This window comes from Petaurus breviceps, unplaced genomic scaffold, assembly GCF_028583685.1.
Source record: "Petaurus breviceps papuanus isolate PSGF00001 unplaced genomic scaffold, PetGlider_PUasm1.0 428, whole genome shotgun sequence".
Lineage (NCBI taxonomy): Eukaryota > Metazoa > Chordata > Mammalia > Diprotodontia > Petauridae > Petaurus > Petaurus breviceps.
In genome coordinates this window covers 4,970,101-5,039,775 of record NW_027186331.1, presented here as the reverse complement: position 1 = coordinate 5,039,775, position 69,675 = coordinate 4,970,101, and the positions used below count along the sequence as shown (strand labels likewise).

The 69,675-nt window shown below is 50.2% G+C and overlaps 2 protein-coding genes across 6 annotated transcripts in view; one reads left to right on the top strand and one right to left on the bottom strand.

Moving 5' to 3' along the window:
• The first annotated feature begins 11,439 nt into the window (after positions 1-11,439).
• Positions 11,440-62,327, top strand: MED15 (mediator complex subunit 15). Of its 3 annotated transcripts, XM_069100927.1 has the most exons (17): positions 11,440-11,529; positions 14,923-14,974; positions 19,248-19,277; positions 20,537-20,716; positions 24,008-24,267; positions 32,801-33,121; positions 33,267-33,329; positions 33,616-33,810; positions 45,619-45,755; positions 46,026-46,153; positions 46,663-46,797; positions 47,016-47,079; positions 48,110-48,176; positions 58,877-59,037; positions 59,123-59,289; positions 60,182-60,280; positions 61,286-62,327. In XM_069100927.1, the coding sequence occupies exons 1-17, from the start codon at positions 11,452-11,454 to the stop codon at positions 61,420-61,422; spliced, it is 2,274 nt and encodes a 757-aa protein (XP_068957028.1). In that variant the 5' UTR covers positions 11,440-11,451; the 3' UTR covers positions 61,423-62,327. The 3 variants fall into 3 exon arrangements, with proteins under 3 accessions (XP_068957028.1, XP_068957026.1, XP_068957027.1); XM_069100925.1 differs by lacking the exon at positions 33,267-33,329 and having other exon boundaries at positions 11,442-11,529; XM_069100926.1 differs by lacking the exons at positions 19,248-19,277; positions 20,537-20,716 and having other exon boundaries at positions 11,442-11,529.
• A 2,212-nt stretch (positions 62,328-64,539) lies between these two features.
• Positions 64,540-69,675, bottom strand: part of LOC138171425 (coiled-coil domain-containing protein 74B-like) — an 8,834-nt gene continuing 3,698 nt past the window's right edge. For 2 of the 3 annotated variants that reach the window (XM_069100928.1, XM_069100929.1), the window contains 5 exons: positions 65,935-66,124; positions 65,761-65,834; positions 65,602-65,664; positions 65,164-65,220; positions 64,540-64,905 (listed from right to left, as the gene is read on the bottom strand). In XM_069100928.1, coding sequence (XP_068957029.1) covers positions 64,767-64,905; positions 65,164-65,220; positions 65,602-65,664; positions 65,761-65,834; positions 65,935-66,124 — 523 coding nt within the window. In that variant the 3' untranslated portion in view covers positions 64,540-64,766. The remainder of the gene's footprint in view (positions 64,906-65,163; positions 65,221-65,601; positions 65,665-65,760; positions 65,835-65,934; positions 66,125-69,675) is intronic. The other variant, XM_069100930.1, reaches the window with a different exon arrangement.

The window sequence follows — 69,675 nt, the reverse complement described above, 5'->3', positions numbered from 1 at the left end:
GGCTAGTGTTAAGTGTCCAAGGCCACACTTGAACTCAGGTCCTCCTGACTCCAGGGCCGGTGCTCTATTCACTGCGCCACCTAGCTGCCCCATGAGTTGAATTTTTAAAAATTAAACTAAGGCAGAATTATGATACAATGGAAAGAGCATAGACCGAAATTAGAGGATGTATGTCCAAGTCCTTTCTCTTATGCTTATTTGTATGACCTTGGACAAGTCATTTCATCTCAGGCTTCAGTTTCCTCATCTATAAAAATGAGGGCATGGAGGAGAGGATAGTTCATCTCTTCTGGGTCTGGGGTCCCTTAAAAATTGAGAGGCATTGTGCCTGGCACATAGTGGGTGCTTAATGTTTCTTGACTGACTGACTTCCTTTCCTCTCTCACTCTCTTCTTAACTCTGTACAGTCTGGCTTCTCACTGAAATTTCTCTCCCTAAAGTTCCTAAATGTAGTGGCCTTTTCTCAGGCCTCATCCTTCTTGGCCTCTCTGGCCATCACCCTCTATGTTGCATGAGACTACCTTTACTCTAGGTTTTCATGACGCTGCTCTCTCCTCATTCTCCTCCTGTCTACTTGACCTCTTCTCAGTCTCCTTTGTGGATCTTCACCTGGTCACCCCTACTTAGCCTGGGTGTCCCCAGGGCTCTGTCCTCCTATAGCACTTTGCTTGTTATTATTGATGAAACTCAGAGGCTCCTTGGATCCAGGCTGGCTCTCTGTCTGCTTGGTGGGCTCAGAGGTCAGCGTCTGATCTTTGGAGGTTTTCTAAGGAGTTTTTGTAAATGCTGCTAATAAATATGAGAAGTGAATAAGCCTCTCTGGGGGGCTTGGAGCAGAGCGGCTTCCTCCAACGCTCTTCCAAGATCCTTTCCCAAATTTGTTTCTTCTTTTTTCTTTCTTGAAATCAATAGCCAAGCTGTTTGTATGTTTCTTTTACAGTTTTCTTAGGGCTTTACATTAATTGAACAGAAAGAGTTTGAAATACTAACTCAGGGCAGAGCCATGAGGAAGTAGGCCTTCCTTCATCTCCCTCCCTTCCTCAGCTAGCCAGTCTTTAAGTCTTCCAGTTGTCCTTTTTCACTAGAGTCTCCTAGGAAAGAATACATCTCTGAGTGATCTCAAAGGAGGAGGGCTGTCTGCATCGCTGTCTCCCTCTGCAGGAGCTTATATCCTTGCCCTTCATTCCTTTTTTTGCCAATGTCATTGGTCCTGGTTCCTGCATAATCTCTCCCCTCTCCAAACCATCCTTTTCATTGCTGCTTATAACATCGATCGTATCATTTGTCTCTTTGGGCTTCCTGTGGCTTCATTGCCTATTGAGTAGAATATAGCATCTTGATCCTGGCGTTCAGTAGGCCTTCCACAGGCTGTGTGTCTAGACTGCTTACTGTTCAGATTTTATCTAGAACTATTCCTTATCATGTCTGTGTTCTGGTCCCACTTGGTCCTCTCCCCTGGCCTTTGCTTGCCCTATTTCATCACCCTTGAAAGGCTGTGCCTAGAATGGGTTGCTCCTCCCTCCATCCTTGGCACCTTTTGATGATTCTGCCTCTGTGTTCCCACCACCTTCCATCTTCCTCCTGGAAGCCCAGAGGCTGTGGGTATATGGTCTCTCCCAGAGACAGGCCATGCTGGAATCCGAGAAAAGGCTACTTTTGCGACCTTGGGCAAGTCACTTATTGTTCCTTTGTGTTGGGCCAAAAGAGGGGGGGGTTTCCAAACCTAACTTGTAGGTCTCTTGTTGCCCCAGCTGGCATCTCTGTTTCCAAAGCGACTTTTGCTTTCATTTCACTTTCCCTTAGATAATAGCTGGTCTGTATACTCACGAACTTACCTCCCTTTGGATTGTAAGGTCCTTGAGGGTAGACCCTGGGCCTCCTGGAGTTCTGTATTCCCAACATTTGATACCTGCCATTCTTGAGCTTTTGCTGGCTGCTTTTTACTTGTTGTTTGGGTTAAACTGAGTGAGGTTCCACAAGTCACGCCCTTGGAGGCTTTCCTGGCCTGGGTCTAGGTCTCTAGGGGAACAACACGGGAAAGAAAAGTAGAGGCCTGTTAGATGGAAAACTGGGAGATTTATCCCTCCTGGGGCTCCAGTGGCTCCCAGCCTGAAGGAAAGGAAATTCCCTCTTACGTTGAGGCTGAGAGAGTAAAGGAGGTTCCTGGGACATAAATACTTAGGGACTTGCCCATAGATGACTTGGCCAAACTCCCCTCCTCAGTGCTAACCCTGCCTTGCTATTGAAGGCCTTCTTCTAATGGTAGCCTGGAACCTCAGTCTGCATTTAACCTCGCTGATGCACTCCTGCCCCCTGGTGGTGAAGCAAAGAACTTCTCTCTATAGTTTTTCTAGACAAGATTTCCTGACCTGGAAAGGACGTAATGTAGCTTGTGTCCAGACCCTTGTAAAGAAACAGGCTGAAAAGTGGAGATGGGCTTTTTCAGAACCCGAGAGATCCAGCCTGCTCTGTGCAGGCAATAGGCAGACACCACCCAAGACGGAAGGCTCTGTCTTTAAAGAGCTTACTACATTCTCTAGGTATATATGTCAAATGTCTGCACATAATAAAATGCAAAACAAATGCCCGGTCATTTGGGGAGGGAGGCAGCATCAACTGGAGTGTCAGGTTAGGCCTTATGTAGGAGGTGATGCTTGGATTGGCCTTTGAGAGAAGCCGGAATTCCAGGCAGTGGAGAGAGGGGAGGCGGTACATTCCAGGCAAAGACACAGAGGTGGGAGATGGAGTGTCCTGTGTAAGGAGCTGTAAGAAGGCAAGCTTGGTCATTTCTGAGCACTTGCTGTGTGCCAAGCCTTGTGCCACAGCTGGGGATGCACACCCTTGAGGAGCTTAGATTCTAACACGTACAAGTGGGTGGAAAAGCTCAGCACAGGGTTACCTGCTCAGCAGTATGGAGGTGAGATCCGGCCAGTGAAGAGGGGCTAGCCTAGGCCCTTCCTCAGCACAGACCTTCCTATAATTTGTAATGAAGGGCTGTCAGGGACAGGAGGAGAACAGATGACAGTCCTGGAGTTGTCTGGACTGAAGGGCACATGAAAATAGTGATGTGTAGCAAGGCAGGAAAAGAGGAGTCAAACCAATTTGGCCGTAACGGGATGTGAACTCGAAAATTCCCTTGTTTGAGCACAATCTGTTGTGTTCCGTCTCCACCTCCCCCCCCCCCCTTCTTGTGACCTCCATTCCCTTGACCCCTCTGGTCTCCTTCAGGCCATCACTGCTGCACAAACTATACTCTCCTCCCTTCCTCATTTTGACTCCTTGGTGAAAGAGTTTGACTTGACATTGGCCTCTTGAATCCCTTAGTCCTTTTTCTCGTGTTGCCAGTCATGCCCTGCCAAGCTTCAGCCACGGATCACTCCCACCACCTGCTACCTTTGCACCTGCTCACATGCTATTGAACAGAACAAGAAAAAGTCATGAACCTTGTCTGACTGGATCAGCTACAGATTTATCTTGCATAATCTGAACTCGGCCCTTGCTGCAGCAAGGCAATCCATTTACCCCACCTCCATAACTGACTCACTCCAACCTTCCATAGCCACTCTTCCAAACCTTTTCATCTCCCCCATCCTCCCTTCTCACCCTCTCAGATGAGAATCAGGCTTCAGATTTCATTGACCAAATTGAGACCATTCATCAAGAGCTGACTCTTTTCACCTCCTTCTCAATTGCCTTTCCCCTGCTATCTCCTCTTTCACCCCAATTCACATGAACAGGTGGCCCTTTCTTCTTGCCAAGGCAAATCCCTCTGCCTGCAGAAATGATCCCATTTCATACCATTTTCTCCATCAGATTGTGCCCCGCCATCAACCCTCTTTCTCACTACTCTTCCGTCTTCCCCTGTCTACTGCGTGTGTCTTCTCCGACAGTCAGATGGGCACCCTGAGGCATGTACCTCCAATAGCCACCTCTGAGGTTTCTCTACTGTTAGCTGAACTCTTTGAGAAGGTCATCTCCAGCAAGTGCCTCCCATTTTCTTCTTGCCTTTCTTTATGCCCTGTGCTTAGCACAGGGCCTGGCCCATAGCAGCGGTGGTTAATCCATTTTCACTGCCTGCTGCATGCTTTAGGAATGTCACTGTGGCGGCTGTGTGGCAGGTGACTTGGAGGGGTCTGAGGCCAGGGGAGCCCTTCTGACCTGGGCTAGGCTGGTGGCCGTGTGAGTAGAGAAATGGGAATGCTGTGGCCAAGGTCAGATAGGCAGGATTTGGCTGGTGCTTGGACATAGGGGTGAGGGGCAGGAGATGATCCAAGGTGATGACTGGTTAAATGGAGGTGTGCGCAACTTCCCAGGGACCTTTGGGAGAGGGCCCCAGAGGAGAAGCTTGAAGCCAGATTTTAGCCAACTTTGTTCCTTCTTGCTCTAGGGCCTATTAGTTGGTGACTTCCTCTAGTCTGAACCCTGCAGTTCGGAACCTAGAGAATGCCACATCCTCTTTGCTAGAAATAGAAATACCCAATAAGTACTTTGGCGATTTCACCTGTGAGGAAGGTTTTCCTCCTGGGGTAGTTAGGTGCAGACCCACTACAATGCCAGCTATGAATGAGTGAGTAAATGAGTGAAGTAGCATTTGTTAACAACTCACTGCATGCCAGTTGCTGTGCCAAGCTCCGGAAAGAACAAACCAAAGACCATAGTCCCTGTCCTCAAGGAGATGAGATTCTCATAGAGGGAGAACATCTAGGTCCCAGAATCACTTGGTTGGAGGGTTGGAAGAGACCTCAGTGGCCATCTAGGCCAGCCCCTACGTGAAAGGAGGGGAGAAGAGCCTGGCATCCTGTGAGCCCATGCATTCCAGTCTTGGATAGTTGAAATCCTGGGGAGGTTTTTCCTGGCATCCAGCCTGAATTTGCCCCTTCACAGCTTCCACTCCCACTCCTGGTTCTGCCCTCCAGGGATGCCTGGGGTGGTCTGACTCCTCTTCCATCTGACAGCCCTTCAGATACTTGAACACGGCTGTCCTGTTCTGTTCACCCTCCCAGTCTTCTCATTTCCAGTCTAAACACACTCAGTTCCTTCAGCCAGCCCTTTATAACCTAGACTTCCTGCTTGCAAACTCCCGCCTGAGGACCAGTCTGGCCTCTTTGCTAGTTTTTATAAGACCAGAGAAAGAACTAATAATGGTTTGTACATTAAATTGTACAATAAATACAAACGATTTAACAATTTAAACCTTTCTTAGTTGGGGCCTGCACAGGACCAGATCTGAGCCCTAACCCCAGAGCCTCCCAGGTTATCAGCTCCTTCCTAAGCTGTTCCCAGAGCAGAAGCTGTGCTTCAGATGAGGGGGGCGGACTGCCACATGGCTGCCCCTCCCCCCTCTCCCAGGAGCTTTCTTCTGCTGAGATTCATTGAGCTGGCAGCCCCCTCTAGCTCTGCTGCATTCTAGCAGGGCCTCTGGTAACTTATATTTGTGTGCTTTCACCTTTTTTGGTTCAGCCCACGGGTCTTACCCAGGGCAGTCAGGGCTCCTCCGATAAGAATGTTTTTTTGATTGATCATCAAGTTCTTTTTGGATGGGGTCATCCAGTGTGTTAGGTTTTCCTCCCAGCTTGATGTCATCTGCCAGTCTGATGAGCAAACCTTCTCTGCTTTTGTCCAGATCCTTGAGAAGAATGCTAAACTGTGCAGGGTCTAGCACAGATCCCTAGGGCCCTCCCCTGCAGACTTCCTGCCATGTCCACACTGAGTCTGGCCAGCCAGTCTGAGTAGTTTCTCCATTCATATCACCCCCTCATTCTCCATGGGAGTAACAGGAGATACTCAGAAGGATGGAGAAAATGCACGTAAATTATATCCGAAATGTCTCCCTCCTCGGTTAGGTTAGTGATTCTGTTAGAAAGACTGTGAAGTCAGTCTGGCACACCCGAGCTTGTTGCAGCCCAGCTGGGTCTCTGCGGTCTATCACTAGATCATGCTAGGTCAGTCGCTGTTCCCCATTCTTGTGGCCAGCCACTCCACTCGAGAGTTTCTCCAGGAGTCCAAGGGAGCCCCTGGCCTAGAGTTCGACCCCGCTGGCTTTCTTCATTAAAGATGGACCTTGCAGCCCTCCCATCTTCCCTGTGCTCCCCAGTCACTGCTGGTAGGGGCCTGGCAGCCGCCCAAGCTGGGCCTTTCAGGACTAGGCTTGCCTGGGCTGGGGAGGTTGGCATTCTGTCACTTTCAGAGTGAAAGTCACTGTCTTTGCAGAGAAAATAAACATCCTCCCGTTGATCAAAGGTCCTCAGCCCTCCCCCATCTCTGCTGTCCCAGCCTCAGCTCTGGCCTAGCACTCCAGCCCCAGGACTAGAGGCAAGGCCCGAGTGGAGTCCTGACATAAGGAGGGTGCCCTGAGCCAGAGGCAGGAGGTAGGGGGAGGGGGCAGGAAGGGCTTGACTTACCCAGTGTGGGTGGTGAGCCCGAGTGGCCCCCCACTCCCCCACAGGCGTGGGATGGAAGATCACAACTTGCTGGGCTGGTCTGGGTTGGCCAGATGTTAGGAAGTCTTTTTGCTGTCTATGCTACTCTGGCTTTCCCATGATTTCCCACCCTCCTAGGTATATAGTTAACCAAGCAAGGCCATACCTTGAAGCCTTCGGGCCCGTCTGAAGGGTCTGCTTTCAGAAGCCTCATGGGAAGAGAGCTTCAGCTCTGGGGGGCCCACTAATGTGGAGATTCCTCAGTTGCCTCATGCAGAATGAGGTGGACTTTTTGGATTTGGCTAATGTGGGGATTTCATTTTCATGACGATGCATATTTATGATGAAAGTTTTATTTGTTTATTTAATTGGAAAGTGGGACAGGGCCACAAAGACTGGTGGCCTTGTGCCCAGAGCACTGAGGAGTCTGTCCGTTCTTTTCCTTAATATTGTCCTGCTTATCTATGTACTTGATGTCCCAGCTTCTGGTTTCATCCCTTGCCTTGTCTCTGCCGTTGTTTGTACCAAGAATGTGCCACTCCCTTTCCCTCCTTTCCTTTTCTGCACACCCCACACTCTCCCATCCACCCAGACTTGACTCTGCTGCTCCAGGCTCCTTTAGGCCTTCCCCATCCTGACTAAGCTGGAAGGAAGCTCCATTTCCAGCTCCAGCCTTTCCTTGGCCCTACCTTACCCCTTACCAAGGCTGAATACAGGCCTTCTCTGCCAGAGGACAGCTATGTCTTCCCCATCCCACCCCACATCCCTCATGACTTTCTTCATGAACAAAGCACAGGGACTGGAGACCCCCAGGCAAGCCCAGGTCCCACAAGGCAGCCTTTTTGCTTGGATTCTGCAGTGGGGTACAAAGATTAGTGGCTTTGGATCAGGAGCCAGAGGCTGAATTCACAGTGGCACAGAGTCTCCTCTTCCTGCTGGACAGGTAGCCTTTCTAGGCTTTGTTTGCAGACTACTGGCAAGGGGAAACCCTTGTCTCCTGAGGCAGCCCATTTCATTTTTGGATAGGTCTAAGTGTTAAAAGTTTTTTTGCTTTTTTAAAAATAAGGTTTTATTTTATTTCGAAGTCTTCATTTTCTCCCTTTAACCCTCCCTCCAGTGCACCCTACCCCCCAAAAAACCCAAGTGAAACGAAAGGAGTGAAAGAACATGTATAGTGAAGCACAAGGGATTCCTGAATTATAGGAGGGGTCTGTCTTCATCTGTGTCCTGAGGCCATCCATCTCTCTCCTGTTTGATCATGAATGACCTTGGAATTGTAGTTGGTCATTCTGTTGGTTAGTGTTAGAAAGCTTTTCCCATACTTCTAAGCTTACATGTTCTCCTTTTCAGCTTATCAGTGACCTTCCAGAAATGGGCCAGCCTGAACTCAGTATCCAGTTTATGCCCAAGAAAGTAGGTATCTGGGGGTGGCTAGGTGGCCCAGTGAATAGGGCACCAGCCCTGGAGTCAGGAAGACCTGAGTTCAAAGTCAGCCTCAGACACTTAACACTTACTAGCTGTGTGACCTTGGGCGAGTCACTTAACCCCAGTTGCCCTGCCTTCCCCCCTCCAAAAAGCAAAAAAGAAATAAACAAAAAAAAAATAAAGTAGGCATCCCCCAGGCTCCTGTCTTGGGCTTCTCTTCTCCCTCCATTCTGCTTCACTTGGTGATCTCATCCGCTCCCATGAATTCAGTTTTCAGCTATCTGCAGAGAACTCTAAAATCCACTTGTCTGGCTCCAACCTAGCTCTCAGCCTCAAAGCTGCCTATTAGATATCTCCCCCTGGACATCCCATAGACATCTTCAGTTCAACATGTCCCACACAGAATTTTTTAGCTTTCCCACCACCTTCCCTATTCTCATTGAGGCACCCATGTTCACCCAGTCATCCAGTCTCACCCTTTGAGTGGCATCCTCAGCTTCTTTCTTGCACTCACACACATAACCATCTATTGCCATGCTTCCCAAAGTCTCCTGTTTCCCTGCTTCTCTGCTCCTCTAGTCAGTACCCTGGTATAGGCCCTCGCCATCTCAGACCATTGTCATAGCCTGCTTTGATCCTGTCCCCATTCTAGACCATCCTCCATCACCTGCCCAAGTGATCTTCCTAAAGATCATGTGTCACACCATGTCACGCCACTCCCACCCAAGGTCTCCAGGGGCTTTTTACCTTAAGAATCAAATACTCCGTCTTCTGGGGGTTCCTAAGACCTTCATAACTTGCCCCCTTCCTGCCTTTTCAGTCTTCTCCATGCTTGCTGTTGCTCCCCCAGAACACTTCCTCTTTGGATTTGGGGCTTTTTCACTGAACGCTTCCCTCCTCATCTCTGAGAGCACTTCTTCTGAATGTATCTTTGTGCACAGTGTTGCAAATCATCTCTTCCATAAGAATGTGAGCTCTGTGAAGGGAAGAGTAACTCCTTTTGCTTTCCTTTGGATTCTCAGCTAGTGAGTCTTGAGAAATGTTGATAAATCGACTGATTGAGTAGAAAGTCACATGCTTTAAAGTCCTATGTACTCAAGGACCATCACTGGCAATTGGGTGGCAGTGGATGAGAGTGAGGGAGAGGACTGAGGCAGGGAGACCCCTTAGGAAGTTCCTGATGTGACCCCTTGAGAAGGGGGTGGGGCCACGTGAGTACAGAGGCCAGGTAGCACGTGGAAGAGGTAGTGGAGGCCAAAGCCACAAGCTTTGGGGGTTTGGGTCAATGTGCTGTGAGAGGATTAGTGCTAAGAAAGGAAGGCCAGTTTAGGGCTCCCAGGGCATGCAAAGTGGACAGCTGCGCTCTGTCACCTTGGAGGTGATGTCAGGTGTTTGTAGTTCCAAGCTCTTCCAGCATTTTCAGTCCCCTCAGATGTTCCTCACGTGTCAGTGTTTCCGGATGCCTCCCCTGTTTGGCCCCAGCTTTACAGTACCCTTCTGAAAATGCAGCCCCTGGGTATTCTGAGCAGGGGGCAGCAAGGCGGCCTCTTCCTCTGCCTCTGCCTCTGCCTCTTCCTCTTCCTCTTCCTCTTCCTCTGTCTGGGTTTACACACTAAGATCACAGCTTTTTGGCCTGTGACATTACACTGCTCATCCACTAAACCCCCCGGTCTTTTCCCCCAGTACATTTACAACAAAATGAAATAATTTGTGCCTAGTGCATTTTGGAATATAATTTGTACTTGTTTCTATGTTATTAATTATCTTTCATGTAAGGGAGTTCATTCAGTTGGTTTGATAGACCTTCACACACACACTCCCACTCACAACCATGTTTCTTAAATATTTGGATTGATTTCTGATGAATTCTAACCCTTTTATATCTTTTTATTCTATAGAATTCTTGCCTTTGTTTTTCTGTTGCCCCTCCATGGAGTATCGAACATGTGGGTGGCATTTTTCTTTTCGGTTAGAAATTCTCTGCCTTCCCCTAGTGAAAGCAAGAACAACAAAATCATTACAAAGTACACTTCCACCTTAGTAATGAGGAATCCGTCAGTCAGTAAACGTTTATTAGGCGCCTGCTGGGTACCAGGAGCTGTGCTGGGCGCTGTTTCTGTATCAGATCCTGTATCTCCTGGTTGTGTCCACGCAAGCCTTCCCAGGTTTTGCTGAAACTCTCCTGCTTGTCATTTCTTGGAGCACCGTGGTACTCCATCACAATCACCACACTTTGTTCAGCCATTCCTCAGTTGATGGGCATGCCCTCAATTTTTAATTCTTTGCCACCAAAAAAGAGCTGCTATAGATATTTTTATATACATAGGTCTTTTTCTTTATTCTTTGATCTCTTTGGAGTATAGACCTAGTAGCATTATTGCTAGGTCTAATTTAGTAGCTTTGGGGGCACGGTTCCAAATTGCTTTCTGGGGTGGTTAGATTTGTTCACAGCTTCACCAGGAGTGCATTTATATACCTGTTTTCTCATCTCCCCTCCAGCATTTGTCATTTTCCTTTTTAGCATCTTAGACAATCTGATGGGTGTGAGGTGGTGCCTCGGAGTTGTTGTGCATCTCTTTCTAATTATTAATGATATGGAGCATTTTTTTACATGACTATTGATAGTTTGAATTTCTTTTTCTGTGAAAACTACTTGTTCATATCCTTTGACCGTTTATCAATTGGGGAATGCCTTTTTCTTGTAAATTTGCCTCAGTTCCCTACATATTTAAAAAATAAAATGTGTGTGAAAACTTCCTGCAAAGATCCCCCCCCTCCCCAGTTTCCTGCTTTTCTTCTAATTCTAGTTACATTGGTTTTGTTTGTGCAAAAACTCTTTAAGTTTTAGGTAATCAAAATCATGCATTTTACCTCCATGAACCTTTCTATCTCTTGTTTGATCACAAACTTTTCCTCTGTTCATAAATCTGACAGATCATTTTTTTCCCATCCCACTAATTTGTTTATATGATCACTCCTGAAGTCTAAGTCCTGTACCCATTTGGAGATTATTCTGGTAAACAATGGGATACGTTGGGTCTGTTCCTAGTTTCCACCAGACTCCTTTCCCATTTTCCCAGGTTTTTGTCACTCGGTGAGTTCTTGCCCAAATACATGGGATCTCTCAGTGGGTCGAGCACGCAGTTACTGGTCTTGTCGCTCATTGGCTTCCATCTGCTGCACACCGGAGGGCCTTTTAAGAGGAGGAGGGCAGTAAAAGAACCAAAGAACCTCTATGGGTGTGAGGGTGAAACTGCTGAGCTTGGGCTGTCCTTTATTCCTCTACTCTCACTGTACACACTCCTCTGTCCTGCTTTCCCAAATCTGGTACACTACATAGGAGACAGTGAGTAAATATTTGTTGGCTGTGACTGATCTCTGTGGTTTGCTTGTACGTCATTGGTAGGAACATTGACCCCACTGCCTCCAAGGCCCATGAGGGTGCCCTCCCCCCAGAGCCCCTGCCTGCCTCCCCATGACAGGCCCTGAGCCTTTGCCTTGCCCTGGTTGCATCCCTGGGCAGCTGGGGAGCGGGAGCAGGAGAAACAGGAGTCAGGACTGCTACAAGTAACGCCTTTTCTGCCTTTTGTATCACAGCGAAGAGGCAATGCGGAAGGCCGGGGTAGCGCACAGTAAATCCAGCAAGGACATGGAAAGCCACGTGTTTTTGAAGGCCAAAACCCGGGTAAGGCCTGTTTGGTTTGGGAGAGGAGGGCTGAGACCGATGGTGGGAGGCAGGTGGGGAAGCGGCTTCTTGGGTAGAGGAAGGGCTGACTCCTTTGGGCCATGTGCCAGACCTTCTTCACAATGAGTCTATCAGGGAGGGAATGCAAGAATTAGTCTCCCTTTTTTGCAGGTGAGGAAACTGAGGCCAAGGAAAGGGACTTGTCCAGGCTCATGGAGCTAGGACTGGACTCCTCACCTTCTGACTCTAACTCCAGAACCCCTTCTAGGATTTTAGGTCACCTTTTTGGCTTGTTTGTCTCTATTTTTGTAAAAATGAAATCTTTTTAGAGGCTCATTTCTATAACAGCAATAAAAATAATCATGATACCTTTTGTTTACATAGTGCTGTTTTCAGAGTGCTTCTATGTGTATGATTTCAGTGGCCATGGTGGGGACTTTCTCATCTGTGCCCCTTTGTGAGAAGCTGATGTTTCAAGAGGTCAAGGTGATGGTCTTGTTGGGGTGGGGGAGTTCACTTAAAAAGCATGGTTTGCTGACAAGTGAGATTGGGCCAAGGGGTGGGGAGCACTGGGGAGCCAAGGCAGTACTGGGCAGATGCAAGGACCAACCTGCCAACTGTGCAGGTACAAGACACTCGATGATGGACTGGGCAGGCCTGCACCGTGGAAGATGACTCCACTGAATGCTGGCCAGCACTCTGACGCTGCTTCCCCATGTTGCGTGCCATGTGCTCTTTCTCTAAGTGGATAACGCATTGTTTGCCATCACATGGCAGCAGGTAGAAGGTATCACATGATCTCCGCTTTTTATTCACCGGCAGCAGGGTTTGAGAGTTTCACTTCAGTGACTCAGTTTTCTCATCTGTAAAAGGGACAAGATACTCTTTGCGCCACTGACTCAGCCAGTTGTGAAGGTTCCAAACAAGAGGTGGAACCAGCCCATTAAACCCTGTTTTCGGTGAGCTGTCGCTGGAGATTTCCTGTTGGACTTCTCTCTGGCAGAGAGACTGGCTGGGATTGGAGTGATCCCGAAGAGAAGGGCCTCAGAGGAGAGGGAGGCAGGCGAGGCTTCTATCCCTTCTGAAAGCTTCCAATGCCCGGAAGGATGGGGGCTCCTTCAGGTGGGCAGGGCAGCAGAGGCCATCTAGGTTCCTGGGCAGGCCCATAGACACGTAGCTCAGAAGGCCCTTAGTCATCATCCAGGTGAACCCTGGTACTGGTGCTTTGGAAGTGCTATCAATGCCTTGTGTTTTTACCTTCACACAGAAACATGCACACGCACACATGCATGCATATACACAGACACATGCACGTGCACATAGACGCACAGGCACAGATATATGCACACATGCTAGGTCATATCGGATTAGATGCAATGTAGGTTCCAGAGCTGACTTGTATCAACCAAGGCTGGCCTTCCACTGCCTCCATGCACACAGAGTCATGGGAAGTGCCCAGGCCTCTGTCTACACCTTAGTAGTCTTGGGGCCTGTAGCGGCAAGCACCCCAAGCATCCCCAGGGTGTCTGCCAACACAGGTTCTTGGATCTGCTTTGATAAAGGAAAGCAACTCAAAATGGATTAACAAGCTTACTTTAATCAGTCAAATATGTATCATTTACCTAGTTCAGGGGAAAAAGGTCAGCACCCCGAACTTCAGAATACAGACAGAATTATCAAGACAGAGAAACAGATCAAGTAAACAGGGTTTCCAAACTGTCCAACCATTACATCCATACCAAATCAGCATCTGGGTTTTTCAAAGCCGGGGCGGGGCTCTCACCAACCAACGGCTTCCCAGAGTCTCATATGATCAAATCACAGAACACTTCTCAAAATGAGCCCCAAAACAAAGCTACACATCAGGGCTTATATAGCCTTCTCCTGGCTCAGAGAATGTAACAACCTTATTGACTCACTGTCCAATCAAAAAATATCTACTGAAAAACAAGCAACCTACCCCAGGCTCTAGGTGCACTTTAGCCTAGGGGCCGGGAAGAGCTTAAAAATTTACATTCCCATTACAGGGCCCCAAGTCACTTACTCTGTGAGACTCACTTTCCATATCTGTAAAATGGGGCTGCCATTACTTCTGCTTTCTTCACCACAGCCATGAGCTTTACAAACTGTCAGCTGGATCGAGCAAACTGTTATTATCCGGGGGGCTGTAGAAGTAAAGCCTAGAGATTACTGGCTGTGGAGATACCAGGCCACTCTTGTCCACAAATGACAGCTCAGCAGTGGGAGGCATTTGGGTGCTCACTAGCTGACACCTCCATGGTGCTTTGTGGTTAACAAAGCATTATATGTACAGAGTAGGTTTTATTAGCCCTATTTATAGATGAGGAGACTGAGGCTTAGAGAGCTTCAATGTCGAAGAGAAAATACTGACTCTGGACTCCAGCTTTTGGGCAAGAGTCTACCGGAAATAATTTTTATTTATTTAGTATTACTCTAAGTCCTGGAATTTCTGACTTAGAGAAGTGTCTCTGTGTCCAAGCTGGTGGAGCAACCTTCTTCCCTCCCTGGTCCTTGAACTTCTCTATCCTAAGGTCATTTATCAGGAATCTTGAATAGAAAAAAGGGTCATAATAGGTTAAAGTATGATTTTGGGGGTTAGCATTCTAAGAACAAAATTGTCTTCAAACTGCTCGGTTTCTTCTGTGGGATTTAAAGGGTCTCCTCCTGTGCTGGAGATTAAGATTGTAGCCCTTTCTGAGTGGCTAAGAAGAGAGCTGTTCCCTCTAGGTGGGAAATGGTCTGGGGTTGGCCAGAGTTCACTCCGGCCCATGGCTATCTTCCTTTGGTACGCTGAGTACAAATTCCATCAAAAAGTTTCTTTTTTCCTTAATCCAAACTGCCTTCTTAAGACAACAGATCTGGGAGGGCTTTTAGACTGAGAAAGTGCCAAGGCCATTTTATTCTCAGGCCTCTGACTCCAGCTGCAGGGCTGCTCTCTCCCTTCCCCTCCCTGGACCTGGGCTTCCCCTCTTTAGAATGAGATTGGTCCCATCCAGGCTGGCCTTCCGGGGTCCTCCCAGCTAGAGCGCTCTGCGTCCTGTGTTCAGAGAGCTCACCCAGCCCTGGCGGTCAGAGCTGAAGCAGAGGAACAGCAGGTTTAACCCAAGATTTGCATCCCTGTACCTTCCCCCTTGGTCTTGGCCTCTCTGTCCTCTCAGCCCATTTTTGGCCAGCTCCCTTAGGCTCTCATGACATTTTCTCCCCACATGGGTCCTCAGTGCCTGTGCTCCAGCCCCTGCCATCTGTCAGTGTGTGGCTCAGCGGGCCCACAGGAAGAAGGGTTCCCTTCTGCTGAGGGAAGGGAAATGGTGAGTCATTAAGTGCCTGTCTTCTTCATTTTGGATTAAACTGCTTCCTGTTTTTTAATTTTAGGACGAATATCTTTCCCTTGTGGCCAGGCTCATTATCCATTTCCGAGACATTCGTAAGTAACAATTTTTGTATTTTTTGGCTTTAGGGAGTCATTGGGAAAGTGCCCAGAGAACAAGCCTGGGGGGAGGTGGAGGGGCATCTGGAGAGGTCCTGCTAGCCACACTGAGCACAAGTAGTTATGTTTCAGCTGAGGATTTCCTGTCCTTTATTCAGGAGCTGCTGCTAGGTCCTGGGGACCCAGAGATGAAAGGAAAGGCCCTGCCCTCAGAGAGCTTACCAGGCAGCCATCACTTTCCAGATTATCTTCCAAGCCCCACCACTGACTTCGACTCCTTTGTGTCATGGACCCTTTGCCTTGTTCTTTGCTTACAGCTCTTTTTTTCTCCTTTTCCACCTGGATTTGAATCCTGTTATTTCCTAGTTGTGGGACTCCAGGTCTCAGTTGCCTTTTTCTTTCCAAATGAGAGCCCCCTTCAGCTCAGGCCTGCTCTGATCCTCTGGAGCTGCCTTGCTGTCAGAGGAACTTTGAAATGCAAATGCACAGCCTTCCACCCTCCTTAGATTCCTCAGTAGATTTACCTCTGTCTTTTCAAATTAACGGGGACCCCCCCTCCCCCAACAGTTAAGCCAGAAAGAAAGCAACCCTCAGCCAAAGCCAGTTTCCGGTGTGGATGTCTCTTGCCTTCCAAGCCTCACCTCTAGCCCCAGGCCTTGGGAATGAGGAGAGCTTTTCAGATTGTTTTTCTTTTGGATGTTGTTCTCCTGTTCTGCTTACTTCAGCTGTCCTCAGTTTCTGGAGCCGTCCATCCCAGTTCCCCCGACACTTTCCATTTGTCATTTCTTACTGCACTCAGCTGTTTGATGGCTCTTCATCCACCAGAATTTGCTTCGCCATTTGATGGCCCCCCTTTGTTTCCAGCTTGGGGCTACTCTGAAAAGTGTTGCTATAAATAGTTTTGGACACGTGAGCCCTTTTCCTCTTTCTTGGATCGGTTTGGGGTATGGCATGAAGTTCCTAAGGCTCGCTGCTTTTCTGGAGCAGATGCTTCTCTTTTAGTTAATAGCTCCAACTTCCTCAGACCTCTGAGGCTTGAGATGGACATTTTCAGAAAAACATTATCTTTTATTCTTTAAACCAGTGGCATTTCCCATTGTAACCATCTACACCCCACCCCACCCCTCCCCAGCTCCCAAGCCCATTCCTTAGAATAAAAAGGGGGGAAACTAACATTGAACAAGTGCCATGCAGTGCTGATCTCCCACTTTTGCCAAGATGACTGGGAATCCCCTTCTCAGAAAGGCTGTGGCCATACTCCTGTGTAGTGGGGACAAAAATGTGTCCGATCTTGTCTGATCTAGAACCTTAACAGAGTTGAGTCTGGTTATTACTTAGGTGAAAGGTTTCCAGTTTAAGTGGATGGTTGCTCATTTGTCCCTTGACCCACAGTAGTATAGAGGAAAGGAAACCAGTTTGGGAGATCCGGGGCCCTGGGTTCTAGGCCCAGCTTTGCTATAGACTCTCTGTGGGACCTTGGATAAATCCCTTCCTTTTTCTGGGTTTCAGTCAGTCAACAAGCATTCATTAAGCCCTTGCTGTATGCCAGGCACTGGTCATTATCTCTTATAAAAGAGGAGGTTGAGGAAGAGCCTTTCTCAGGGGCCTTTCAACTTAGAGAAGCTCATATTCTTTGGTTCCATGATCACGTCGTGACTGGTCAGCAGCACATCAGAAAGGTAATGGCTCCATCATGGTGAGCCTTCGTCACTTTCTCTCTCGTTTTCCCTTGGTTCTCTTTGGTCTGGGCTGGCCATGGGTCTGTTCAGCAGAAGTGTGACTTGGGTGACCTAGAGGGAGTCTCTTGGGTTCAGGTTCTCTTGAGCTGGATTGGATGCTGTCTTGGGATGCCTTCCACCTTAGAGATTTTTTGTGGCCTTTCTGAGTTGAATCACACCGCTTCCAGTCCTGGAATCCTCAGTCACTCTTTTGGGACAGTCACCAAATACTACACCAGATTCTCTCTATAACTGGGCCTTGTGGAGGAACAAGAAACTAGGTCACTGTTAACCTCTGAGATGAAGATCTTCGGCAAGAGTCCCAGCTTCCTCCCACAGACAGCCCCTCCTTTGTGGGGGCACTGAGCTGTTTGTCTTGTCTTTCTTTCCTCTGCTATTCTAAAATGAAAGTGCTCTAAGAATTAAGTGCATGAATGACCTGCCAACTAGAGAATCATCTCTCTTTAACCCAGAATGACTCTGTTAATCCTTGTTTACAGGAATTTGGTTAAGTATAACAATAGTCCTGGCTCTGCCACTGACTGGTTGTATGACCTTGGGCAAGCTACTGCTCCTCTCAGTGTATTGTTGGGAATATATAACTGGATTGGTTTGTAATGTTTGTTAGGAGATCACAGCTGACCTTGCCTCTGTGCTGCTTATGGAGACTTACTCACTCCCGGCAGGGAGGCTGATGGCCTCCCGAGCTCACGAGTAGATGCTTGCTCTCCTTGGCTCTTGCTGGCCTTTTCAGGCTGTTCTCTGTTATTCCCTGTCATGAGCACACTTCTAACCCCACTGGCCTGTTTGGTGTGTTCCCCAAACTTGGTGCCTTTGCATGGACCATTCCTCGAGCCTCAAACATCTGTCCTCTTCCTTTCAGATGAGCTCAGTTTGATCCTCCCAGCTTCATTGTAAATGCTGTCTCCTTCCTCTCCACATCATTGAGTGGAAGTCCACCTGTTGGCACATTGTGTCCCTCTAGTAGAATGCAAGCCCCCCAAGAACAGAGACAGTTTTTCCTTTTGTCTTTATGTCCCCAGGAGCTATTGCAATACATTGTATGCAGTAGATGCTTAATAAATGCTGGTTGGATTGACTTAGATTGGATGATCTAGTCAGGGGAAGTCAGTACTTAGGAAGGACCCTGAGGTTAAGGGAAAATATTTTTTCTATAGGTTGTAGTAGGGATCACTATCCACTAGGGGGAATTGGGACTAGCCGACCTCTTCCTCCAAGGGTCTCTAATCCTGTGATCCCCCTAGCTCCCCTAGAGGGAGCCTGCCAGCTCTTGGGATTGGGGGCCATCTCACTGCAAGCTGTCCCCTAACATCCAGCCTCCGTTGGCCAAACAGAGCAGGGCTGAGTGTTCTCACGTCTAGCAGTCCTTGGAGGCCTTGATGACAGCTGGCTCGTCCCTCTGGGGTCTTTCCTTTTACCAGCTAAAACAGCCCTCAGGACGCCAGTTTTCTCCAACTTAGTGTGGTCCCTCCTGAAGTGATGCATCTCCTTTGAAGTTCCTGTGGAATGTGTCTGTGTTATCTGCTGCTCTCAGAGCTTTTCAGCAGGGACACCTTGCTCATGGTTCCTGATTTTGTTACTCTCTTCTGGAGTGACCTTGAGTCAGTCAAAGATGGGGAGACTGTAGAGCCATGAGGAAACTTGGAGATGAGCTAGCGTAATGCCCTTATTGTAGGTGACAGCAGCCTGGAGGGAGACTGGCTAACCAGACCAAGGCCAGCCCAGGGTTGGAGCCCGGCTACTCTGAGTCTAGATCCACAGCTCTTCCTGCTACCCACACTGCATCGAGTGCTTTTGTCTTAGATCTCCCTTTGCCCCTCTATCAAATGAGGTCATTGCATTTGGTGATCTCCTGTAAGATCGAGCTCATGTTTCTATCACACTTGAAGGGCTTTGGAGAGAGGCGTATCCCCATTTTGATAAAGACATTAAGGCCTAGAGAGGTGAGCTGCCTCAACCAACTGTCTGAGCAGTGTACCTTCTGGGTCCAAAATCTGAAATTCCTATGGTTTCTAGGTCTGGGGCAGTCCCAGGATGTGGAGGACTGTGGTCCAGGAAGGCCTTAGGTCGCCTAGAGGCCTGTGAGCCCTGGGAGTCTGGGACAGTCGTGGGGCTGACGTTGATTTGCATGCACTTCTGGGCATCTACCTCAGCCATCCATCCAGCATAGCCCGAGCACTTCTCAACCTCCTGTGGACACCATTTTATGACTTTGTTGTTTCCATAAGCATTGCCTTCCTGAGATAAGTCTTTTGGTTCCTGGACAATGGCGTGTGTTCCCTGGAGAATCCTAAGTCTCCTATAATGACTAGACTGGCTGCCCTCCGAGGCCATCCCCAAGCAGCACAGGGATGGTCTGGATGGGGCCTGGCTGGTCCTCAGCCACACGCTGGGCCTTCCTTCTTTGGGAGCCTCATTTTGTCAGGGTATGTGACTTCTGAAGGCCGAGGCAGATTGCGGGTGGAGGTGTCTGCAGCTTGGGAACTGAACTCTATGCTTCTGAGGGTTTGTCTGTGTTTTTTCTTTAATAGATAACAAGAAATCTCAGGCTTCTGTTAGCGGTAAGAACTTCCTTTCCCCCCACCCCACCCTTCACCCAATTGCATGTTATGATCAGTCATTGAGAGACGGGGAGGGGGAGCTTTGGGAATGTGCTTGTGAGCTGGATGCCTTTCCCCATGAACAGAGGAAGGCTTTTCAAAGAACGTACAGTTAGGGCAAAAACTGAAGGTCACCCCCTCCTTCTGGGCACAATTCATTTAATTGCTCAGAGTATTGAGAGCTCTCTTCTCATCCCAAGACATTCTACTTGTCTTAGCAAAAAAGGAAAGAAAGCATACCACCCAACCACCCCACACAAAAAAATGAGACAACTATTTCCATACTGATATTGAGACACTTGTCTTCTCTTGGCTGGGCTTGCTTACCCTGCCTTTCTTGTTCAGTTCTTCCTTGTCCCTATGTGTAGCTGGTATGTGGGACCGGGATTAATCCAACTGGGAACTTTCTGGGCTATACCCTATTTAAAGAGAGAGTTTTGTTATTTCTCAGTACATCTTAGGGGGCCCAAACTCAAGCATCTTCTCCAGTACCCAAGGGCCCATCTGGGCACCTTCAGGCTCTCTCTTAGCATGCTGCTTTCTGGCTCCCCCCATCCTTTGGAAGAGGGGGGTGTCCTCTGGGTCAGAAGGTGTCAGGACCCTAAAAAGTGTCCAGTGAGTGAGCAGGCCACAAAGCCCTACTGAACTTGGCCTTGTAGGGAGGGAACTCTTCTGGGCAGCCTTTTGGCTAGGCAGGCAACAAGATGCCAAGGATGGCGGTGGACTTCCACCTGGAATCACTTTGGACCAGGCTCTTGCTTAGCCCTAGCTCGCTGAGGCTCAGTTAATGAGGATTACCACTCACTTCACAGCTTTGGCTCTAGGGAAGAATTTCTTTTTGCTCAATCCTGTTCAGTATCAAGAATATGGGACCTGCTCAGTTTATCCCCAAGGAGTAGTGGGGGTGGGGGCTCATTTTAGGTAGAGCAGTGTGACACCAGTGTTCAGGATCCCACATTGACTAGGTGACCCTGGACTTGGCAGTGTTCCTAGACTCTTAGATTACAGGGAAGTTGCAGATCCCATCCATGGAGGGCATTTTCCACAATTCGCATATCTGGACCCCCAAAAAAAAGAAAAGAAAAGAAACCCTATGAATAGTGAGGGGAGTGGGTTCTGTTTTGGCGATGGTGTCCCCCAGGGCAGGGCAGGGTAACCAGCCTGAGCCTTCTCTTTTGAGCAGTGGTGCCATTTCCCCCACCTCCCCCATCCCCCCACAGATCCTATGAATGCCCTACAGAACCTCACAGGTGGACCCCCAACTGGAACGACTGGAATTGGGATGGCGTCTCGGGGCCCAGGCCAATCACTGGGCGGGATAAGTGGGCTCGGAGGAGTTGGCCAGCCAATGGCCCTCTCGGGACAGCCCCCACCTGGCACCTCAGCAATGCCCCCTCATGGTATGTCTCTTGTTTCTGCCACCATTCAGCCGAGTAAGTACCATGACTCAGCTACTTTTTGGGAATTCCCTGATGTTGATGTTGTTCCTGATCATATAACCTTGTCTCTTGTCCCTTCTGCCAGGGATCATGAGAGGGCTGAGGAAGCCCTGACACAGTCTCAGCTAGATGTTGGATCCCATGGTTTACTTTTGTGGTAAATGGGGAAGAAAAAAGCAAGACTTTGCTCGGATCCCCCAAAAGCAGAATGACCCTAGAGCTGTGTTGGGATGTTGTTGGAGGGGTGTTCAGACTTGGGTACTGAGCATCTGACCACCTTGTCAGGGAATATTTCTTCATTTCAAGGATCATTAGCCCTTTGACATTACAGTGAGACTCAGATGAGAAAGTCAGCTTGGTTGGAGATTAGGAGGCCTGCCTTCCAATCCAGCTTCTGCCACTTACCATCTGTGTGACCTTGAGTGAGCACCATCTTCCCCTTAGGCCTCACTTTCTTCCTGTGTAAAATGAGGGAGTCATGCCAGCTAACATCTGTGGTCTCTTTCCAGCTCTAAAATCTGATGTTAGGACCTAATTAATTTCCTTCTGCCTTCCTGTTGATGGCAGTGTTGGCTTTGTTTCTCAGCCGTCTCTTGCCTTGGGTCCCAGTGATGCTGCCCCTTCACTGGCCATCATTCAGTCAGCGGTCATTTCTGAGGCATCCACAGTGATTAATGGCATTCTGTAGTCACTGGGGATGGAGAGACGGTGCATTAAACCGTCCCCACCAAGGAACAGATATTCAATCTCATTGTTCCCCTCTCCGTCCAAAGTTGAAGTAAAGCTGCAGGGTGCGGGCCCCCAAGCAATACAGAGACAGGGGCATTTGCAGAAGAAGCGTTGACTTGAAGGGATTGGAGTGAAGGGCGAGTGCAGAGTCCCAGGAAGATCACTGGCCTGTGTGGGCCTGCAGGGCGGAGATGGTACCACACTGTGTAGGGATCATTGCTAAACTCCAACAGCAGAATGTCACCTAATGGAGTAAACAAGAGTAATTGATAGCTAGTGTGTCTATTGATTGTAAATTGGTGATGTGGAATGGTTTTAAAACACTTCTCTTCAAAGGAAGGGTTTTTTTACTACAACATTTTGTTTCTATATCTCCTAGATTTCCTTTATATCCCCATTCTCCCTCTCCCAGAGTCATCCTTTATGATAAAGAATTTTTTATTTAAAAAAGAATTAAACTAAGAAAAAAATTATTTTAAGCAAAACTGGTCAGCAGACTGCAGAGGAGCAGGCATCTGTTCTTTGGCGCTGAGCTGTCTCTCCGAAATTCTCCAGCACTCTGTCCTGTTTGTTTGGTGGGAGTTCTCTGTGTTTCCATGGTTGTGGTCATTGTGTCAGCCATCTCCCTGACTCTGCATCAGTTCACCTGTTCACCTCCCCAGGCTTCTCTGGATCCGTCACACACATTGTCTCTTACAGCACAGCCATTTCACATTGTACTGGTGTGCTGTAGTTCACTTGGCCATTCCCTACTGATGGACACTGACTATAAAACCAGGGTTTCTTATTAATTTAGACTGACCCCTGCACTCATCTGCCCACACTATTGTTTTGTCCTGGAGAGTCAGTTGAATAAAGACCTTATTCTGAATAAAGGGGCCTTCAGCTTTCCTTGGCTGCATCTTTGTATCCTGCCATCCTGCTTAGTGCAAGATAAGACTCCATCAAGACTCCCACATAGTATCCATGACTTTGGACAGTTCGCCTCAGAGGCCATGTAGTAATAGTGAAGTTAGCCATGTGACTCTGAGAAAGCCACGTAACCCCTTCTGTGCCTAAGAAGAGGGGGGCTGTCCTCAGTGGCCCCTCAGGTCCTTCCAAGGCTAGCTCTGTGTCCTCTGATCTTTTCAGACCTTAGATTCCCCGGCTATAGATGAATGAACTGGACTAGCTCTTCAGTCACTTAGTTTCTAGCCCTGACTTCTGTGACTCTGTGAAGCCTTTGTTCAACACCAGTAAGCTCTGACCCAAACGGGCATTTCCAGAGTGCCTTTGCATGGCCACACTCACTTCTGTTATCCCAGCCCCTGTGGCTGCCCTTCTCCCCAGCACCTTCTACCTTTGGCTCTGCTGGTTCCCTGATTGGCATTCAGGTCAGGAAGGCAAGATTTGTGGGGTGGTTGTCTTTCCAGTGGGAAAGTGAAGCGTGAACTGGTGTGGATGAGACAGGGGAGTCTCAGCATAGTGCAGAGAAGTTCCCCGACAGGGCAGGGCTGCACTTTGGCTGCAGCCGCTGGCCCTGCTGCTTGGGTTCCCTCCCTCAGACAGGCCAGCTGTGGCAGGACTGGTCACGGGGGCTTTTCAGCTGGCAGCCCCTGCTTTCCTGGCTCCCTTGGAGCCTGCTGAGTTTGGGGGGAGGAGAGAGGAGGTTTTCTCGTGATCAGTTGGTCCTCCCATGTGTTGCTGGGCCCTGCCACCGTGCCCAGGCTCTTTCCAGTGTCCCCGCACTTTGCTGTGTTGTCGACAGAATGAAGGCACAGAAGGTGAAGGGGAAGCTTTCTTGTTTTTTCCCTGTTCTCTGGCTTCTCTGCACCATCCAGTGCAGAGCTCCCTGCTTTTTCTGAATTCATTAGTCTTGATCTGGGACATGATTCAGGAGGATAGGGGCTTACTTGCCACCCCCATTGTTTTTGGGTGGGACCTCTCATTTCAGCTCTGTAGGGGGAGTCTTGGTGAGGAGCGTGGCATGAGTGCTTGCCAGTGCCCATCACCACTTGGGCTGAGACTTCCAGGCCCAGTGTCGTCCGGGTCTGGACCCGGGGCTAGGGGACGTTCTCCTGCACCATGCTGCCTTCCCCAACTCTCCAGGGGTGAAGAGGATCAGAGATGTCAGCCCAGGCTGCTCAGGGCAGTGGCATCATGGGGGCAGGGCCTTCCTTTGGGGTGTTTCTGGCCATGCTGAGGGCTCTGGAGGGCTCCTTGTGGAAGACCAAGGCTAGCTAGAGAAGAGGGAAAGGCTCTGTTTTTCTTTTAATTAACAATTTATTTTCTCTACTTTGCACTTCCAATAACAAAAAAGAAAAGAAAAGCCCTGGTAATGAGCATGCCCCCCAAACTGGCCCTGCCCAGGGCAGTGTCAGCTCCTTGCTGTGGAGGCTGGGTGGCGGGCACAGGGAAGCGCTATGGCCTGGGCCCTCGGCTGGGGGCCCGGGGGCGGGCGGCCTCCAGCAGGCTGCTCGGGCTGGCTCCTGGCCGGCCTGGGCCTCAGAGCCACTCTGGACAGCGCGGGCTCTGTCTTTGCAGCCCAGCTCCAGCTTCAGCAGGTGGCCCTGCAGCAGCAGCAGCAGCAGCAGCAGCAGTTTCAGGCCCAGCAGCAGGTGGCCCTGCAGCAGCAGCAGCAACAGCAGCAGCAGCAGCAGTTCCAGGCCCAGCAGAATGCCATGCAGCAGCAGCAGCAGCAGCAGTTTCAGGCGGCTGTACAGCAGCAGCAGCTCCAGGCAGCTGTGCAGCAGCAGCAGCAGCAACAGCAGCACCTGCTGAAATTCCACCATCAGAGCCAGCAGGTGAGGAGGAGACGCTCTTGCTAACGGAGCTTTGGCTGCACCTGCCAGAAAGCCTCAGGTAGTGAGCTCCCCATCCTGAGATTGCTTCTAGGCCAGGAAGGGAAGGATGGGAGGCTAGGCCCCTGCCAAGGTCTAGCGCTCTGACTTTGAGGTTCTGATCGAGCCCTTGGGACCTTGATGTGGCCACATGAGATGGAAAGTTGGCTTTTACCACCTTTAGTTTAAAAGTATAGCCATTGATCCTGGTTTCTCAGGTCTGGAAGGAATTTCAGAAATTCCTTTGTCGTGTCCCCCTCAACTCCAGGAGGAAGCCCTCCATATTGGTCAGGCAATCGCGGTTCAGCCATGGCGATTGAACACACATTAATGAGGCACCCCCCTCTTGTCTGCTCCTTCCCCATCTCCCCCACAACCCTGCCATCTGTACACCCAAGCTCAGTGCCAGGGAGACCAAGACAGGCATGGATGCCATCACAGGAACTGACTTAGCAGGAGCTTGAGCTACCGAGAAAGGAGGAGGCAAGCACATTCCAATGGGCTCCTGGGAAGCATTCTGGATTGGGAGGGGGGGGGAGGAGAAGAAGCATTATAACTCACCTTACCTCTTCCCGACACTGTTCTGTGTGGGTTGGTTGGAATGACTGGGGGAACAAAGGCTGCAGCTTCCCAGCTCATCAGTTTATTAAGCAGCACGTGCCAGCTGCTCAACAAATTGGGACTAGCTCCCCTTTGACTCATTTTGATTGGAAATTCCCCCTTTTCATTTGTGCCCCCTCTGCTCATGGATCACTTTTCTAGTAGCCAAATTTCTAAGGTTTTTAATGTATCCGTCATCAGAATTACATAAATCAGACTACAATTAAAATACTTAGAAGACTCACAGTGGACTGATTTTGAGAGGAGAAATTTACATGTCACCAAGGTAACCAAGAAAACTCAGTGAATGAAACAAAAGGCCAAAGCATTATAATGATGGTCATCAATATTAAATAACACCTAAGTCTCCCTGGATCCAATAACCCACTCCCAATGTCCATTTAATCCTTTTCTCTTGAGTCCCAGATGCCCCCTGTAGCCATCTGGTCCCTGAAAATTCCTTCTTCTGATCATTCTGGAATAGGTCTCCTTCTCAGGACAGCTCTGAAGGGGACTCTGCTTGTAGAGATTCCTAGATAATTCTGCTAAAATCCACCATTAACAAGACTTAATACTCTTTAGTGTATAGTCTCCTAAATTGGGCTCTCCAAACCTGAAACCTAAGAGAATTTAAGTTTTTAATATACTATTTGCTGTTTTTATCTTTATCTAAACTCTACCTGATATAAGAATCTTAAAAAGAAAATTCAGGAGTGTAACTGCAAATGATCTCTTCTGTCTTTTTTTTTTTGCTTTTTGGAGTGGAGAAGGTAGGGCAGTTGGGGTTAAGTGACTTGGCCATGGCCACATGACTAGTTAAGTGTCTGAGGCTGGATTTGGACTCAGGTCCTCCTGACTCCAGGCCTGGTACTTCGCCACCTAGCTGGCCCTCTTCTATCTTTTAAAATTATCAGACAGATACTTTAGAAATGGGAAAATAATTTCACTTTCTTAATGTAATTTTGTATGTGAAATCCTTAATACAATTTTGAGATCTTATTACTAAAGCCTGAATTTCCCTACTAGAAACATTTAGAGTCCATTATCTATATATGGACATATGTAGATGTAGATACACATATAGATACATAGGTGTGTGTGTATATATGCATATAGTTCTTAGAGAAAACAGTCAGATTCTACAGCATTCTCAAGATTTATTATTCCATTTAATTAGTAAGCTTTTACATTACATCTTTGTCTTAAAAATTGTAAGATTTTTCATGCTTGCATCCTATTATAGTAACTCAGAGATGTTCCAGTGTCAATCTATTAATTAATAGATTTAGTGTTGTACTTAGAAAACCCCTACTGCTCACCTGCCCTGATTATAAAAAATTTTCTATGAAAGGAAAAGGAGGAACGTCAAGATTTGTTCCCTTAAGGGCACAGACTGACCTGACATATACCATAAGAGGTGAGAAGCTCCCTGCATTCTGTTTGATTCCATGTACCAGTCACATCTGACAGCCAGTCGTGTATCAAAAGCCAGGCTCAGGATTAACCAGGTGGGAAGATTTTCCATTCAGAAAGAAAATAGTACAATGGGGGAGCTTCCTGTTCAGAAAGAAAGAGGTCATCCCAGGCACAGACGGCTGCCTCTGGCTGTTCTCGGATTGCCACACCTGCATATCTGACTGCCGGCTTTGTGACAATTCAGACAACCATCCCTGGGATCAGAACTCAGGAAATGTTTCCACAAAGAGCAAAATTTCACTAATTACAACTTAGGGCTGGAATACTTTTAATATGCTCATGTTTCCCTAATAGATACATTTCAATTATCCTTATAAATTAAAATTAACTCCATCCTGGGGCTCCAGACAGTGTTGTACTCCTGGCTGACTTTTCCAACAACGGTGGCGTGAGGCTTGTGCCATAGAGCATGTTGATTTGTTAAGTAGCACGTGCCAGCTGCATAAGCAATTGAGACCAGGGCCTCCTCAGCCTGGCACTGGACTGTGAATATGGGGGCAGACAGATTTGTATATTAAAAGATAATAAGAAACAGGATACAAAATAGGATCTATAATTTGGTAATCTGATTTCTAATTAGAGGAAAGATTAGGGGCTTTTTGAGTTGGGAGAGGGAGAGTAAATTAGTGCAATTTCCTGAAATCAGAAACCCAAGTGTCTATATTCAATCAAAGGAATATGGAAACATAACTGATCAGTATGAGGCCAGTTTTTTAAGTGAGACCTTTGGGCTGCTGGAGATGCACAGTTGGGAGAAAACTCCTTCCACCAGTCTTTGGATCAGGCTGAGTTTCTGGTCAGAAGAACCAAGAAGCTAAGCAGCAGGGAGAGGCAGCCGCGCTTCCCAGTGGCACAGGCCAGGGTCAAACAATGCAGCCAAGGCTTTTTCCCCAATTCCCATAACTGTGTAGAAAGCAAACTTAACTAGATGTAGAATTCAGCCACAAGGTGGAGTCGGCGGGGTTCAGTGTGCTGCGGGCTTCACAATGATCCCCTCGTCTGGTCCTCACAACAGTTATCTTCATCTTACAGTTAAGGAGGCTGCACAGAGTAAAGGGGCTTGCCAAAGGTCTTAAGTGCCTGAGGCCAGATTGGAACTCGTGTCTTCCTGACTCTCCCCACTGTGCCCCCTAGCTGTCTCCATCCATGAAGGGAGACACAGAGTCTCTTCCAGGGATAGGGGAGAGTGGAAAACAGGCCGGTTTGCCTGCATCATAGCTTTCATTTGAAGGCGGAAGGGGCTTGTAAATGAAGGTGGAAAAAAATGTTGGACCTTGGTTCTAGTCAGGCTCCTGAGCTGATGCTTGGTTCTGTAGGCAATGGGCAGTGACCTGGTGAGAGCAGTGACAACAGAGAGATGGTGCAGACAAGGACATGAGGGCCAGATGGGAGTCAGGCCAGACCACAGGAGGCTGGGCTGGCCTGGGGGGAAGAGGTGAGGAATGAGCAAAGGAGGCACTGGCGAGTTTAGAAAGGGGGGACTAGAGATGTGGGGGGAGAATGGATGGGACTTGGCAAGAGATTTAGGAGTGGGGCTTGAAGGAAATAAACGTGCATTTACTAAAGTGCCTACTGCATGCCAGCTGGTGACTTTGCGCAGCCCTCCCTCCACATGAATCCCATCCACCTTCCTTGATGCCATAGTCCTCACCCAGCACGAAGGACAAACAGGGACAAAAGAGGCCATTCTTTGACTCCTTTCTTACCTAGCCTTAATCACTGAATGAGCATTGCCTCCATCACACTGAGACCTGGGAAGAAGCTTGGAACAACGTCCAGTCATCCTGATCTGTGTCTGGCTGCTGGACCCAAATGACTGGGGGAAGAAGTCAGGCAGCTCACCTTCCTGACGTCATGGTCCTCTCTGAGAGCAAAGGACAGGCGGCTCTGTGCTGAGCACTTTACAGAAATCATCTCATTTGGTCCTCGTGACAGCTCTTGGAGGTGTTATGATTCCTGTTTTAAGTTCAGGAAACTGAGGCAGACAAAGACTTGCCCAGGGTCACACAGCTAGGAATGCCTAAGCCTGGATTTGAACTCAGATCTCTAACTCCAGAGCCTTTGCTCTAACCACTGGACTGTCAGCTTCCATCCTTCAGAGGTAGGGATCCTCTGACCTCTGAGACAGCAGCCCCTTTCATGGCTGTTCAGCTCTGGTGGCTGGGAAGGTCTTCCTTCTGTGAAGCTGCCATCTTGTCACCTGCCCCCACTAGTCAGTCAGCAGGCACTGACCCTGGTAGGTGCTGGGAATACAGAGCCAGAATGCCATGGTCCTTGCTCTCAGGTTGCTGACTGGTGTTAGCCATCCGTTAGAATATCAGGAAACATTTACAGTAAATGCCATACCCTGTGAGGAGGTGAATCTGGGGAAATCAGGAAAGGCTTCATGGAGATTTTTCTTGTGCCCTGTTTAATGAGGTGGGAGGGGCTGGCCAGAAGGGTAGTCTGGCCGCCTGCAGTGGGTGGGGCCAGGAGGCTATGTTATGAATGGCTCTGTGGATGATGGCTGGGAGTGGGCAGAGGCTGGAGGCCAGGAGGCTGCTGAAGAGGGTGTCATAGTAGTCCAGGGGAGCACCATATGGCTCATGATGACTGACTGCATAGGGTGGAGGAAGAAGAGGAGCTCAGGAAAATGAGAAGAGGATTGTGTTTTGAGGGCAAGATCACTAGTTCTGTTTTGGGCATGTGGAGTTTGAGATGTTTATGGCACAGACAGTTGGAGCTGTCTAGTAGCTGTGATGGGAGACGGGCTGCATACACAGATGTAGAGGGGGTCTGCCTCAGCAGAGAAGTGAGTGGGGGAGACATTGAGGGCTTGAGAGGGTGTTGACAGAGAAGCTCACCCAGAGCAGAGCCTGGAAGGGTGGCCAGGGTGGGCTACAGAGTCAGGAGGAAGGAGGGGTCAGGGCCCTAGGCTCCCCCTCCCCCTCCACCCTGCAAAGGACTCCTCCCTGAGGATTTCCTGCCCTCCGGCCTAGCAGAGTGAAGCTGCCCTCTTCCCCTCTGGGCCCTGCAAATAGCTGTGGGGCCTGTGCCCCCATATGAAGGCAGAGGGCAGAGCTGAGCTAGATCCTCACTGCCTGTGGGACCTTTCTGGATCTCTTCCCTCCCCAGTAAAGTGAGCATAACTATTTGCTCTGGCCAGTGGTTGTGAGATCTTGTCATCATGTTTCCCGTCAGTCTTGAGGTTCCTGTGTGAATTTTAGCAGATGAGCTTTTATTTAGCTGAGCAAGAATCCAGGTCAGGGCTGAAGGTGAGATTCTAGGAGGGTGAGCTTTGGGAGCCTAGCTGAGGAGATGGAGGTCCTGAGTGCCTGGTGGCGCTGGTCCCTGCCCCCAGAGCCAGCCACGTGGTGGGGGTCAGCCTGGGCAATGGCAGGTTTGTAACAGGCTTTCAGAATAGTTTTTCCTCCACGTGTCAGCCCCTGAGGAGGCTGGGGGCTCTAGTCTGGGGTGGCACTGGCATGTGACCTGCCTCCTGGGTTTGTGGACAAGCCCTACCTGCCAAGGGGGCTATTGGATAGGCTGAAATGGGGCCCTAGCAACTTTGGCTGGGGAGGGGGTGAGGCTTCACCTCAGGGCTCCAGAGGGATATTGCTCTTTGGGCAAGGGTGATGTCTTCTTGGGTGGCAAGACCACAGTCAGACCACACCCACCTTAGGTCGCAGGTCCAAAGAGGGAGCCGTTGGGGGGGGAGGGGTAGGCCCCATCCCCTGCATCCCCTGTGTCTCTCTAATTGGTCTCTCCCTCTGATGTCACAGGCAGGGAACGTTCTAGAAGAGGGGCATGGCCTTGGTGCCTGGCAGAAGGAGACAGGAGCAAGGGCTCTTTCGAGAGCCTTTCCAGCGAGGTCAGAGCAGAATGGGTTTGGGCTCTGCATAAGGACAGACGTTGTCATAGCATCAGTCAGGTGGGCCTCTGGTGCAGCAGGGCTGTGAACAGTGGCACTGGGGTCTGTGTGCCTGGGGGGAGGGGATACCATAGATGCTGTAGCCCAAGAGCGGGGGACCTTCTAGTGGCCATGTGGTCTGACTCCTCCTCCAGGTCCAGTGACGAGCCTGGGGCTCCTGTGGTAGCAAGTTAGAGAGGTCAGGTTTGAGCTGGGGCCTTGGCTTGCCAGGTCTGGTTCCAAGTGGAGCTGGGCTCAAGCCCCTTTAATTCCCTCATGGAGCTTCTTAATAGAGAAAGACAAAGTTCTTAGCAGCAACAGCTTCCTGCCCTCGGCTCCAGCAAGCATTGGGGTGACTGGGGACAGGGCCACTGACTTCTCCCCAGGTTTCACACCTCTGAGAGCGTCATGGGCCAAGACCAAGTGGCTTTACCAGGGGCACACAGACAGGCCTGTGCTTGATCACATGACGCAGACAGAGGGAGAACCCATCCTGTCCTCAGAGAGCTTTCCTTCTGTGGGAGGGGGCAGCACGTCCTCAGGTGGGCACAGGCATGTGCGTCTCCCCCACCCCCACATGCAGAGACATGTAGGGACGAGTGCAGGCACAGGCGTTGTGCATGTCACGTGCACACAGAGTCACACACAGACTCATGCACCCAGAGACATTATGTGCACACACACGCATAGAAAAGGTACAAAACCCTTTACCAGGGGATTTTTGTGGGAAGCCGAGGCCCAGGCAGCAGAGGGGATCATGTTTGAGGTGGCTTGTGAGCCTAGCCCCAAAGGAGCCGGCCTGCGCCGCAGCTCTGATGGGGGCAGGTGCTGTTCAGCATGGATCGGGAACGACACCAAGGCCAGGTCAGTGAGACCGTGGCCTGTCTGGGGGCGTTCTACATTGTGAGCTCTGGAGCACAGGACCTGGGGCTAAAGATCGAAGCTGGAATCCGAGCAGCTTTGGGTGCTCACTAGTCACTGAGCTATGCTGTTTGCCTCAGTTTCCTCATCTGTAGAAAGGGGATCATAACAGCACCTGCCTCCCAGAGCTGGCATGAGGGTCCCATGAGACCATATTTGTAAAACATACTCAGCATAGCCCCAACATATAGTGAGTGCCTTATAAAGCTTATTTCCCTTCAAGATCTTTAAATGCCAGCTGAGGAGCTAATGGAAGATCTGGGTTGGTGCAAGGCAGGTTTGTGCTTTAGAAATAGGGCTTGGGCGTATGTGTAGGAGAGGGATGACCACGGCTCCATCCCTGCCGGCCGCAGCCATGTGAGTATAGAGGAGACAAGAGAAAAGGGAAGGCTTAACCACAGGACTGTGTGGGGTGAGAGGCCACCAGAAGCAAATTCCCCCCTTCCCAGGGTGCACCTCTCTACTCTTTTTTTGTTGACTCTTTAAAAATAACTCTGTGATTGTGTTTTCTTTTTTAAATGTTAAATTTGATTTTATGTTATTTTTAGCTGTGCGATCTCTCCCTTGCCCAAGTCAGATCCTGTTCTCTGCCTTTGTCAGACCAGAGCCGTCATTCAGTCTGCCCCCTCATTGTCCCAGCAGAGATATGGAGTGGAAGCGTGGCTAGGCCCAGGGCTTGTCCGTGGCTAAGTGTCCACAGAAGGTCGGCCACTCTGAGAAGCCAGCTCCTTGGGCAGAGAGAGTGAGGATGGCCAGGCGGGTGCTGGGCACCTCTGCTCTCCCCAGGGGATCGGCAGGTCTTTAGGAAGACCCTTGTGTGCTCCAGGCGCTGAGGGTACAGAGAGAAAGGAGGAAACAGTCCCTTCTTTCAGAGATCTGACGCCAAGAGGCCGTATATACAAATCTGTATGGCAAGTGAGCCCATAGAGATTCTGCAGAGTAACTTACAAAGAGCAGAGCATATGAGGCTGTGTGCTGATGCCAGGGCGCGTCGGGGAGAAGGAGCAGGGGGCGGCCAGCAGGCCTGGACCCCTCACGTGGGCAGCGACTGCAGCAGACAGCGCAGAGAAGCCCAGAGCCTGAGAGGCCTCGTCACCCCCTTCCCAAACAGTAGCCACTCCCCCAATGGGCGCAGAAAGAGCTCAGGACAACCTTTTAAGTAAGAGCGGCCATCATTGTCTCCACTTTTCCGATTAGGAAACTGAGTCTGAGAGACTGGGACTGAGGTTGTGAGCACCCCCTCACTGCCTCAGGTCTAGCTGGTCTGTGACTGCACAGACAGGAACATTAGCAGAAGTCCCTGGAGCCAGCCTGGGGGCCTGCGTCACCTTCTAGGCCCTCCTTTCCAGCGGTAAACACCTCCTCGAATCGCTGCAGCCAGCGTCCTGCTGTTTTATCTTTAAGAGTTGTGTTGGCGGTTTTTGTTGTTCCACGAAGCCCATCTCCCCTCCCTCCTGCAGCCCCTACAGTGGCCAGCGTGGCCCTCAGCTGTCCGGCCTCATCACCCCGTGGTGACACCAGGGCTGTCCTGGAGCCACTTGGCCCGGTGGCGCCTGACTGGGCCCACAGCCTCCGCCGCTAACCAGGAACACGCCTGTTTTTGGCTTTCAGCTGCAGCAACAGCAGCAGCTGCGAATCGCCCAGCTGCAGCTCCAGCAGCAGCAACAAGCCATGCAGCCCCAGCAGCCGCCCCCGCAGCCACCATCGCAGGCACCGCCGCCCTCCCAGGCCATGCAGCAGCAGCTCCAGCAGCTGCACCACCATCCGCCACCGCAGACGCAGGCGCCGCCGCCCCAGCAGCAGCAGCAGGTGTCTCAGAACCAGCAGCCCCAGCTCCCGCCACAGGCTCAGGCGGCACAGCCTCTGGTCCCGCAGGCCCAGTCACTCTCTGGGCAGATGATGCTCACCCCACAGCAGCTCAAAGTGATGCAGGTAAGGCTTGAGGGGCCTGTTGAGGGCAGCAAGGCACAGGTCGGGCTGAGATGGCCTGCACCCTTCCTAGATGAGATGAGGGCTGCCCAGGGGGGCTGCGGGCGTGCCAGGAGCTCCCGTTTCTCATCAGCTTTTCTGTTGACAGAGTACTTTTCTCAGTGAGGAGCATCCCCAGTTTTACAGAAGGAGAAATGAAGGCGCAGGGAATGTAAGCAGCTTGCCTGTGTTCCTCAGCTCCTGGCAGAGCCAAGGGCCCAGGCGCCTTCGCGTTTTCCATCTCTGCTCAGAGGACGCCTGCTGCTTTGCCAGTTCTGTCCTGGCTCCCTGAACCCTGGCGTCCTCCCAGGATCGTGGCCCCGGGCCTTCCCTCCTGACCTCTTCCGTGCCTGGGGTCGTGTTCTGTTCACGATGCTCCTCAGGCCGAGGTAACCGTGGGCCACACTGGGGGGTCTGTCAGCCTTGGCATCCAGCACTTGCTCACTTTCTCCCTCAAGGTCCGAGCCCAGATGGTTGTGCAGCAGGCCCAGCAGCAGCAGCAGCAGCAGCAGCAGCAGCAGCAGCAGCAACAGCAACAGCAGCAGCAGCAGCAACAGCAGCAACAGCAGCAGCAGGTGGCCGCAGCTCAGGCGGCCCAAGTTGCTCAGATGGCCGCCGCCGCCGCCGCCGCAGCTGCCGCAGCAGGGGGACAGGTAAGAGAGGGCCTGGGCCCAGCAGCCCAGCCTGCAGCAGGTGCATGGGGTCAGGCCTCAGGGAGTTTTCTGAGGAGGGTCTGGGTCATTCTCCTGCAAGAGACTGGACTCGGAGGCAGGATGCTTCCTGTACATGTGTCCTGAGGAGTCGGGGCACAGGTGTGCACTCATCCCCACTGGGTGCCCCGGGCTGGGGTGCCCGTGACGCTGGTCTGCATCCAGCAGAGGAGAACGTGGGCTTGTGAGATTGGGGTGTCAGGCTATGGGGGTCATGAAGGACCATCCTGAGAGAAATTAGAGGGGGTGGAGCAGCAGAGAGGCGACAGGTGTGGGGACAGGTGGCATTTCTGTGCCTCCGGCCTGGGTGTCCTCTTCTGCAGGACCACAGAGGGTCCTTCACTTCACGACACCCTCCATTTGCCCCTTGTCTCCCCCTTTCTTCTGAAGTGTGCAGCAAGCTTTGAGGGGCTGGCAGAAAGGCTCCTGGGCAAGCAGGGTGACGGCCTGGGTGGGGCCTCCTTCCCTTCCCTCTCCTCTCGTGAGGATCGCTCTTCAGATGGGTTTGAGGCCGTAGTCATGAGCACCAGGCCTTTTAGAGAGGGCTAGAGGCCTGCTTAGCAGGGGATGAGCACAGATGAGCCCTGGGCCGCCCTGTCTGCTCAGCCCACCAGCCGAGGTCAGGATGAGAGATTGGCCCTGACAGACTTCTCATCCTTGTGTCCTTGGGATCAGACTCCCAGCAGTTGGGGTGTGGCCGCAGCAAGGCTCTTCTTGCCCCTGGATCCTGTCACTGCTTTGCTGCAAGGACAGTGACCCTTTGTACATGAGCGAGCCCCACGTTGTGGTTCATCTCCCAGGCCTTCTTGGGGGAGAAGAGGCCCAGAGGGTTAGTGACTAACCTTTTCTTCATTCAGTTCATCCCTCACCTGTGAAGCACCCATTGTGTATATTATTTGGAAGAGGTGGATGTTGTCCATTAAATTGGAAGTATTTTAAAAATATTTTGCAGAGAAGATCTTGGACAAGTCCTTTCCCTGTGAGGGCCTCAGTTTCCTCCTTTGCAGTGTGAGGTAGTTAGGTGTCTGAAGTGTCTTAGCTCTGATAGGGTGATTCTGAGCTTTCGGAGGAAGGATCTCTTCCCATTTGGGGAAATCGCCAAAGCCCTGGGGCCACGACCTGAGTCTGCTGGCTGGGGCCAGTGACAGGCGAGGATCTGATGACCACCAGGGGGCATGGGCTTGATTGGACAAGCTCTGGGGGCCCTGAGACCCCAGGTTCAGCTGAGCAGTTGGACCCTTCATGAGGCAGGGCCCAGCTCTCCCTCACAGGCTTCTTGTACCTGATTCTTGTGCCAGCCAGCCAAGGGTTTGCTTTCAATCAGACCAGCCAGTAAATGCCTCTGTCCACGAGTTACCACACAGGCCCCTGAGAGGGGCCCGTTGTCACGTTCATGCTGCCCACAGGCCATTGGTGGGGCTGGAAGCAGCCATGGCAGCAACCTGTGAAGGCCCATTGGGCGGGTCCCCAGGGGTCCCGTATCTTTGGACTCAGCCATCCTTTCGTGTCTTCATACAGGACAGGGCTCTCCCTGACCCCCCAGTTCTGCACACTGTGGGCCTTCTTCTCTTCCTTCCCTCCCTGCCTTTTTTTCCTCCACTGACCTCCACAGTAGCCCTCGCCCACCTCAGGTATGTCCAGAATTGGCCAATCAGCATTGGGAGCTCTGTACTGGGCCTGCATCCAAAATGAAAGCCAGAGGGAGGTGAGTGCGGTCACTTTGGTGTGGACAGTGACCCGCCGCCCTCCTCTCCCTGAGGGGAGTCTTTGTGTGACCTTTCATAGGAGGGAGCTTTTGGCTTGTGGCCTCAGTGAACTTTGCGGGGGAGTCCCCTGTGTCCTGGCAGAGTTTCTCTGACTCTTAAGGCTCCACAGAGCTCTGTGGAGGGGGAAGGGAAGGGCGGCTATGGGGCTGGTTTGCCAGCAGCTCTGCCATGGCCAGGGGCTTCTGGGCATGCTCCTCCTCGGTCACCCTCCCTGGAGGGGGCCTGTGCAGGGTCTCTGCCCCCGGAGGTTGGGGGCAGGGAGATCAGAGTGCTCGAGTTGGTAACGCTTCCCGAAGGTCTCTGTCAACAGGTAAATCCTGTTCCTGGCCAGGCCAGGCTCAAGGTGAGCTCCCCTGGTGCGTGGCGTTCCCTTTGAGATCCCCTGTTAAGCAGCTTTGCGTCAGAGGGCTGCACCAGCTCCTGGAGCCATCCCAAGCCAGCAGAGGCTTAAATTGGGATCGCAGGGGGTCAGGAAGACTTTCTCTGAGAGCCCGGACTGGAGCCACGGAGGCTTGGATGGTCGTGTGGTAGGGCCCTTCCTTCTTCCTTAATGAAGCTGGCAGGCTTGGTCAGCAAGTGGCCTTGTGGCCGCAGGCCAGGCTGCCCCCACGGCCTGGGACGGGGCTTGAGAGGAAGGTGTTCTTCCTCGGCCTTGTGTCTGGGTGTGACCCCCGGCTCACTGGCGGGACTGGGGCAGGGATGGTGCATGTGGGGATGTGGCAGCGTATCTTCTTGTTGGGGCACTGCTCCCCACATGGCAATGAGGGGGTCCAGAGGCCCCAGCAGATCCCTGGATATTGACCCTGCCCCTGCCCTGGGTCAGAGTGAGGGCCAGCGGCACAGCCTCCCTTTGGAATCAGACCAGGCCTGGTCGTTTACTGACCGACCCTCAGTCTGATCTCTGTAGATTGGGGAGAACAATCCTGGTGCCACCTTCCTCACAGGGATATTGTGAAGCCAGCACTGGGGGACTGGGCAGCCCCAGAGTAAGAGGCATGGGTGGTGTTCTGAAATTCCAAGAGAATCAGTCATGCCCACCCCCCCACCTCCACCCCTGTTCAGGTGGCCCTCCCCATGAAGCCGTTTTAGTTATTTACAGTCTAATTACAAAGAATTCCTCTTGTTGCCAGAGAATTCTCCCGCTGGGCCACGCAGTCGTCAGCCTAGTTAGTCTGCCTTATTTTATGTATAATGCTAGAGGAGAGAAGGCTGGCTTAGGGGTGGGGAGACCCCAGCCCCTGGCCTTGCCCACTGGGACCTTGTCTGTCCATTCCATTTCTAAAGCAGGGATCTTAGGACTGAGCCAGCCTTTCCAATTCCTGTCCCAAACCCTGGGGACACGAAAGCACCTTCTTCCCATCCAGGTCTTTGCTAGCTGCTTGGAGGCTTGATCGTTGGCATCTGAGTGTGTGGGACCCCTTCTGTCATGGGGGTGGTGTGCTTCTGTTCCTCTGGGCACAAGATGGAGCCTGAGGAGTGCTGGAGCAGTCCAGCCTGGCTCTGGGTCCAGATAGTTCCACTCCTGGTCCCTGGCTTCATGCTGGTGGTTTTTCCTTGTGGAATCCTGCCTCTGCCCCCTTGCTGCCTGGACCGAAGTTTGGACTGATGGGATGTCTGCTTGTGCTTTTCTTGGTTGCTCGCTCTCTGTCCTTGCTTGGCTTAGTTAATCTTAGCAGTTATTGAGCACACGCACCCTCTTCCTGCCCAGAGATGGGCTGCCTGCCTCCCTCTCTGGAATGTGGCTGAGCAGACCCTGGGAGGGTAGACGCCTGACTCCAGCTGACAGACAGAGGACCCAGTGACAGCACACACACGTACACGCGTGCTCTCAGGCATACGTGAGTCTGAAATTATTTTTCAGCAGCTTTGTTTAAAAACTCCAGCAGATGCCAAGTGCCCTTACTAGCCTCCTCTCAGGCCCCTGAATCAGATCTTGGGGAGCCTCTCCTTGCATCCCTTTGCGCCCATGTCGAGGGTAAGAGGAAGAGAGGCAGGATTGTTCATAAAACCTGTTTCTGAGCTCGGTGCTTTGGTGCAGAGCCAAGGGCATGGATGTCCTTGTGTCCGGGTGGCCTCTCTCTTCATGGTGGCTGCCTCTGGCTTCTGGGGTGGTCCGGGCAGCAGGGAAGCCACCTTCTGGAATTTTCCACAAGGGGCTAAAGTCACAAATCCCCTTGCCACGGTTGTTGGCAAGGCCGAAGACCTCGGCTCTGATTCTCCTTCTCTTTGGCCTTGAACACAATACTGCCCCTCTCTGGACCTCACTCTCCTCTGTACAAGGAACAGGTTGTACTAAACGAGCCCTGGGCCCTTACTTTTGCAAATGCACATCCCAGGATTTATTTCAAACTCAAGATGTTTGAAATTTTAGAAAAGGAAGCTGAAAGAGGAGGATCCAACTCTCCCCAAAGGAAGCCGCCTTTCTGTGCTGCTGAATCTCCTTATCAGTTGCTTCGGGACCTTGAAGCTCTTGGAGGGGCCTCTCATCTCTCTCTGGTTGCCTGGCACTGCCAAGGTCAAGGCCTGATGCCCACCTGCCCAAAGCTCACTGGCATTCCCTCCCCAGCGGCTGCTTGTGCTCTTCTCCTTCCTACCCAGAGCCTGCCCAGATTTCCTGTTTGCGATTGCTTTTGTCTGTTGTCCCTCTGTCCTCAAAGATGATGACTGCAGCCATGCCCCAAGGTGGGATGCAAATAAGACCCTGCTTCCCGCCTGCCACTGCTGGCTTTGCCACCCCACCCATTGCCTTCCCTTTGGGCGGACAGCCAGTGCCACAGGTATTTATGGAGTTGTTATTTTGGCTGTTCTGGAGCACAGCAGGCCTTGAGGCTGGGGGGTGGTCAGCCAGTGGTTTAGAGAGTAAAGGACCATTGTGGGCACCTCCCCTGGTTTCAGTGGAAGAAGCAAGTCGAAGGTACCTGCTCACTTCTGGGGGCAGGCTTCTCCCAGCCAGCGCTCTCCATGTGACCAAGAAGGAGCCCCCAGCTTTCCAGGATTCCAGATGAAACCTTCTCTGTGCTCTGAACATCCATCTGTCATGTCAGGGCTTGATGGTCTGCACTGAGGGTGTGCTGGGGTGGCCAGCCCTGGGCAGACATTTCAGTGAGCTGTGAAACCTGATGAACGTGGGAACGAAATGGATGTTGACTTTTATACATCTTTTTTCTTGTAGAAACAAACTCAAGTGTTAGTGTCTGTGGAGGGCTCTGCCTGTGACCCTGTGAGGGCCTCTCAACCTCCATGTGACGTGGCACAGTTGGTATGAATTGGGGAGGCAGGTGAACCAGCCACTGAGCAGTGGGCTGGACTGGCAGCTGGAGACCAAGGCTGAATCTGCTGAGATGAAGTATCACCTGGATGATCAGGGTCAGGTGCATCTGAGTACAGGGTGGAGGCCATTGACAGGTGGGGGCCCTGCCAGAGATGCTTGAGGGGCTGGAGAGGGTCCAGCAGCCAGAACCACCTGGAGCTAACAGGCCGTCCCCCAGAAGAGGGATCAACCTTGTTCTACCTCCAGGTGGGCGGCTAGGACCAGTGGATAGGGCCAGACTACACAGAGGTGAGACGTACGTCTTGATGTCAGGGAAAATTACATCATCTTTCAGAATAGGCTGTGTCTGAAGGCAGACGGGGAGGTCTCCCTTGGCTCTTCAGGCAGGGATCAGGCATTTGTTGCATGTGCTGCTGGGCCAACTCTTGATTAGGTTTGGGTTGGATTGAGGGCCTCAGAGATTCCTTCCAACACTCGCCTCTCTGTCAGCTAGAGGACCACAGAGTTCAGGCAAAGTCTGGGAGAAGAGGTGGAGAAAATGCCTCTCCCAGGCTCTCCCCAGCAACAGTACAGGCATGCTGAGTAGAACCCCTTGGAAGTCTGAGCTCTGCAGCACTTTGTCACAGGGATGGAAGAAAAGGACATGGGCACATACTGTAGCTGGGAGACATGAGGACCCTCCCTCCCCCTCTCTCTCTCCCTCTTTCCCCCTCTCCCTCCCTCCTTTTCTTCCTGTCTGCCCACCTATAACAGAACAGGACTAGAACCAAGAGGGCTTCATTCTGAAACACGAGTTGGGTCAGTCCTTCAACACACACACACACACACACACACACACACACACTCACACATATCCATTCCTATACTCACCTGTGTGCACAAATACTCACACCTGTATGTATTCACACACACACATCCTGGCACACACATACATATATGCTCACACGCACGGGCACTCGTACACGTATGCTCACACGCACGGGCACTCGTACACGTACGCTCACACGCATGGGCACTCATACACATAGGTACACAGATTCACACCCATGCATTCATACACTTACGCTCATACACACCTGTGCACACATACGTGCCACCCCCCCCCCCATACACATACACAGTCCTGCCCTGAAATTCATTTCTTCATGTCCCAAATAATTCTGTCCTCCAAATCCCCTTCTCTTTCTCTTATGGATTTCCTCCTTTAAAAAAGTTTTCCTTTATGCTCCCAACGTTATTTTTAAAATTAAGCAAACTATCCAAACTCTTTTCTCCTTACATTGTTGTCACTGTAGAAGGACACGTTACCCTCCCCTATCCCCCGGTCAGTTTGAATTCATGAAAGGCTTTCTGTGTACCAGGTGCACTGCTGGACATGGGGACAGAGATAAAGATGAAAATATCTCAGCCCTTGAGTTTCCATTTTACTCAGGAAATAATGAAGTATAAGACATAAATACAGAGTAATTTGGGAGGGAGTGCTGATAGAGTGGTTGTGGAAAAGCCTCCTTTTGTAAAGCATGGGGGTGGGCACTGCCTAGCAGGAAGCCTCCATTACCAGAGAATTGGGAGATGATGTTCCAGGTGGAGGAACCGACTGTTCAAATGCACGGTGGTGAGACACAGCCTGTTCTGTGTGGGGCAGGATAGCTGAGACTCAGAGTATGAAGATCCAGGGCTGTGTATTCAGCCAGAGAAGCTGGGACCAGTTGCCATCTGCCTCAGATACCAAAAGAGAGATGGCCTATGGTCTGAGGGGTGCAATAGTAGGGGAATGTGGCATTTCCTGAGCAGAGAGTGGCAGGGGCAGATCTGTGTTTTAGGGATTTTAGGAGGGAGACAAGAAGTAAAGTCATTCTGAACTTGACTGGTGGTTCTGAAAGGAGAGGGAAAAAGGCCAGACGCTTCAAAGGACTGTGGTGGAAATGGGATGGAAAGGCCAGGTGGCCAGTTGGGGGTGGAGGGGTGATGGCGAGAGAAGGTCCCTGGGTAGCTCTGAAGCTGCAGGCCTAGCTCTGAGCACAGAGTTCCCATCTGGTGTTTTGTTTCTCTGTTTGATCAACGTGAGCCTTATCTCCTAACACTTCCCTTAATTTCCGGGCCATTCCAGCTACAGACTCACCTTCCTCTTGAGTTGATGAAGTAATTGCCCTGAGAAAAGAGATGCCTGAGGTCTGCCCTTTCCCTGTGGTCAGACCCAGATGAACACTGTGCCAAGGAGACTGCTGAGAAAGCTCTCAGCAGGGAGGAGAGCCGGGGGTGGTGGCATGAAGACGCAGGGAGAAGAGAGCACCTCTGAGAAGAAGGCTGGTCAGAAAGGCTAAGGACTGAGAGAAAGCCGTTGGTGACCTGGAAGAGAACCAGCTCATGTGGTGAAGCCAGGTGTGAGCCTGGGGAGGACGCCGCTCCTGCCAACAGCTTTTTCTCTGAGGGTGGTTTTGGAAAGAGAGAGAAAGAGGGAAAGCTAGAGGGGTGATCAGGCAAGGGGACATTTCTTAATGAGAGACACCCAGGAGTCTAAGTGTCAAGTAGAAAGTGTTGTGACCAGGAATAATCCCTTCCTTTTCCAGATGAAGGAAGTAGAGGACCAGGCAGGGCAAACGGATCTATCCAAGGCAGCCAGGCAGGAAGTAGCCAGCTGGGACTCAGATCTGCACCTCCCGATCCAAACCTCTGCTCTTCTCTCTTGGTGTGATTATCCTGAGGCCCATCCCAGATGTAGGAGGAGTTTGGAAATCTCTGGGAACAGAAATATCCCTGGAGGAAGGAAGAATCTATTGCTATGTTTTAGGACCACGGATTAGAAGATCACAGGATGGGGCGGAGCCAAGATGGCGGCAGAGAAGCAGGAAAACTCGTTAGCTCCCCCCATAACCACCTCAAATACCCATAAAATATGACTCTAAACAAACTTTATAGCTGCAGAACCCACAAAGTGACAGAGAGAAACAGATCTCCTGCCGAAGGCAGCCTGGCAGGCAGACAGGAAGGGCTCATGGCAGCACACTGGGAGCTGAGCCCAGCCCCGTGTGAGCTTGCAGTTTTAGCCCCAGGGCAATCCTGACAAGGGGCTGCAGCGGACTTGTAGAGAGTGGGTCACCAGAAGCAGTGGCAGCTTCCAGGAATATCAACCCACAAATGGCAAAGACAAAGTAAAAGGTCAGTGTAGAGCTCTGTTGGAACGGGGGTGGGGGGACAAACTGTGGTCCTGCCCCTTTCCCCTGGAGCGAGAAGTGGCGGAGGCATGGCAGCCATGCATCTGCCTCCATGTGGCTGCTTCAGAGATTCTGGCCTGCAGATCATAGGGGGACCAAGTGACCATTCAGAGGGTCATCACTCTTACTTTAACCTGCCTAGATCTGGATCGTGGTCTTGGGTGGAGGTCCTGCGGTGTGTGACCAGTGAGCCAGAGCATGCAGGAGCTGTAAAGACAATACCCTCCTAATAGCTCCAGCAGCTGCAAAAACCCCAGAAATTTGGGACCAAGCTCTCCCCTCTGGAAGCAGAGTTCTACCGTAGCAAAGAGCTCAGAAGTCAAGGAATTGGCTGCCAACATGAGTGAGCAATGGAAGCACAAACAGACAATAGAATCCTTTTTTGGGGGACAAAAAGGATCAAGGAGTGGAGCTGGAGGAAAACATGAAAGTCAGAACTCCTGCATCAAAAGCTTCCAAGAAAAACATGAATTGGTTACAGGCCATGGAGGAGCTCAAGAAGGATTTTGAAAATCAAGTAAGAGAAGTGGAGGAAAAATTGGGAAGAGAAATGAGAGTGATGCAAGAAAATCATGAAAAGAGAGTCAACAACCTGACTGAAGAAAATAACACCTTTAAAAAGAGATTAATTCAAATGGCAAAAGAGGCCTTAAAAGCCAATGGAGGAGGGGGGCGGCTAGGTGGCACAGTGAATAGAGCACTGGCCCTGGAGTCAGAAGGACCTGAGTTCAAATCCAGCCTCAGACATTTAACACTTACTAGCCGTGTGATCTTGGGAAAGTCACTTAACCCTAGTTGCCCTGCCTTCCCCCTCCAAAAAAAAAAGCCAATGAGGAGAAGAATGCCTTAAAAAGCCAAATTTGCGATGGAAAAAGAATTTCAAAAGCTTACTAAAGAGAATCATTGCTTCAGAATTATATTGGAGCAAATGGAAGTTAATGACTTTATGAGAAATCAAAATACTATTAAATAGATCCAAACAAATGAAAAAATAGAAGGCAATGTGAAATATCTCATTGGAAAAACCACTGACCTGGGAAGTAGATCCAGGAGAGATAATTTTAAAATTATTGGACTACCTGAAACCCATGATCAAAAAAAAGAACCTAGAAATCATCCTCCAAGAAATTCTCAAGGAAAATTGCCCTGATATTTTAGAACCAGAGGGCAAAATAGAAATGGAAAGAATTCACTGATCGCCTCTTGAAAAAGATCCCAAAAAGAAAACTCCTAGGAATATTATAGCCAAATTCTAGAGTTCCCAGACCAAGGAGAGAATATTACAAGCAGCCAGGAAGAAACAATTTGAATATTGTGGAAACACAATCAGGATAACCCAGGATCTGGCAGCTTCTACACTGAGGGATCGAAGGGCTTGGAATATGATATTCCAGAGATCAAAGGAGCTGGGATTAAAACCAAGAATCACCTACCCAGCAAAACTGAGTATCCTGTTTCGGGGGAAAATATGGTCATTCAATGAAGTGGAGGACTTTCGAGCAAAAAAGAAAAAGATCATAGGACTAGGGACTTGAATGGGTTTTGAGACCCAGAGGAGAGATGTAGAGTGGAAGCTTAATAAACAGTGGTTTGCATTTCATTGAAGTGGCATGCTCAGGGTCACCCAGATAGAGTAACCCTTTCCATGGCACCATGTGGTCCAGCACTGACCTGAGGGAGGCATCTTGGCCTAGCCTGTTTCTTGAAGACCTTGTGCCAAATGTACTTTTGAAGGGAGGGGGCCTTAAGGAGCTGAAGTTTTAGGCATTAGATGACGGTTGAGAGAAAAACGCCCTGTATACAACAGTTGGTGAAGGTTCACACACAGTGTCTGCTCTCTCTGAGACCAGGGACAGCTTGGGCTGTGATCTCTGCATCTTGACAGGCCCAGTTCCACAAGGTGCTGCTGCTCCTTGAAGCTTTCCATTGCCCCCAAGCTAGAAGCAGGGGCCCGCTTTCTTATGCCCTTCTTATTGGTGCTCTCCTCACTTATTCCACTGTTGCTGAGTTTTTAGGAGAATAATCTGCACATGATGCAGCAAAGATATCCTCAGTGAAAGGGCAATAGCAGATGGTGTTTGCATTGTACTTGAACACATTGTGTACCAGATTCGAAGGTCAGAGAGTGCAGGACCACACACTGCTTCTGAGGAAGGATTCAGACTCTGTAGAGTAACAGCCCATTTCAGGGATATCTTTACACTCTGAGATGTGAAAGAAGCCTCTCTTGAGTCCTTCAGAGATTAACAGCAGAGGGACTTTTGTTGGGCAATCTGCATAGTAATAACAGGACAGAGGTATGCTTGCCACCTGGAGAGGAGATCCAGCTCCGAGTCCCAGTTGGGAAGAATTCCTTCTCCTGTTTCTTCAGAGGACACTGCATTGGTTAGTCAGGCTCCAGGACATGACAGAGCCTCTTAAATGACCCCTAAATCACTTCAGAATTTGGCCTGACACATGGGAAAAAGCAGGTGGAAGAAGAGTGTCTGTTGTTTAGACCACTCCAAGTAAAATCTCATCAGGAAATATTTAACAAATAAATAAAAATACAAGAAAACAGAAACATTCCATTTTCAAACTAATTCACAATGTGACCTGCAGGGATCATTCTGTGCCAATTAGAGGGCCCCATTTCTACTTTAATTTGACTCTCCTGGTCTAGACAATGAGATACAATTGGTTGGGCTGACCCTGAGCAGAACTTATTGTTGGTCTGTTTACCATGAGCAGGCCCCACAAAAGGACAGTGAGTCTGATCAGAAGGGCGGAGTAGTCTGCATTCATTGCCTTTGGGAAGTCGAGGGCAGCTCTCCCATAAATAAGAGGCTGTCCTTTTTGCACCAGGATTTTGGTAATGATGGAGTACTAGAGGCTGGTCAGTGGTGGGCACCAGAGAAAACTGAAAGCTCGCCAGGTAGGAACCAGCCGTAAGAGCGTGCAGGAGCCGTGCGATGCTCCACTCGTGTCTGGCGGCCGTGGACAGAACTGCCGGCCCACACCCTGCCATGTTGCTGGGTGGGTTAGAGACCCAGAAGAGCAATGGTTACTTGGTAGAGTTCATGCTGGTCCTGGGGCCTCAGAGTGGGTGCTTTATTCACGGTGGTTGGAATCACTGGGCTTTGTGGCTTTAGAATCAGACTTGGCAGCATTGGAATCAGACTTGGTGACCTTGGTGTCAGACTTGGCGGCCTCGGGATTGGATTTGATGACCTTGGTGTCAGACTTGGCAGCCTTGGGATCAGACTTGGTGACCTTGGTATCAGACTTGGTGACCTTGGCGTCTGTGTGTCTGTGCATCTGTGTGTGCGTCTGTGTGTCTGTACATCTGTGTGTGTGTCTGTGTGTGTGTGCATGCGTCTGTGTGTGTGTGCATCTGTGTGTGTGTGCATCTGTGTAAGGGACGGAGTCCAATGGGGCTGGGGGCAAACACTGCTCCCTGGGCTGCCTGAGCACACCCGTCCCTGGCAGGGAACGTGATGCCATCTCCTCTCTGTTTCAGGTCAGCCAGGGGAGCATGCCCATGATGTCTTCACCATCCCCTGTCCAGCAAGCCCAGACCCCCCAGGCGATGCCACCTCCTCCGCAGCCATCTCCTCAGCCTGGCCAACCCTCCTCACAGCCAAACTCAAACGTCAGGTAGGCTCCCAGCTGTCTTTGTGCTTTCCCCGGGGGACAGTACCTTCACTCATTGTGATCGCAGCAGTTACTCCCTGACTTTAGCACCCCCCCCCCATTCCTCGCCTCCCTGTTCATCTCAATCTTTCCTCCCACCTCCTCCTGACCTGTTAGGGATCGACTGCCCTCTCCAGCTCACCCAGATGGCCTCGGTGGGGGCTCACCTGGCTTCTTCAGCCTTCCATGAGCTCCCTTCAGTTGGAGGCCTATTGTCCCCTTGTCCTTGCACAGCTCTGGCCCTGCTCCGTCTCCCAGCAGCTTCCTGCCCAGCCCCTCTCCACAGCCTTCTCAGAGTCCGGCTTCTGCCCGCACCCCACAGACCTTCAGTGTTCCGTCTCCCGGGCCGCTCAACACCCCTGGTGAGTGCCCATGTTGCTGGAGGCAGTGGCTGGCCTGCTTCCTGAGAGTTGGAAAAGACTGACCGCAGGCTCCCTCTGCATTCTGTGGCCAGCTGGGTTGGGCAGGGCCAGCTGTCTGCTTGGGTGGGACTTGGCTACATCCAGAATGTGGTGGGTCACGGAGTGCGAGGCCTGTGTGGTCCCCTCACTTTGGGAGCGAGCCACTGTGGGCAGACCCCAAGTCACTCAACTCTTAGCTCGATCCCAGCCGGGTCAGGAGGCCTCCCTGCTTGTCCCAGGCACATGAAGTGCACGGTCCTCAGCCCCACAAGGGACGCAGCACTGGCAGCTCCTAGGGCTTCCTTGTAGGCAGCTGGCAGTCCTAGGCCTTGAGGGACAAGACACCCTTGCACATGAGCAGGATGCTGTTCCTCCTGCTCGGGATGGTGCCCAGGGGGGTGCTGAGGGCCAGGGGCCGGCCCATGTGGGGGTGCTGGGGGAGCTACATGAGCACCCCTTCTCCATTGCAGTGAACCCCAGCTCGGTCCTGAGCCCAGCCAGCTCTAGCCAGGCTGAGGAACAGCAGTACCTGGAAAAACTTAAGCAGCTGTCCAAATACATCGAGCCTCTCCGGCGCATGATCAACAAAATTGACAAGAATGAAGGTACCCTGACCTGTGCTCCCCAAGGGTGAGGGCTACGAGGCTCTTACTGTGGGCACAATCAGCCATGGGTGAAATACTCCAGGGCTGGGTGCCATTGGGAAACATTGGGATCAGGAAGGCCCAGCCTTGTGCTTCTGGGGGCTCCTGCCTGCTGTCCAGGTTGGAGCTCCTGGAGAGCTGGGCTGGGGACGGTTTTTACTGGCCTCTGCCTCTTTCAGAACGGAAGAAGGATCTCAGTAAGATGAAGAGCCTGTTAGACATCCTTACAGACCCATCCAAGAGGTACGTGGCAGCCCTGGTCCTCTCTACAGCACAGGGGCCCCTCCCCTTCCCTTTCCTGGCCTCCATGAAGCATTCAGCAGTAGGCTCATTCTATGACAGGTGTTCCAAGGTGGCATAACTGTCTCTTCCCTCTTCTCTCCCAGACTGAGCAGACAACTTGGTCTCTTTTTTGAGTATTCAGTTTGATTGTCTTTTCAACACCAACTAAGTCTAGAGTCAGAGTGTTTGAAGTGTAAGCTACCATGGATCAGGGGTTCTTAACTTTTTTGGGTGTCATGGAGCCCTCTGGTAGTCTGGTGAAGCCTGTGGACCCTTCCCAGAAGGATGTTTTTCAGTGCATAAAATAAAATACCAGGGTTACAAAGGAAACCAATTATATTGAATTAGAATTATCAAAGTATTTTTGAAAGCAAAGCCTCAGCCTCCAGGTCCAGAACGCCTTCTCTAGAGGGGAGCTAGCTCAGCCCCCAGAACCCCTTCTCTAGCATTTACATGCCCAAGGGCACTCATCAAGTCTTCTGAAATCTCCTCTGTGATGAAACACCTTTTCCTGTGGAAAAGATTCATCTTGTATCAAACTGAAACCTGCTTTCCTGCATCTTCTCCCTGTGGCTTCTTGTTCTGTCTTGTGACATCTTCAGCACCTCAAAGATAGCAGTTCTAGCCTGTCTTCTCTTCTCCAGGCCAAATATCCCCATGTACAGTTAGTTGATTCTTAGCTGACACAAAACTTTCTGGCTTCCTCTCCTACATTGGGGCCAAGCCATACCTGAACTGAATACAGAGATCTAGTTGTGGGCCGACTAGGGTGGGAGGTGGCAGGAATACCCTCCTCTGCCCCCCCACCCCACCCCCGAGCAGGCCCAGAGCTGGAGCTGGTTGGCCCTGAGGCTGTGTGCATGGGCAGCAGCCAAGGTGAGGCCCTGGCTCAGGGTGGCCATGTCCACTACAGAGGCCCTAACTGCAGCTCCTGGTTCTAGCCCGTTTGTGTACTTGGGATCAGGCTGATAGCTGTCTTCTCTTGGCCCAGGTGTCCCCTGAAAACACTACAGAAATGTGAGATTGCTCTGGAGAAGCTAAAGAATGACATGGCTGTGGTGAGTGTGTGGGGCCGGCTAGGGCCTGGGCTGAGTGAAAGCCCTGCAGGGGCCCACGGGGTCTTGTTCAGGCCTCACTGGGTCTGCTGGAGGGAGGGGGGACATGTTCAGAGGGCTTCAGGGCACCCTGTGCTCACAGCCCAGAACCAACACGTGGACACAAGCTGGTTTACCTAGAATTATCTAATGAACAGAGCCTCATGCATGTTAAGCCTTGGGCGGATGGCCACTGCTTCTCGGGCATCAAGAGGCACAGTGCTGCTTAGGAGAATATTGTCTCTACGGCTGTAGAATCTCTCACAACAGCAGAATGTCACACCAAGCCCCTTGTAATTTTTAAGGAAAGTTCTTTTTCCTTTCTCCATCCCCACCAAACCTGGAGAAAGAAAAGCAAGACCTTTGTAACAAATAAGACAAGTTCCCATGTTGGTCACGTCCAGAACTGCCTCATTCTGTACCTTGTCAGGAACTTCCTTCCTTCATCAGTGCTCTGGAGTCACAACAGAACAGAGTTCTGAAATCTTTCGAACTTGTCTGTCTTTACAGTGTTGGAGTTATTGTGCATACTATTCTCCTGGCTCTGCTAGACCCTTCCTTCCGCAGTGTTCCCATTTTCTCTGAATCTATCCCCTTAAGCATTTCTTATGACACAGTGATATTCCTTGACATTCACAGGCCTCTTCCTTTCCTTCCACATTCCTCCTCCTCTTCCTTTCTTTTTCCATAATTTTCTTTGTAAAAAAGTTAAGATTTTCATTTCCAAATTCTCTCTGTCCCTCTACCCTATTCCTTACCAGTTGAAAAGCCTAGAAATACAATACCCTTTATACATATGATGTCATACAAAACGTTTCTGAAACAGCCACTCTGCAATAAAAAAAAAAAGGCAGAAGAAAATATGCTTCAGTCTGCACTCAGAGTGTTAGCTCTCTCTGGATGTGGGCAGCATATTTAACCATGAGTCTTTTAGAATTGCTGTGGGCGGGGTGGGGGGAGTCAAGATGGCAGAGTAGAAACAGGACTTCTGTGGGGCTTGGGCTTCCACCTCCTCCAATTCATGTAAAAAATGACTCTAGACAAACTTTGGAGCTGCAGAACCCACAAAATGACACAGAGAAGTTAACCTCCCGCTGAAGACAGCCCAGCAAGATGGCAGGAAGGGGATAGCACAGCACTCAGGGCTGCTACAACCAGTCACCGGCTAGAGGAATTCAGATCAACAACAGCTGTAGCAGTTTCCAGAATTATCAACCCATAGATGTCAAAGACAAAGTGAGAGGTCAGTGTAGACTTTGCCGGAACAGGGAGTTTGGGAATGCGATCCGGCCATTGGCCCGGGGGCAAGAAGCAGCTCAGACTCCCCAGCTGTGCCACCGCCGTGGCTACTTCAGAGTTCCTGGTGTGCAGATTGTAGGGGGACCAAGCAACCAGTCTGAGGGGTAATAGCTCTTGCTTTAACCTACTTGTATCTGGATCACTGTCTAGAGTGGAGGTCCTGGGGTGTATGAACAGTCCACCAGAGCATGTGGAAGCTTCAGAGAGGGCACCCCAACTAATAGCTCAGGCAGCTGCAAAAACCCCAGCGTTTGGGATAAAGCTCCCCTTTCTGGTAGCAGAGCTCTACTGTGGCAAAAGGCTCAAAAGTCAAGTAATTGAGTGGCAACATGAGCAAGCAAAGGAAGCAAATCAAACAAATCCTACATTACACTCCTATTTTGGAGACAAAAAAGATCAAAGCATGGAACAGGAGGAAGACAGGGAAGTCAGAACTCTTGCACCGAAAGCTTCCAAGAAAAATATGAATTGGTTACAGGCCATGGAGTAGCTCAAGAAGGATTTTGAAAATCAAGTAAGAGAAGTGGAGGAAAAATTGGGAAGAGAAATGAAAATGATGCAAGAAAGTCATGACATGAGAGTCAACAGCCTGACTGAGGAAAATAACACCTTAAAAAATAGATGAATTCAGATGGCAAAAGAGGCTCAAAAAGCCATTGAGGAGGAGAATGCCTTAAAAAGCCAAATTTGCCAGATGGAAAAAGAATCTCAAAAGCTCACTGAAGAGAATCATTGCTTCAGAATTAGATTGGAGCAAAGGGAAGCTAGTGACTTTATGAGAAATCAAGATACTATTAAACAGATCCAAACAAATGAAAGAATAGAAGGCAATGTGAAATATCTCATTGGAAAAACAGCTAATCTTGAAAATAGATCCAGCAGAGATAATTTAAAAATTATTGGACTACCTGAAAGCTATGATCAATAAAAAAGAACCTAGAAATCATCCTTCAAGAAATTCTCAAGGAAAATTACCCTGATGTTTTAGAACCAGAGGGCAAAATAGAGGTTGAAAGAATCCACCAATCACCTCCTGAAAAAGATCCCAAAAATAAAACTCCTAGGAATATTATAGCCAGGTTCTGGAGTTCCCAGATCAAGGAGAAAATATTTCAAAACAATTTTAATGTTGTGGAAACACAATCAGGAAACACACAGGATCTGGCAGCTTCTACACTGAGGGATTGAAGGGCTTGGAATATGATTTTCTGGAGAGCAAAGGAGCTGGGATTAAAACCAAGAATCACCTACCCAGCAAAACCGAGTATCATGTTTCAGGGGAAAATATGGTCATTCAGTGAAATAGAGGACTTTCAACTATTCTTGATGAAAAAACCAGAGTTGAATAGAAAATTTGACGTTCAGATACAAGAAGCAAGAGATGCATGTGAAGGTAAACAGGGAAAATAAATCATAAGGAACTTATCAAAGTTGAACTACTTATATTCCTACATAGAAAAATGATAGTTATGACTTATGAAACTTTTCTCAGTATGAGAATAGTTGAAGGGAATAGAAATGTGTGTGTATATATATATATATATATATATATATATATACATATATATGTACACATACATATCTATGTCTATATAGGAGGGTATATGAGCATATGAATACATATGTGAGTGTGTACATATGTGTACAGGTATACATAGAGGGCACAGGACCAATTGAATAGGAAGGGGTGGTACTTACAAGGTGAAATTAAGAGGTGAGAGAGGAATCTAATGAGAGGAGATGGGGAGAGACAGAATGGGGTAAATTATCTCATATAGAAGAGGCAAGGGAAAACTCTTACAATGGAGGGGAAGAACAGGAAGGCAAAAGGAAATGGGTTAACCTTACTCTCACTGAATTTGGCTTGTTTGTTTGTTTTAGTTTTTTATTTGTGCAAAAACTTGTGAATTTAATTTGATCTGATCTAAATTATCCATTTTACCTCCCATGATCCTCTCTATCTCTGATTTGGTCATAAACTCTTCACTTGTCTATAGATCTGACAGATACTTTTTTCCATGCTCCACCAATTTGCTTATGAGATCACGCTTTATGTTTAAATCATTTACACGTTGTGACCTTATGTTGGTGTGTAGTATGAGATATTGGTCTATGGCTGATGTCTCCCAAATTGCTCTCCTGTTTTCTCAGCTTGTCAGATGGTGTGTTCTTTCCCTAAAAGCACGAATCTTTGGGTTACTCAAGACACTACATCACTATGGTCATTTACCTACTATACTATATAGTGTGTGCCTGAACTATTCCAATGATCCACCACTCTATTTCCTAGACAGTACCAGCTTGTTTTGATAATTGGCATTTTATAATCTAGTTTGAAATGTGAAACAACGAGGGTGCCTCCCTTCACATTTTTTCCAAGAATTCCCTTGATCTGTCTTTACTTTGTGTGAAGAGTGTTTTGTGATTGTGTTCATAATTCCTGTGTCTGTCTTGGCAGATAGACTCTCAAGTACTTTATGCTGTCTGCAGTTATTCTAAATGGAATCTTTCTGTCTCTTCTTACTGGGTTTTGCTGATAATATATAGAAATGCTGATGACTTAATGTGGGTTTATTTTGTATCCTGCAGCTTTGTTTAAGTTGGTCATTGTTTCAGCGAGTTTTTTAATTGATTGCCTAAGTCTGCCATCACATTGTCTGCAGAGAGGGCAAGCTTTGTTTCCTCATTGTCTAATCTAATTCCCTCCTCTTCTCTTATTGCTAAAGTGAACATTTCTAGTACAATAGAGAAGGCTCCTCATTTATCCCCATTATAGATAATGCTGGCCCTTGGTTTTAGAAAAGTCTGATTTATTCCTATGATTTCTGCTGTTTTAATAGGGATGGATGTTGTAATTTGTCAGAAGCCTTTTTATCTATCGAGATAATCATGTGATTTTTGTTGTTTTTGTTATTGATATGGTCAATTATGCTAATATTGCCATTCGCTTGTTTCATTTGTGTTCAACTCTCTATGACCCCATTTGGGGTTTTCTTGGCAGATACTGAAGTGCTTTGCCATGTCTTTCTCCAGCTCATTTCACAGATGAGGAAATTGAGGCAAATAGTGTTACGTGACTTGCCCCAGGTCACACAGCTAGGAAGTGTCTAAGGCCAGACTTCAGCTCACAAAGATCAGTTCCTGACTCAAGGCCCAGCACTCTATCTACTTCACCACTTGTCTGCCCCTTATTATGATAACTTTCCTCACAGTGAACCATCCCTGAATTCCTAGTATAATTCCAACTTGGTCATATTGTATAATCTTTGTGATATTCTGCTGTAATCTCCATGCAGGTATTTTATTTAAATTGTTTGCATCAATATTCATTAGGGATATTGGTCTGTCTGCTTTTTCTTTCCCTGGTTTAGGTATCAAAATTGTATTTGTATCATAGAAGGAATTTGGTAGAACTCCTATTTTTTTTCAAACAGCTTACATAGTTTTGGGGTGAATTATTCTTTAAATATTTGGTAGAAGTCACATGTATTTTTAAATCCATTGATCCTGGAGTTTTGTCTTAGAGAGCTCATTTATGGCTTGTTCAATTTCTTTTTCTAAGATAATACTTATTAGGGGCAGCACTGGTCCAGGAGTCGGAAGGACTTGAGTTCAAATATGGCCTCAGACACTAACTAGCTGTGTGACCCTGGGCAATTCACTTAATCTCAATTACCTCCCAAAAAAAGTTATTGGAAGTATTCTGTTTCTTCTGTTAGTCTAGGCAGCATGTGTTTTTGTAAATAGATCACATCCATTTCATTAAGGTTGTCCTTTTTCTTGCCATATAATTAAGGAAGGTAGCTCCTAATTGCTTTAATTTTATCTTCATTGGTGGTGCATTTACTTTGTTCATTTTTGAGACTAGTGATTTTGTTTCTGTTTTTAAATTGGCCATTGGTTTGTCTGTTTTGTTGCAGTTTCTTCCCCCATAAAACCAGCTCCTGGTTTTATTTATCAGTGGATAGAGCACCAGGCCTAGAATGACAGAGACCTGAATTGAAATCTGACCTCAAACATTCACCGTGTGACCACAGACAAGTCATTTAATCCTGTTGGCCTCAATTTCATTATTTGCAAATTGAGATAGAGAAAGAAATGGCAAATCACTTGAGTATCTTTGCCAAGAAAACATTTTATTTACTAACTCAGTGACCTTTTTTTTTTCTTTCAGTTTTATTAATCCCGCCTTTGATTTTCAAAATTTCCATTTGGTGTTTAATTGGAGATTAAAAATTTTTCTTCTAGTTTTTTTAGTTGTATTACCAGTTCATTAATCTTCTCTTTCTCTTGTTTTATTGATGTAAGCATTTACAGATATAAATTTGCCCTTGTACTATTTTGGCTGCATTCCACAAATTTTGTTATGCTGTCCCATTGTTGTCAGTATTTTTAATGAAATTGTTGATTGTTTCTATGATTTGTTCTTTGAACCATTCATTCTTTAGGATTAGATTATTTAGTTTTCAATTAGTTTTTAATCTCTACTTCCGAGGGTCCTTTATTAAATATAATTTTTATTCAAAAAGATTCATTTAATGTTTCTAATTTTCTGTTTTGTGAGGTTTTTAATGCCATTCTTAAGATCATCAGTACATAACAGGAAAACTTCCAGGGCTTGTCTTATTGGACTCCCTCTAGCCCTTGATGATAGGATTCATGTGTATCATTTTCCCATATTTAATTGTCATCAGTTTATCCTCGTTTAGTCTGTTATTGGTGTTCGTTCATGTTGTCCTTTTTATGTTTCTCTTCCCTCTTGTGTTTGAGCTTCAAAGTTTTCCCATAGCTCTAGTCATTTCATCAGGAATCTTGGAAGTCCTCTCTTTCATTTTCTCCCATAGCATTATATTTGGTTTTGCCAAGTTGGTTCTTCTTGGCTTTTCCCCACGTTCTTTGCCTTCTGGAGTATCTTGTTCCACATTTTTTGCTCCTTTATAGTGGTGGCTGTTCTTGACTGTGGCTTCTTGGGACTTGAATTCTTTGTCTCTAACTCTGCACGGTATTTTTCTTTGACCAGAAAATTCCGGATTTTGATTATAATGTTCCTAGGAGTTTTTATTTGGAGATTATTTTCAAGAGATGATCAGTGGATTTTATTTCTACTTTGCCCACTGGATCTGGGAGAGTTTTGGTTTGTTTTTTTTTTTTTAACTTTATTCTGGTATTTCTTAGGATTCATGAATCTGTTTCTGATTTTCAGGGAGTCTGTTGTCTGGGCAAGGTTATGTATCTTTTGTGCCAAGCTGTTGATTCCCCTTCAATTCTTTCTTCCATAGCTCTCATTTCATTTCCAATTTTTTTTCTTCTAGCACTCTGATTTCATTTCCTTTTTTTTAAATTATTCAATTATTTTAGTTTACAACATTCAGCTCCACAATCCCTTGAGTTCCAAATTTTCTTCTCTTCCCCCTTCCCTGCCATGGTGGCATGCAATCTGATATAGGTTCTCCAGATACCTTCACATTAAACATTAGTCAAGTGTAAAGCCAAACGCGAGCAGCTTTCCAGAGGACTGCTGCTGTGAATAGCTTTAGGGTTCTGATTTCATAGTATAGTGATCTCTCTATTCAGTAACAAACTAAGACAAAACATTGACAGAAATCAAAGTACAGCATTCACACTGTTATGACATAACAATTTATCATTAAAATGGCCACATAGTTTTCACCAAAGTGGCCACATAGTTTTCGACAAAGTATATTTATTCATTTAGTGAGTCCTTAATTCAGTCATCTAAATGTAAAGGTCAAAGTTCTCCACCCCTAGGTCACATTGTCTTAATCTCTTCATTCAAAAAGTCTTCTCTCTTCTTAATTGAGAATTAGTTTCCAATCGTTCTTAATTCAATCATCCTGAAAAGGTACAGTACACAGAGTACAGAGTTCTCCACCCCTAGGCCACAGTAAATCATGATCTTCTCAGTTTGCATTAAATTCCCAAGGAGAGGTCTTTTCATCTTGAATCGAGGAAGGCTCACAGCTTCCATGGTTCTTCTTCCATGGTCCCAGCTCCTACCCAAATCTACCCAACTGTCACTCAAGTTCAAAGGCAGACAGCTCTCAGTTCCATGTGCAGTTCCTGTTCCACATTGAAGCTCACAGTGTCTAGCCCAACTCAAGTCCTTCACAGTCTCTGTTCCTGTGCAAACAAAGCTTAAGCAAGCCACAGTAACATTCATGCACATTGCTGGCCTCCTCATCAATTCACTTTCTGCCAGTGAAATCAACACAGACACAACAACAAGGTCTGAGAAATCAATACAAACAAATCATCAGTATAGTCCCAGGACCTCTGAAAACGTCAGTAAGACCCTTCTTCAGGATTCCTGTAAACATACAACAAGAAAATCCTCTGCCATGGCTTCTGAACCAGCAGTGAGGTCCCAGGGCTTCTGTAACAACAGCAGCGTCCTCTGTCCGCAGACAAATCTGACAAAGTAACATCAGAACAGACAGACAAAGTACTGGCACCACAGCCGTGCTTCCACCCAGTTCTCAGTTCTCCATTCTGCCACCACAAGTTCTGTTCTCCATTCTGTTCTCAATTTGGAGCAGTTCTCTGTCTCTCAGTCATTCTGGCTCTCTAGCTTGGGCTTTTCCTTAGATATGGTATTAGCTCCTCCCTGTTCCGCCCCTTCCTGTTGCTTTAGCAACTTTCTCCCACTGTGAGATTCATGAGTTCTGGATCTTAATACTTGATACAATCATGAACTTGAAACAAGGTGCTAAGCACCTGTTGGATTGCCAATACAAGGGGCAAGGAAGATCTTCAAGTCCCCATTACCATTACATCAAGTTGTAAGGAAGAGTTATAACCAATGGAATGAACAATGAGAAAGAAGGAACAAAAAAGACAGAGCAGGCAGTCTGCTTCCATCTGCCTTCAGACTCCATAGTTCTTTCTCTGGATGTGGACATCCCTTTCCATCATGAGTCCCTTGGAGTTGTCTTATTACCTTGCATTGCTGAGAGGAGCCCAGTGTATCAAGGTTAGTCATCACACGTATGATGTGTCTGTAACTGTGTACAAAGTTCTACTGGTTCTGCTCCCCTCACTCAGCATCACTTTATTTAAGTCTCTCCTGGTTATTATGAAGTCCATCTGCTCCTTGTTTCTTATAGCACAGTAGCATTCCATTACATTCATATACCACAATTTGTTTAGCCATTCCCCAATGATGGGCATCCCCTTGATTTCCAATTCTTTGCCACCTCAAAAAGAACCGCTATAAATATTTTTGTACATGCAGGTCCTTTTTCCCACTTCTGTGATCTCTTTGGAATACAGCCCTAGAAGTGGTATTGCTAGGTCAAAGGGTATGAAAGTATTTATAGCCCTTTGGGCATAATTCCAGATTGCTCTCCAGAATGGTTGGATCAGTTCACAACTCCACCAACAATGCATTAGTGTTCCAATTTGCCCACATCCTCTCCAGCATTTATCATTTTCCTGTTTTGTCATCTTAGCCAATCTGACTGGTGAGATGTGCTACCTCAGTGTTGTTTTGATTTGCATCTCTCTAATCAATAGTGATTTAGAGCATTTCTTCATATGTTTATAGATATCTTTAATTTCTTCCTCTGAAAACTGCCTGTTCATACCCTTTGACCATTTATCTGATTTCATTTCTAAAAAACATTTTTAAACTCTTTTTTTTCTTCTCTCCTGCATCTCTTTAAGGCAGTTTACTTGGGTTCATGTTCTTCACTGAGACCTTGCTTGCTTGCTCATTCTTCCAGTCTATTTCCCAACTTCAGACTTGATGTCAGGCCCGGACTCTGGCACTTGTGGAGGGAAGATCTGAGCTGTCTCTACTCTCATATCCCTTCTTGGGGTGTTGACTGTTGTGTTCTTCCAGAAGTGCATGGACAGATGGAGACCTGACTGTTTTTGGTGCAGTTACCACAGTGGTCCAATCTAGGGCAGACTTGGTTTGCTGCCCTCTGGTCTGAGTTCTGCAGAATAGACTGATGATGGACTCTCCCTGTGTGCCAGCTGGAAAACTGCTGATTCAGAGCAGCAGAAATGTAGGCTTGTGTTTGGTCTCATACTCCTGCCTTGGCTCTTCCTCTGCAGGCCAGGCCATATGCTCAGGGCCTCCCTACCCAGGGAAGCTGCTGCCAAGCCCAGGCTTCCGAGAGTCTTTGACCTGGAACTGAGTGGTTTGTGACAAAGATGCCAGTTTGTCCCTGTTGTGACATTCTTGTGTGGGTCTTTGGGTGCCCCAGGAGGGTCTAGGACATCTTGCCCTGGTACACAACATCACCCTGGATGTGCAAGTGCTTGAGGTGTCTGCTGTTGACCCCACCCTTTCCCCACTGTCCCCAGAGTTCTCTGTCTGTCTCCCTGTGCCAACCTGGCCTGGGTCTGGTGCATTTTCTAGGACTATTGGAGGAGTTTTGTGGGCAGGGATGAGCCATGTTGCTGCCCATCACTTGGCAGTTGGAGATATGAGACAGGAGTGGAGAGAGCTTAGAATTGAGTGAGCACGTCTGAGAATCCTCAGCACAGAAAGAAGGACCGGCTGGAGCCTCCCTGGGTGAAGCTGCAGAGAGGAAGGAGAGGAGGCCTGGGGCAGGGCCCTGGGGGCCCGAGCTGCTGGGCCTTGGGAGGAATGGCAGAAGCAGCAGGAGAAGAGCGAGTCAGGAAGCCTGGAGAACCGGGGACCGGGGAGGCACACGGGCCGTGGCCAAGGCCGCAGAGAGGCCAAAAAGGCCGTCAGACAGGCAGCGAGGAGATCAGAGTCTGGTCTTAATTAAGATTAATGAGGGGGTAGGGCAGCCAGGTGGCTCAGTGAGTAAGAGCACCGGCTCCAGTGTCGAGATGACCTGGATCGAATCCCGGGCTCAGACACTCAGCACCCACCTAGAAACACCTGGCCGTGTAACCTTGAGCAAGTTACTTAACCCCGATTACTTAGGGGCAGCCAGGTGGCTCAGCGAGTAAGAGCACCGGCCCCAGTGTCAGGATGACCTGGGTCAAATCCGGGCTCAGATACTCAGCACCACACCCAGAAAAAACTGGCCGTGTAACCTTGAGCAAGTCACTTAACCCTGATTGCTTTAGAAAAAAAATTTTTTTAATAAAAAAAAAAAGATTAATGAGGGGGTGGATGAGCTGGAGGAGACAAGCAGGATGGAAGGCAGAGGGCTTGGCCTCAACAAGAGGAGCCCCCTCATCATTTGAGACAAGAGCAAAGGGGGGTGTAGTGGGGGCTACATCTGGGTGATGGGAGATAGGGGACAGGGGAGGCAAATAGGAGGAAAGGTTCCTAGGGGGGGGGGGGGATGGTGAGTCAGTGGGTCCCGCCAACTTAGTGTTGTGACTTTCTCCGTGGGCCGCGCCCTTCTCTGCCTCCTCAGCCTACCCCTCCCCCGCCTCCCGTGCCACCCACCAAGCAGCAGTACCTGTGCCAGCCCCTCTTGGATGCTGTTCTTGCCAACATACGCTCCCCGGTCTTCAACCATTCCTTGTACCGCACCTTTGTGCCAGCCATGGAGGCCATCCACGGTCCTCCCATCACGTATGTGCTGGGGAGTCCTTGACCCTGGGGCAGGGGCGGGGGGCCCGCACTGTCCCAGCCTCCAACTGGGCTGAATTTCCCTCAGAGCTCCCATCATCTCCCCTCGGAAACGCAAGCATGAGGAGGACGAGAAGCAGACGATCCCGAACGTGTTACAAGGAGAAGTGGCCCGACTGAACCCGAAGTTCCTGGTGAACCTGAACCCCTCTCACTGCAGCAACAACGGCACTGTGCACCTCATCTGCAAGCTGGGTGAGTCCTGCCCGCGCCCCGTGGGGGTCCCGGGCGAGGCGGACGCGGGCACTGGGGTCTAGCTCGAATAGAAACGGCTGCTGACTGTGCAGAAAGCTCTGTCTTCTCTCTTATTCATTTACTCTTGTAAGTATTTCCCATTTCCATTGAGCCATCACAGCCCATCCAGGAAGGGCCACGTCCCAGCTGGGGGGGAGACCTGTGTAACCCCCGCTGTCCTTGGCGCAGAAGCCGACCCCGCTGCCTACAGGCTCCCAGATGTGGGAGGGCCTGCTAGAGGCGAGAGGCCTTTGGTGCCCAATGACCCTGGGGAAACCTTGGCATCTCCACCTCCCCCTGGAAGAGGAGCGAGTCTGAGGCCTGTGAAAGCACAGCTCGGGCTCTGCGCTGACCTCAGGAGAGCCCCCGCCTTGTGTGACAGGTCAGATGTGCTGCTCCAAGTCTGTTTGGAAGCTTTGAATTCAGGCTGCAAATTCCCCAGAGAAGATGGGAGAATGGGGGTGTTACCTAGATGTCTTTTTTACAATCATGAATTTTTTATATCCCTCTCCCTCTTCTCCCCTAGAAAAGCCAATTCTTTTGAAAAACACACACACACACACACACACACACACAACATTGTTTTTAATGAAAGAAAAGGGAAAAAATGCCATAAAACCAATAAATACGTCCAGAAAAACTGATATTATATCTGGTCTGGACCCCTGCCCCTTGCAGAGAAACAAAGGGAAGTGTCTTCTGAGGGCTCCTCTCGGGGCCAAGCTCCAGCTGCTGGTGAACTCTCTCTGGGGGAGAGGAGAAGGGAGGCCTCGGGCCAGGAGGTGGGGTACCTTGAAGGGCTGTCCCAGCTCGGCCCCGTTGGGGACCACCCAGTGTCTTGTGTTGTGTGTAGATGACAAGAACCTTCCCAGTGTCCCGCCGTTGGAGCTCAGTGTTCCCGCAGACTACCCGGCCCAGAGCCCTCTGTGGATAGACAAGCACTGGCAATATGGTATGTCCCTCTCCTGAAGCTAATGGGGGCAGGAAGAGGGCATTACGGGTGAGGTCGCCCTCCTTGGCTTCAGGGGTGTCTGACCTCAGCAGGGAGCAAGGGGCCAATTCCTGGGGCTGAGAGGTCTGGCTGTGCCTCAGTACATCAGCTGGTGAGTGGGGGGAGGAATCCCAGAAGTCACCAAGGGACAGTCGAGGCAGGCGCTCTCAGCCCCTGGGGGAGCTGGGACATACTGGAAGACCAATGGAAGGGACATCCATTGCATTTGTTTTTTCTGACTAGAATTTATCATTTTCTTTGATTATGAAATTGTTGAAAACATTCTGAGTAGGAGTTGACAGGCCTCCCAGGATGGCCAGTCTGATCAAAAGAGGCTAAAGAGCCCTCGTGGCCGGCCAGAAAACAGGGCCACGCTGCTTCTTTTGCCTGGGAGTCAGGAGAGCTCAGGGCCAGTCATCTCTGAGGTCCCTTTCCTCTCTTGACAGCCTGGGATCTTCCAGGGTCATAATGATGCCTGGGCCTAGGGGATGAGACTAGCATGGGCTGGAGCAGTCAGGGAAGACTTCTTGGGGGAGACCAGAGAATCAGAGATGGTCAGGGTGGAGGGGCCTTGGAGAGCCTCTGGGCCAACCCCCTCATTTGGCAGACCTGGAGACGGAGGGAGAGGGAGTCAGCTGGTCACAGTCACCTCCAGGGAGGGACTTGCTTGACGAGGCTTGAATCTCGGGGGGGGAGGTCGTGAGCTCAGGCCTTTGAAGAGGGTGTGGATGGACTTGGATGACCATAGGGTAGAATGACCAAGCTGTCTCCTGGGCATTGGCATTCACAGCTGGGTGGAGGGATGCTGTGGGGCCTGCACAGCCAGTGACAGAGTGGGGGACAAGTGGAGAGGAGTGCCAGGTGAGACCTGTGCCATGTGGCAACTGGAAAGGAGCTGGAGGCAGGGCAGAAAAGTCCACACGTGCTGCAGCCTTGACAGCCCTCCCCCCTTTGCTTCCCTTCCAGAAGCCAACCCATTCCTGCAGTCTGTGCATCAGTACATGACTTCCAAGCTGCTTCAGCTCCCTGACAAGCACTCGGTCACCGCTCTCCTCAACACGTGGGCTCAGAGCATCCGGCAGGCCTGCCTCTCGGCTGCATAGCCCCCTCGCTCCAGCCGGGCCGACCCTCACAGTGCCAGTGGTGAGGAGGAGGAGTGCCTGGGCCTGGGCTGCACATGAGCACCCCTTCCTGTCCCCCTTTCACTCCTGGCATCGTGCCTCGGCCCCCAGCCCCAACATCTGCCTTCCACATCCCTGCTGGAGCCATCGGGGCCGAGTGGCCCCTCTCCCACACTGGGTCACAGTGGCGGAAGTTCAGAGCATAGGAAACTTTTTTGTTTCATTCTTTTCCAAGTTCAGTTTGGGTTCATACAGACCATGTCATTACCTTTGTCTGTGGAACATGGAGGCAGCTCAAAAAACAAATTCCGTGAGCCCTGACAGCACCAAACATCCAGAGACACAGCCTCCCTCCCTGGCCTTGTGATCACAGCGCCAAGGCCTGCTTGGCTTGCTTCCTGCTCCATCCCACGCGCACGGCCAGGGACACCCCCACCCTCCCCCCCCCGTGGCCCTGGGTCGTCACTAGCCTCCCCCTTTCTTGGGCCCTCTTGTGAGGTCCCGGAGAGTCCAAGGTGGCCACCTTCCAGTCCATCCCCAGCTGTCTGCCGCTGTTTGGGAAAGACTCTCCATTCATTCCTGGACTCTTGACGACCAGTGGGTTCTGGTTGTCCCTGGCTCTGCCCGGGCTGTGGAGGTGAGGCTCAGGCCTTGGAATCAGAAACGTGGAGAGGCAGAGGGGAGCCAGGCTTCGCAGCCGAGGAAGACGGAGCGGTAGGTTCCTCACCCAAGAGCGCTTTCCATCTTGGGCAGCCCCTGTGGTTGAGAGTGGGGTGCAGTGGCTTAGTTGGGGCACACTGAGAGGGGAGGGGCATTTTGTACACACACTTATACATTATTTGTTGTTTAGATTATTATAATAAATTTATTCCTGTGTTTGACATGAAGTCATTTTCACTCGTTCTTGACATAAGCCTCATCACGTAGCCCACAGGATGGTCACTCACTGTTTGATTGCATGATGTTGTTACACCCAATACAAGCAACTCATTTGTTGCCTTGTAGCCCATAGATAAAGTGAAAAAATCCTCCAGCAGCAGCTCTGCACAAGGCCTCAGGAAAGTCAGCTACGGCTTTGGTTTTACAAGTGAGGGGCTCGGCCGTGGGGAGCTCATGTCTAGAGTGATCCCTGGTAATGGACGTCCTTGCTGGCGTGACTCCCCAATGCCCTCCCTCTTGGTTGGACCAGCTCACAGCCCGGGCAATGGCAGGGGCCTCCAACACTACCCGTTGCCATCTTCCACCATCTCTACCAGTTTTCTGAGGGTGAGGTGAGGCCTGGAGGACTTTGGTTACCTTTCTGTTTATTTTTAGTTTTCAACATTCACTTCCATAAGGCTTTGAGTTCCAAATTTTCTCCCCTCCCCAAGACGGCGTGCAGTCTGATTGATATAGGTTCGACATACATTCATATAAGATGCATTTTCCCATCAGTCACATTGTAAAGAATTAGAATGAAGGGGAGGAACCATGAGAAAGAAAAAACAAAGCAAAGCAAAAAGAGTGAATGGTTTGCCTGGCTCTGCACACAGCCCCCGGGCTCTTTCTGTGGATGTGGATGGCGGTGGCCATCAGGAGCCTTTGGAGTTGTCTCTGATCCCTGCCAAGAGCCAGGTCACAGCTGGTCATGGCACCCTCTTGCTGCTGTGCACCTCGGTTACCTTTTTCTGATTCGTGATGGTTTTCTAGGAAAGCATATGGACTAGATAGGGAACAAGCACCTACCTTGGGAGGCTGAGGTCACCTGCCTCCCCTCCCCTTGTATCCAGGCCAGGCCGGCGCGCTGGAGGCCACTTCTCCCCATGCCGGCCTCTGCCAGGCTTAGCTCAGATGCTGCCTCCTACAGGCCCTGGATTCCCCCAGGGAGCGCATGCCCACCCAAGTGATTTTCTCTCCATTGCAGGAAGAGGTTATTTCCCTCTGGTCTTTTTGTCAGTGTATCCTGGCACAGTCCGGGCAGCCAGGGGGCACCACAATGGATACAGCATCAGGCCTGGAATCAGAAGACTCATTTCCATGAGTTCTAATCTGGCCTCAGATACTTACTAGCTGTGTGATCCCAGGCAGCTCACTCAACCTTATCTGCCTCAGTTTCCTCATCTGTAAAATGAGCTGGAGAAGGAAGTAGCAGTATCTTTGCCAAGAAAACCCCAAATGGGGTGAGGGAGAGTTGGGTATGACAAAAAAAAAAAGACAGCTGGCATGGTGCCTCAAGTGTAGACATTTGTCCAGCTAAATTCATCCCCAGGAACAGCATCCAGTTAAGGGAGAGGAAGGGGAAAAGAGGAAGATGCTCTGTGTTAAGAGGTAGGAAGGGCATGGGCAAGGTGCAAGAATGCTTCCAGGCATTGCCCCTGAAGAAGGGTGCCAGCCAAACCTACGCTCAGTTCACAGTATCACCCACAACAGCTGGCGACCCCCGTGTGGTGGGAATACACACAAGCCCAGGACCGCTCCCTGCAGCCTGGTACAGCTGCATGACTTTGAAGAGACAGGGGTGGTGTTTGGAGAGGCTGGGTCTGAGGGTTCCTTGGTGCGGCCAAAAGCTGTGACCTGGAAATCAAACTCTGGCTGGAAAAAGTTCTGTCCTGGGAGTTGAGGAAAAAGTCTAATGAAGCCGAGCCTCTGGCCAAAGTGGCCCCATATTTAGGAGTGCGACTGATGGAGCATCCCCCTGCCCAAATACCCATTGCCTCATGCCCTCCTCAGACCAGGATGACAGGTTGAGATCAATGGCCAAGCTCCTTGCACCCCAGGCCTGTCTAGGCTGCCTGGACCCTGACAGAGGCTTGTATTCTGAAGGAGACCACAGAGGCTTTGAAAAATGTTTTGATGCCATCTTTCCTGGTTTTATACGGGCCGGATTGAAGAGTAACCTATGGCCCATCTTCACACTGTTGTATAAACGGGAGCTCTATGGGTGGGCTTAGGGGGCATGGCTCCTGAGTCGGCAGGGCAGTCAAGGCCCTCAGACTCAGCAGCAGAGAGGGAGGGTTCCCTGGGCCTGATGGTGCCAGAGCCCATGGTGGCAGTGGGGGCTCCCCCCAAAACTTAAGACCAGCTCATGAAGTGACATGTGAAGAAACACAACCCAAGGAATGTGGATGAGGAGATTTAATTCAACAGTCTCTAGCTGGTAGGGAAATAGTAATTTCCTAAGTCATTTTGTGTTAGCATATGTTCTGGGGACTTGTGGCAGGAGACCAGGAAGGAAGCGTTGACACTGACTCGTCACGAGAACTGGAAGATCAGAGGCCGAGGTGAGGAGCTCGGCCTCAGGATGCATCTGCTCTGGCTGCTGCACCCCCACACCAGCCGGGTGCTGGTCACAGGACCGTGCGGTGGAGACGGCGGCTCTGGATGGCCTGCATTTTCTTCTGTCTCTCAGCAAAGCTATTTCTCAAGGTTTGCTTCAGGGCTGGCAGGACTGCTCTCTCTGCCCCAGCTATTGGAGCTAGGATCAGACTGGATGAGGAGGAGAGAGGAGAACTGTGAGTTGGGACAGCCGGTCTGTCTGCTGGTGGTGGGTGCCCCTGCCCGACCTCTGCCTGCCCCACCGGGGGGCCGGCTTTGGGGTGGCCGGGGAGGGCCATGGCTAGCTGTCTGGCTGAGAGCTTGAATTCTGACAGTGCCACCAGAGAATCGGGGCCAGCATGGAAGAGGTGCAGGCTCTGTGTCAGGCAGGCCAGAGCTGCCTGGGTCAGGGCCCTGCCCTGTGCTTACCATTTTTTCGCTGCACTCTTATCAGCAACTTTGGGAAACTGCATACCTTCCTGATGCCTGGGTGGAGAAAATGTTTGCCCTAAGAGAGACCTGGGCACGCTGGAGAAAGCGGCCGGGAATACGAGTGGAGCTGAGCCCACTGGGCCCGGCTGCACTTGGTGCCAACACCTCCCAGCTAGCTGAGAAGAGCCAGGTTTCCTCCACAGAGGGTTTCTTTGCTGGGAGGGGGTTGGCTTCCCATTCTGTGCACCGTGTACCCAGTTTATTTGTATACTTGGGGTCTTTCTGGGCTTCTACTCTGTGAGGCTCCATCACCTACCCCTGTGACCTCTGGAGAGGGAAGACTCCCCACCCCCACCCCCGATGCAGCCCGGCTTTACTCCTGCCACTCCAAGGGTGGATCGGGAACCCATGGGCCAAGGCGTTGCTGGCCTGTACCTGGCACAGGACCCTGCAGAGAACACACACTGGTGGATGTTGTTTTTTTCTCCCAATGCCCTCCTTTTGAGAAAAGACAAAAAAGAAAGCAGGTTATGTCTGGTTCAGACCAGGCTCCAGGGCAGCAGGACCCCGTCCCTCCTGCACAGGACCACTTACTTAGAATGGTTGGCTGAAAGGCCCTCAGCTGCCTGTCGGGTGCTGTCTTCCAGGACAGATTTCAAGTGTTGCAGCTAAAGGACATGGACAGAAAGGTCACTGAGGGCACGCTCTACAAGGCCACACCCCTGCTGGGCACCCCAGCACTCCTGGGCCAGTGGGGCAGGAGTTCACCTCTCGGGCCTGCAGGTGGTTGGCGTTCCACAGCTGCCGGATGACCAGCTCACACTGCTGGAGAGTGGACAGCTTCCGCATGTGTGGGGGGAGCTTCAGGGAGGACGTGATCCCCAGCATGTGCTTGAACTGGGGCTGGCAGGACACCACGGGGATCAGCGTGGAGGTCGACATCTCCCTGCCTTCTGCCCTGGAACGACAACCAACAAGCATGTTTCCAGGCGGTGTGGCCTGGTCCTCCCCACTCCTTGCCCTTCCCTCAGCAGAGGCTCCCGAGGCCTGGGAGCTCACCGGGGCAGGCATGTGCCCAGCATGAGGTACTTGATAAGCACTTAAGGACCGAGGAGAGATTGGGGAAGAGTTTGAGAAAAGGTTGAGGAGAGGCCTCAGTCTTACTAGGCGTCTACACTGGTGCCCCCCTTCCGGTCTGGCTTCCACTGAAGCCACCAGATCCAGTGGCCTCTTCTCCATCTCCCTCAGCCCCTCGGCAGCCTTGGGCACTGTCCATCACTCTCCTTCTGAGGGTTCAGGACACTGGCCCTCCAGGTCATGCCCTCTCACCATAGGTGTCCCTCAGGGCCCTGGCCTGCGCCCCCTTCTCTGCTCCCTCTAGACTGGCAACCTTAGTTCCCTTGAACCGTGACCATCTCCATGCTGGTCACTCAGAACTTCCTGTCCTGCCCCAGTCTCTGCTGACCTTCTCAGACACCTCAAACAGGATGTCCAGGAAACGTCTTACACTCACTGTGTCCATTCTCTTTCCTCCTCCTTCCTACCTTCCCTATTACCATGGAGACTGTCTGTCCTCCCAGACCCTCAGGCTCACAACCCAGGGGTCATCCCAGACCCCTCATGCTCTCTCATTTCCCTTGGTGCCAGGGCCTCTCAGTTTCACCTGTGATGCTGTCCCCACGTGGGACAGACCCTCATCCCCTCACGCCTGGACTGTTACCCTCACCCACTGGGGGTCCTCTGCCTCCACCCTCTCCCCCCTCTAGTCCATCATCCTTTCAGCCACCAAAGGGATCTTCCTAAAGCTCAAGGCTGCCCTCAACACCCCTCGCTATAAACTGCTGTGGTTGCCTGTTGTCTGTCTTCAGGAGCGGTCTCCTCACACCTCATTCCCCACTCGCACTCGGATCCAGTGGCCTTGGCCTCCGTGGCTGCTTCCCTTCCCCCTGCCCCCACCGACATGCCTGGCTTCCTGGGAGTCCTAGCTAAGATCCCCCCTTCTGCAGAAAGCTCCCCCCTCCCATCATGTCCAGTCTGCTTGGTCCGTCCTTGTTTGTTGTCTGTTGTGGTCTCTGTATCCCCAGCCCATGGCAGGTGCTACATGTTTGTTGATGAACTGATTAGGAAAAGAACTGAGGAGGAGTGATATGGAGGGGGAGGATTGGGGAAGTTCGGGTGGGCAGGACAAGGCTGAGAGGATCTGTAAAGCAAAGTCTGAGGCTAGTGAAAGCAAACGGCTCGTGGCGACCCAGCGACTACAGCCATAGCGTGAGCCTCGACGCTGAGGACTGGCACAGCTAGGACGCACTGTGGCCACCACCAGCCCCGAGCTCCAGGGACTGCGGCTCCTGAGACTGCCCCAACGCTGCTCTGTGCTTCTCCTTTACGGGGCAGGGACGTTTAAGGAAAGAACGCCGTGATCAATCAACTGACCCGAAGGTCTGGAGAAGGAAGGGAAGGCCCACTGCACGCCTGGAGGCTTCTCCTCCAGAGGAAAGCAGGGGATGCGGAGGCAGAAGGAGCCACTTGTGGTCCAGGAATGATGAGGCCGGGCTCCGGGGTCCTCCAGCAAAGAGCTGGACCCGCGGGGGCAGGGGGAATACACATGTCAAGGCCTAATAGACTTTTATCAAAACAGACCCACCACCCGTGGGACAAACCATGCTGCCGGGAGGCCCCAGAGAAGCCTGGTGGCCAGGGGTCTGGCCAGCATCCACCGAAGGCCGGGGATGCACCAGAGAAGGAGACGTCTGAGGAGGGGACTCGGGTGTTTGACCGTGATTAAGAGAACACACCTGATAAAGGAGGGGCTTCAAACTCTGAAGGAGTGGGGGCCTGTCTGGCCACCAAGGGAGAGGACTGTGGAGAGAAGCCACGGCAGCTGAGACACAGATATTCACAGCGGAGAAAACTCAGTAAGAAAGCCAATAGTAAAACCTCCAGCGACAAAACTAGCCGTGTGACCTTGAGCAAGTCACTTAACCCCAACTGCCCTGCCTTCCCCTCTCCAAAAAATAAAATATAAAAATAAAACCTCAAACACGCGAGCTCAGGTGATAAGCAAGACAACTAGCCAATAGCTCACATGTGCGTAGCGCGGTGAGCCAGGCCTCGTGCTTGACGGTTCCTCATGACCCTAGGAGGTAGATGCTGTGATTATCCCCACTTTGTAGTTGAGAAAACCAAGGCAAACAATGGTTAAGTGACTTGCCCAGGGTCACCAAGCTCTTAACTGTCAGAGACTGGATTTGAACTCGGGTCTTCCTGATTCTAGGCCCCATCCTCTGTGCATGTAAGGATGCAAAGTTTACCTTCAAGGGCAAACGTGGAGACATGGTGGGACAGACCCATGGCTAAGCTATGGCCTTGGATAGGTAAGCTTTATTCAGAAAACCAGAAGGGTCGAAGTGTGGGTGCAGAGTGGGCTAGCACTGTCTAGTACAAAGGCATAACCCTCTGAGTGTCAGTGGAGGGAGAGGAGAGGAGGTAATGAGCCAGAGCCGAGCCTGGGGCCCTGAGCTGACTGTCACAGACGCCTCCCACTATCCCTCGACCCAGGGAGAGCGGCTCTAGGTGAGGGCAGATGATGGGAGCCCAGGGAGGGGAGAGGGCTGGAGTTTAGAAGGAGCAGGTGCAGGATCTCAGGGGTGTCGGAAGAGGAGGAGGGAGAATGGAAACATCTGAGGAGGCCAGTGGGCACAGGCCCTTGTCAGTCAGCTCTGATTTTGTTTTTCAAGTACATTAGGAGAGAGGAGAGACCGAGAAGGCTGGTTCAGTCCTACAGGAAGAGGGTCAAGAGGGGTCAAGAGGGCCAAAGGCCAGAAGGAGCTGAGGCAGCGAGGAGAGCCAAGGGCACCAAAGCGAGTCTCGGATCGAGGGAGGGCCACAAGCCTGGCCTGGGTTGGATGGGACGGTGCTATCAGGATAAAGGAAGCAGCTGTCTCTGCCAAGAAGATGAGCCCTGAACTAGACGGCAAAGCCCAGATGGCCAAAGGCAGAGAGCACGGGAGCAGGTTGCCATCCTGACAGACTCAGTCCTCTGGAGGAGGGCTGGGAACAAGCAGATATCACATCACCTCTGACCCACTGCCAGTGTCTGACACGGCCAAACCTCTCTCCCGGCGATGGAAGAAGAGATCCAAGGAAGGCAGAGGGCGGACAGTGTGCCAGCTACAAGCCAGTGCCCGTGACTTGTTGATGCCCAAACTCTAGAACATGCAATTAAAGGTCAGTGGCCATGGAGAGGAGGAAGCCATGGGGCTGCCCCAGAACCAAAGCATTCCAGACCAGCCTTGTGTCACTTCCAAACGGTAACAAAGCTGGCAAGTCAAGGGATGCTGCAGAGACAGGCTTCTCTCCTGCTCTCCTCATGAAAAAGACGGGACTGACATGGGCAAAAGAACAGGACAGCTGGTCAGATACAACATGCAGAAAGGCTGGGCCTCAGCGGTTCAATGTCAATTGATTTTGAAAGACCCACAGGGGAGGCCCCAGGGAACTGTACAGGGG

Coding starts and splice junctions, on each gene's coding strand:
- MED15 (XM_069100927.1), top strand. CDS start 11,452: ATGCGGAAGGCCGGGGTAGCGCACAGTAAATCCAGCAAGGACATGGAA. Junction 47,080..48,109: donor CTTACAGACCCATCCAAGAG/GTACGTGGCAGC, acceptor CTCTTGGCCCAG/GTGTCCCCTGAAAACACTAC. Junction 59,290..60,181: donor GCACCTCATCTGCAAGCTGG/GTGAGTCCTGCC, acceptor TGTTGTGTGTAG/ATGACAAGAACCTTCCCAGT.